General features: G+C 41.0%; 2 protein-coding genes across 4 annotated transcripts; one reads left to right on the top strand and one right to left on the bottom strand.

Moving 5' to 3' along the window:
* The first annotated feature begins 26,531 nt into the window (after positions 1–26,531).
* LOC110524249 (transmembrane protein 161A) lies at positions 26,532–45,489 on the top strand. Its single transcript, XM_021603723.2, has 12 exons — positions 26,532–26,948; positions 27,574–27,677; positions 27,923–28,009; positions 28,140–28,231; positions 40,978–41,134; positions 41,473–41,624; positions 41,739–41,802; positions 41,976–42,119; positions 42,227–42,340; positions 42,537–42,711; positions 42,828–42,924; positions 43,552–45,489. The coding sequence occupies exons 1-12, from the start codon at positions 26,946–26,948 to the stop codon at positions 43,848–43,850; spliced, it is 1,488 nt and encodes a 495-aa protein (XP_021459398.1). The 5' UTR covers positions 26,532–26,945; the 3' UTR covers positions 43,851–45,489.
* Positions 45,490–50,442: 4,953 nt separating this feature from the next.
* On the bottom strand, positions 50,443–68,534 carry LOC110524248 (myocyte-specific enhancer factor 2B). Of its 3 annotated transcripts, XR_005051827.1 has the most exons (10): positions 68,271–68,534; positions 56,302–56,393; positions 55,987–56,190; positions 55,510–55,674; positions 55,108–55,297; positions 54,294–54,439; positions 52,792–52,906; positions 52,601–52,709; positions 50,709–52,231; positions 50,443–50,474 (listed from the first exon to the last, which is right to left on the bottom strand). XR_005051827.1 is itself a non-coding variant. In XM_021603721.2 (9 exons), exons 2-9 carry the CDS (start codon positions 56,353–56,355, stop codon positions 51,904–51,906), a joined length of 1,311 nt encoding a protein of 436 aa, XP_021459396.2. In that variant the 5' UTR covers positions 56,356–56,393; positions 68,271–68,534; the 3' UTR covers positions 50,530–51,903. The 3 variants fall into 3 exon arrangements, 2 of the variants coding, with proteins under 2 accessions (XP_021459396.2, XP_021459397.2); XM_021603721.2 differs by lacking the exon at positions 50,443–50,474 and having other exon boundaries at positions 50,530–52,231; XM_021603722.2 differs by lacking the exon at positions 50,443–50,474 and having other exon boundaries at positions 50,530–52,231; positions 55,540–55,674.
* Positions 68,535–72,089: the final 3,555 nt, after the last annotated feature.

The raw sequence follows: 72,089 nt of genomic DNA, 5'->3' as shown, positions 1-72,089 counted from the left end.
ACCATCCCAAATTCAATGAGTTGTTCTTAATCATCTAGGCCTAGTACAGTATAGCCCCGCCTACAAGTCCTTCACACAGCAAAAGCTTAACTTTGAACTCACAAATGCCAAGTCATATCAACACCGACCATATCAACAGTACCAAGTCTGCAACAGAAACGTCATGGATAGGTAAGGCCAGAAAGGCTTCTACATTATCCCTTAAATATCACAATGCAACCCAAACAACCACAGTCGTTTTAAATGCCAGCTCCAATCGACCAGTTCATACCATAGACTAGCTTCGATGTTGAGTAAATGACTAGAGAAAAGGGTCTAACATGACAAACTATAAAAGCATGAGCTGCAGCTTGCTGTAAGGACTACAAGTAAATGTCAACAACATACTTGACAGAGAGCAGCTTCAGTTCACCTTTAAATGAACTGCATTAAAAGCACATGCTGTTGACAATTTGATCTTGAATGGATATTGAATTAAATGGAAAAGAGGACATCAATAATAGGCTATTTTCAGGCATTGGCCCTGGATTCAATCAAATTCAAATAAATAAATGGAAACGTCTTGATAATATCTGAAAGTATCCACCGACTAATAGAAATACTTTGTTCTATATGATGAAAGAGCAAAAGTCTATTGATTTCCACACATAGCATCCATGAGTCTTTATACTGTACAGACTGTCCTTCATTTCCAACACTGTCTTGCTGATGATTCGTTTAAGAACACAAGGCCACTTCTGACACCACAACAATATAGGCTAATAAACAAGGCATATGCATTATTTTAAAAAAATGTAATACTCACATTCAAATAATGATTACAACCCTCTGTTCTAGGGATTCATATTTAGTAATCAAATGGCACACTAAAGGTTATAGGCCTGCATAAACATTCCATGATGGCTCACATAGGCAAACAAGCAAATTCTGAATTCCCATTCAACTCCTGATACGAAGCCATTCTGTCAGTAGAGTGAGAGCCACGGATCCACAAATGCTCAAAAGATGTTCCATACATTTCCGGTACATTCATCAAACAAAGCTTGTACGCACACCGTCTCCGGGAGCACTATGGAAGTACACCGGTCATAACACGTTATCGAGAAATTCACCACAAAACGAGGAGAGGAGAAAGAGACGCAACTGTCATGGTCAGAGGCACCGGGAGCTTGGCTGGGTCAGGGAGAAACTCTCACAGGCCACGGGGGTCACACGGCCAATAGAAATGTGATGTCACCAGCATTAGGTATGCTTATTGACACACATGGTTGAGAAACCCTGGGACACTGTGGTGAACACGGCCGTGACCAAGCGCTCTGCAATAGCCTCAGATTCCAAAATAGCATAACACCAGAGCCTCCCTCTCTGGTTCACAGTGCATAGACATCAGTGAAAAAATAACTACTCTCTCTTTTGATGTATTGCAGCTCACTGAATAAAGCCGGCTTAAAATCCATTCCACTATCAAAAGAACATTGGATATCATAATGCACTAAACTTAATTCCCCTCAACAACAACAAAAAAAAATATTAATCTTATAAACTAGGCCAGTATGTAGCTCATTTTGTCATATAAAACGCCAATGCCATTATTGTACAATGCAGGGAGAGAATACTTAGGCCTATCTGATCGAGGTCAACGCGCAATCTTACTTTCATCTGATTATTCGAGGTAACAACACACTCCAATCTCAGATTATCATGAAAAGCCATTGACAACGAGTTGCCATTCAATAACATTATAGGCCTATATGACACTTTCCACTATGGAGGTCACCATGCTTCTTTGCCACACACCCATTCTTGTTGAATATGAATACGAAATCAGTAGCATATATATATATATATATATATATATATATATATATATATATATATATATATATATATATATATATATATATATATATATATATATATATATATAATATATATATATATATGTTGCTGGAGTTAGGCTATGCTCACCAGAAAGCATGTAATGTGCATTGTATTGCATCATGTTACAGAGTTGAAGACATAGACCCGATAAAACAACGGATTAATAAGTGTAATACAGATTGGAAAGATTAATTGTTTCTTAATCATTCATCATCATTATTTGATCATGTGAAACATAATTTTACCAACTTTGGAGTATTTGGTGCCAAATTAACATAAATTCTCTTTTTGAATAATAACCTAATCACTAGTCCAGTTACTGCTCTTTTAGCCTAATGATTATGTGCTTTATATAAATCCTCAAACACAGTTTGCTCTTAAATCAGTGAAAAGAAATTGCTGTATTCATACTATCATTCCTATCATTGCAGTCAAAATGGTAGGCTGGTTATATGAAATAGTGTTTTTATCTGAATTCCTCAACTCATGAATTTAAGGACATGCTAAGAATAAACAAAACCAATTAGACCTGGATACATTTGGAGAAGTCTGTAATTTCGTTTGTGAGGGATCATTTCATAGTAGGCCTAACTGAGCGTCTACATAACTAGATGTTAATATCTACAACACACAAATGACAGTCTCCACACACACACACACACACACACACACACACACACACACACACACACACACACACACACACACACACACACACACACACACACACACACACACACACACACACACACCTTAATTAAAGTTATGAAATAAATATTGGTGTATCAATGACGTGAAAGTGCAATACTAAAACAGTAGGCTACAGGCAACCAATGGACGATGTTTGATTCTGCTGAGACATCCCCTATTCTTCATGAGAAAATGGAATCTCCCACATGCGAAATGTAAAACCGAGGCCAGACAATGGAATGAACCATTTCACTGAATCAAAATTACAAAGCATTATAACGAGTCTCTCATACATGGCACATGTCTGACTCTACTGTAGGCCTACAACCATGTTTCATTCATGTGAATAATAGCGCGTATTTAAAAAGTATCAATCGGTTTTCATATTTTGAGGCTACCCCTCAGCATATAGGCCAAATACCCACTATTGATATTAGGCCTACACATTAACTTGAATTTCAAACCTCGAAACCGTCTCATGCATGACCGTAATGAAAACACAGACCTTACCTAGTTATGTATAGCCTAAAACTACAGTACAGTATGACAATGTGAATGTTGTGTGAAATTTCATCACGTACAGTTTGTTACAAAGCTTTATGCATTACTCTTACACAAACCAAAATTCGATTCGTTGTTCACGCATTCGAAAAGGTATATGATCTATAATGTAGCCTTCTTGGCTACTCCTTCAATAACACCCAAACTTTATTTATATTTTATACAAGGGTGAGAATGATTCATATGCTGTTACGAATATATAGGCCTTGAAGCTACTTTGTACTAACGTCAAATGAACTATTTTCAGAAAGCTATCATTTCATTATTATAGGGGCACCAACAATGGAAGAAATGACTTGGTTTGCCAATATTATGATTATTATAATATAAACTTATTAGGCTAGTTGATTTTTACAGAAACAGACCAAACCAGTCTATGACAAAGTTATAACAATGTTTTCTTTCAAGGGATATAACCACTGTCATCAATCCATACTTAATCATTTATCTTCGTTTCATAATTGGAAGGTTAAAAGATCATTAGAGTCAACGTATCATATAGGCATTTCAAGTAAAAGCCTTTAACATGATTTAGGGTACAATTCTTGGATTTTTCACAAGGATGTGTTATTAGCCAAAATATTTTATCATAGGTCAAAATATAGCATATTTCTCCAGTCGTCATTATAGGCCCTAATGTTTTTTGATAGCCATTGGAAACAGTTAGCAATCTAGGCTACTATGGAGAACTTCAAGATAACAGTTAATAATTTAAATATTCACAAAAACATCAATAAATATATAAAATACTTTTACGTGTAATGCATGGTGTGAAATGAACTGAAGTTACTGCATCATTACCTATAAAAAGCACCACACACAAGGTTAATAATTTACAGTAGAAATTGGTACTGAGATTTCTGTCAAACAAAAAAATATTGTATTTTGTGCATGGTAATTACGGGCTACAGTAGCATATAAACCCTTATCACTAATGTATCAGAAGACCAATTCCCCGTTAACAGGAGCTGGGCACAGCCCGCCCTAGACTTCACCGCGTCTCCTCATACAAAGCGAATATTCACGACATCTATTTATTCTGTTAATCTACCACGGCACAGATTAAAATGACTGACAGGTGCTGGGCTAGCCAATGAGAGCTCGCGCTCTTGGCCTATGATTATTTAGCAGTCTGGTTAAATTGGATTTGTGTAGGGGTAGATGTGTTGCTGTTCTGGGGCCTGCAATCAATATATGTACAATATTAACCAAAGAAACAAGGCAACCCAGCTATAGATGAGATCGTTGAAGACTTTGATTTTGTTGAAGACATAAGCAAGTAGATCGAAGCATGTTCAGCAGTGATGACAGGCCTATAAATTACTTTTCTACAACAACAATCATATTTAATTTGAGTAACATGTAAACCTCAATACCTGACATTATAGGTGAACTTATGGCCAATGGGAGACTACATTTACATAATTTAGCAGACGAAGAGCAAATAGGGTTAAGTGCCTTGCTCAAGGGCACACCGGAAGATTTTTCACCTAGTCGGCTCCGGGATTCGGTAGACCATAGCTGAGAAATTGACAAATTTGTTTTCTTGTAATGTTTTGAGACGGTCATTTATGCATGGGGCCTGATTTAGGCATTCTAAACCAGTATAAAGCAACATTTGCACCTGTAAATGTCAGATATAGTATAAATTAGCATTATGACAATAGATTCATATTTCATCTTTGTTTTTGTCTTACCTTCCTAACTTTGTACAGGTCTGTAGGCCTATATCTGGGCACAGTTAACAGTATATTTTTTTAAGTACTGTTTTTGAATACTTCCAGGCCCTCCTCTTTCCTTGGTGCAAAACCACCTCATAATTCAGCCTTAGGTGAATTCATTATGGACCATCAAAGGACCAGGCACGCCCACTTCCTGCGTCATATCCTGTTTTATAGGCTTCCATGATAGGTGCACTGTCCACATGGCATAGCCTATACTGTATGGCTGGACGCAGGTTTCTGGTAGCCTGTACATTTATAGAGGAAAATATTTTCGTCAGTGCCTTACCTTTTAACTATTATTTGACTAATGTGTATGTCATCTCCACATAGTAGGCCTAAATAATAGAGGTAGCCTAGGCTAAGTTGATAAAGGTTGCATACATTTTACAATGATTAATAGTATTCTACACCATATTGTTAAATCAATAATGTTATGATAACATCTATAAATGTACAATGTAAATAGTTATAATATTGTGTACTATTCATATTGCTCATTGGTCATGGCAAAGTAGCCCATTTCCGATGTCTTTTTAATCATCGAATAACCGGCTCCTCCTAACAATAATTAAAATGTAGTTATAAAATAATAATATGGCTTTGATGGGCTAGCTATAGAAACTATAAAATCAACCGTTAGAATGAAAGCGTCTATAGGCCCTCAAACGAATCAGCCTCTGTTGCTTGTAGGCTGCTGTTGCTGATAGCTGCTTTGACTTGAATGTACGAATAGTCCACTATCGTATAAATCCACCCCATACATCGTTGTCATTTATACAATGATAACACAGGTCTAGAGATATATTGGGACTTTGCAAAGTTGTATATACCAATACTCGCATTGCTTCACAAGGATTTGTAGCCTAACATGAACTGAATAGGGTACCAAAAGGCATGGCCTAGAACTGACTTTATGCCATACGGTAGCCTATATTGAGAACAAAATAACAATTTATTTAACATTATTCACACCCTTTAACTTTCACCCCACATCGATAAAATAACATAAGTGGTATAGCTATGGCTAATGCCAATATTACCATTTGCCATAGGTGCAGAAAATCCAACATGACTTATGTTTCTTCTATTCTTCTGAAATGAATGAACGCTAAAGATCACAGCTAAAGCAATGTTAGCCTACGGACACATTTACCGCAAAGAAATTGCATAGAAATAATTTACCTTGCTTGTATGAAAGTCTTTCAGATTTCAGCACCTGTTGCCTGTTGAATATATGCATAAAATACAATGTCAACTATATATATATATACCTTCCTAACTTTCCTATATATATATATATATATATATATATATATATATATATATATATATAAAGTTGATGTTACACATAAACAGGTGTACTTATGCAAGAAAACATTGTTAATATCAGAACCAAATCTATTCAGATGGTGCACAGTCCAAAATGCACCGAAGATGACATATAGGTAGGCCTATTTCAGCAGCTGATTTTAAACGACAAGAGCACAACTAATTTGTGATGGAAAATTGGCAGCATTGTACATGCTTAGTTTACTTTTAAATATTTTCGGGCTTTGGATTTGAAAATTACAGTGACATGCATCCCTTTACCCAGTGGGTGAAGGGAGAGGAGAGAGTACACACACGCAAACCTGCTACCACTCAATTGCAAAACCTTTGCCCATTTATACCGCAATTAAGCTTTTTGATCCACCAATAAAGTTCAGAAGAAAAAAAACAAGTCCAGGCAGCTAGACTAAGAGGAATAATATAGGACCTACCATCACATAACAAAAAATGTAAGCTGAACTCTATTTCAACTGGTCACAATGTCATTAAAAAAATATAAATACAATTTCTATAGATAGTATTTTTCTCGGTTCTCTTGAGGCTTGGAAAAATAAAGTTTATCTAAAATAATACAAGTATTTTGTGTGTTGCCAAGATTCTCTTGGCTCTATTGTTGTCCGCTGCAAAGGCTGATTAATTAATTTCACACTGTAGCTCCAGAGAAGATTTTCCCACAAACAAGTGACCGAGAAAAATGTAGCCCCAAAGAAAGTCAACATCAAGTTCAACAACGTGCTGGCGCTCATTAGCATGACAATGGTGTCTGGGAGCACAGAAGTCTTCTTAACAAGAGGGTCTGGCGTCAAGACACTCCACCTCCCAGACCCCAGAACATTTTCCCAGGCTCTCCTAACAATCGCACAACTGTTTGCTTTAAACGCCAGCGCTGGGGCCACTCGGCTCACCCCATCATTACTCCGCGGACTGCACAATGGACGATTCCGTTAAGACATGACATATTAACGCCGACATACTGCTAATGTTTTCTTACTTTTCAATGGAAGTAAAAATGTGTAGGCTATATAATTTCAAACCACTTCAATAAATCATTTAAAAAAACTAACAATAAATGCAAGTGGATTATAATGCTGTTATTCCGCTATTAGGACAAATATTATTATTATAGACTACTTTTGTAATAAGTAAAACAATTTTTAAAAAAAATAATAATAAAAAGCAGTAGGCTTTTTTTAAATCTTATAACCAACTCAAGTAGACTTGACACCCGTTGCTATAATAATAATTTTAATGCATACTTACATACCATAAATCCAATAAAATAGGCGTTACTGATGTCCACATTGAATTTCAGTTAGGCAATAGAATTTTTGATGATAGAAAAACTCGAGTTCTGCAGCAGCAGTGTAGAGTTTGCTACAGCTATACGATTTTGAACTGAGCCAGCGAGAAATAAACCCGGAGCTATCTTGCATAGATACACTTTGAAAGAGACCAAGGGTATGTACTGAGTCAATCCAATCCGGAGCAGTTTACTACAAACACTGGCATTAGTCTACTTTTGCTTGAGTGGCCTGAGACAAGAAAACTGGCCAAACGACTCTCTAAATTGTGCAAGTGTCCAGACTGCCAGTCAGTCCCGCACCACATGTCGTTGGCCTCGTCACGAGCCCGCCTGGCGTGGACGTGTCCAGAAACCCATTGTGAATTGATGTCTATTGTTCCAAATCTGTGTGAATTCTCCTTTACCCTTTTTAGTTACGCCCATAATCTTTTTCTGAATCACTCGCTAGACAAGAGACAGAGATATATGTAGGCTAGTGTGGAGGCAGAAGTAGAGAGATCTATAGAAGGGATCCAACACGACTTAGATCCATGAGCAGAGAAATAGAATGCTTGAAAGCCTTTTCCCATCACTCGCCAAGACGCAATACACCCAAATGCCAGCCAGCTACATCTCCAAGTGAATCTTAACTTTTACCCATTGAATGTTTCCTTTTTTTCCACTTAACATTGGCTACAATTACAACTCCATCATCCAACTCCACATTATTTTAAGTCGACTCTCTTGCAATCTTCGCAGAAAGGCTGGATGGCACAGTTCTAAAAATTGCTGGCCTACATTTCGGCACCATCGCATCAGCGGAGAGGGACCCGTCACTGCAACCACGGGTCCCCGAGCTGCGCCTTGTTGCTTGAAGTAACACTTGCGTCAACTGCTTGCCTAGTCACTGAGTCAAAACGCGAGAGAGTGAATACGCGCCAAGCCTTTAGTCCCGTTCAGAAATAACAAGGAACATGCTAGCGCAATTATTAGAGGTGGATAAGACACCGTTTCAGCCGAGCAAATGAGCGAAGCACTGACTACAGCCTCCTCTTGTCGAGGACCACTATGAGAAAGGATGAATTCCTCTGGGTTCTGTATAGGTTCTGGGTCACGTTGCCTTACGTGGGTCTCGGTGGCTACGTATCCATCCTCAGACCGCGCACAACCGTGTGCTGTTGAATAGTGTTTTCTCATGCGACCACAGAGTTAACGCTTGTAACAAATGAGCAGGTACTTCATTCGAAAACACGACGGATAGCCTGATTGCAGGTGGATTCCGCGTTGAGTTGAAAGATACGTGCAAGTCCAAGCGCCTCGTATTTCACTACGTGAGTGAATACGTGCTTACGTCAGGAACCGGGATCGTTACCCTCCTTAGACGATTCAACGTTATCGTGAGAGGTTTAAGTAGGTTATTAGCAAAAACATCGTTTTGTGCATTTTAGTGTATAGCTATGGTTGATATTTTGGCAAATAACGTGTCTTAGTTGGAAGAGCATGGCACTTGCAACGCCAAGGTTGTGGGTTCGATTCCCACGGGGGACCAGTACGAAAACACATGAAGATGTATGTAACTCACTACTGTAAGTCGCTCTGGATCATAGCGTCTGCTAAACTGTAAATGTAAAACATTTTGAGAGATATCTGTTTCACTTAATGTGCCCCTACATTTATTTACACTACAAACTATGATAGGCTTATACACTTGTAGCAAGTTATTTTTTCAGTTGTGTGTGTGTGTGTGTGTGTGTGCAACAAGTTGATCAGCTTTCCTCAACATATTTGATTGGGTTCTCCTCATATTTGATCATGGCATTGATCATGATTTAAATTGATGTGCGAAGACTACATCCTATTGTGGTTCTGAAATTTCTCTTAATTTATGTCTGTTGAATATCTGAATATAATAGGCATCACATTGATCAATTAGGCCATGGTAATAACAAATTACAACCTTTGCAAGTTTTGAAGGCATCAGACAAAAAAAGCTTCTGGTGAAATTCATTACGGAATAGGCCTATAGACACCTGCACGAGAGTAGTTTAGCACTGCCTATGTTTAGCAAGAATTTATTTAGATAATATAAAAATTCATATCAAAGCGTTTCGTTTGATTGACTGTCTTTACAGTCTTTTTCGCAGCTCATCTGACCAGATATAGTTTTAACGACGCAAAGAAAAGTGGTAAAAGTATAATAATAATAATGTCATAGCCTACATCTTTCGATTAAATCTGAAGTAAAAACTTACATCTTTGCTGCAACTCAATGTCCCTTTGAGAAACAATTTGATTTTGATAATAACCATAATCTTTAACGATCAATGTCAAGGGCAGCAGAACTCGTTTGAATGAGCTGGCCCCTAACTTGGACCTCTACATTTTGTAACGGTTCTCTGTGTATACAAGGAACCAATTGGACAAAGAATATAGGATACTTTTATTAACAGACGTAAATCCACAGATTCATTTAGCTAATTATCAGCAAGCAATAACTTGGAGGTAAATGGAACTCATTCATGTAATCTATAGTTTATCCATGAAAGATAATGAATAACTCGTTTTTTTGTTGGTCAGGAATGCCAGACAGCCTACACTTCACACAACCGCAACGCTTGAAATAACCTAAATAGCCTACATATCAAACATATTAGGATCTATTATTACTATTATAATTTTAACAACGTATTTTTCTTGAGTTATAGGTGTAATATTTAGTATAAACCTGATTTGAACTGTACATTTATACAAACTGAAAATGCAGCATTTCACCTAATTCATGGCATCGCGTGGTAGCAGACTTAATTTATCTCACTGTAAAAATCAGTTACAAGCCTATCTATGCCTTGCAAAGGCAGATTTTTGGCGTTAATAGCTCCTATTGACTACTAGACATTGATAAAGGAGTGTGAATACAAGCCTATAAAATAAGCCTACATGGCCGTTATTGAGACTCACGAATTGCAGCATGTATCTGAGTAGGCTATCTCGAAACTGGCAATTTTGTTTAAATCCTAAACCACCCCAAGATAAAGGATTCAAGCAAGGACTGAAGCAACTGCAGAAACAGCGACGCCCATCGGACGAAAGTACTAGTCCATGGAATGCACGAAATCTGATTAATATTTATGAATAACCTATTATACAAAATGAAATGGCTATTGGTCACACTTTCATTACATTGTAAGGAAAGTATCATTATTAGTCGCAGCAATTAGTAGTATATTTGTAGCCGTCTATAAACAGACGAGACACATCATTTTGAATATTTTTATGAGATATAGACCTAATCACATTTGGAAATGTATTTAATTGCACTCAATTAAACGTGTTCTTAAATAATAATGTGGATGACATAAAATAGATACAAGAATAATCATAAATGACATGTTTAAAAAGTATGCTGGAAGAAGACTCCAGGTGACATGATGTTAATAACCCAAGAGAACAATTAAAACGTCATTTGATTATCCTCGGTATTTTAAATATAAAGAAAATAAAACTGGAGTCATGCTGTGTTATTGAAAAATCCCCATAAGAACATATACAGCTAGAAGATCACAACGCCTGAAAAACCTGTAGCCTACTGGACCCGACCACAATCAAATTCTATCAAGACAGTTGGTGACGAGATCTATGCATTTATCGAAAGTGAATCAAACAAAGCTAACAACCGATAATTGAATGTCAATCTTGGAAATTGGAAATTGTGGTTGCCAAACATTAACTATATGATTCTGCATTGACTTTTATTTAACATAGTGAAGAATAATTAGAACTATTTTATCAATTTTATGCTAACATAGATTTAAAATCTGAGGGGTTTATTATTAATATGCTTGTAAATAAAGCGTTGTTGTTTTCATGTTTCAACCTGGGCATAAGAGCAGAGCAATATTACTTTTCGCTGAAAAAGGGTGTGGTAAAACCTATGAGAGCCACATACATTAGACAGGTGCTGCCCAACTACAGAAAAAAGAGGTTCACTATTGCCATTCAAATTAAAGGTGCATTTAGAGTGAGACTCCGTTTTAAATGTGATCTGTGTGGAACACCTTATCCAGTAATTGCATTTCTATTTATCAAAGAACACTCTCATGTTATCTCTTTTATACAGGAGTATATGATCAATCTAATATAATATATTTATAATTATCTGAACTATCAATAATCTATCAATAATCTATCAATAATCTATCAATGAGACATATAATCTCACAGCAAAAGTTACTTCAGGGCTAGACTCAAAATAATCTTGATGGGACATATAATCTCACAGGAAAAGTTCCTTCAGGGCTAGACTCAAAAGAATCTTGATGGGACATATAATCTCACAGCAAAAGTTCCTTCAGGGCTAAACTCAAAAGAATCTTGATGGGACATATAATCTCACAGGAAAAGTTCCTTCAGGGCTAAACTCAAAATAATTTTGTTTATGAGCATACAATTCGTAGGATTGATTGGATAGAGGAGCAGGATTCACTAAGATCATTCAGAAAAATATAGTAATAAAAAGCCCTATTGCCTGATTGGACAATATAACATATTGCAGTGTGTATATAATGTATTTGTGCCTCAGTGCAGTGTCTTTATGCAGTATACATCTCTATTCTTTTGAAAGAGCAATATGTTATCTAAAAAGTCAAAACATCTTGGTAATCACGTGTTGAAAGGAAATTCAGTGGACCACTCTAATAGCATCTTCTTACTGTATCGGGCTATTGCCACCCTATCCTACCACCACCATGATTAAATAACAATTTCATGACAGTTTGGAGTTTTGAAATATATGACGTATTATACAGTATTAAACTCATATATCTGTAATCTATCTGTAACTGCAGCAATTCCTTTGGAGTAACTGGATTTCTGTTGGATGATGCTATTAGTGGAATACCTCTGGTGTACCTTAACCGACTGCAGATGAATGGTCTCAAATGTACACTATGTGTATTTCAGCATAACATTATGACAGAGAGTCCTTTAATGAATTTGCAGTGGGTTAATTCAGGGTCATACACAGTGTTTCTCGGTAGTCTTAAACAAATCTATTTTGAAACAAAAGTAGACACCTCACAGACATGGCTATGGGCTTTAAAAAAAGGAAGACACCTGTACCATGTCAGATATATAGTTGAAATGTATTCAATTTTAAGTTTGCATCCCAATATTAGACTTTATATACATTACAGAAGACTGAAATATAACAAAACCATTTGGCATAGAAACAATGGATTTTTATTTTATTTTTTAAGGTTGATATTTATGAAATTATGAAAAATATGAATAACGTTCCACCCATTAGGCCACTAGGTAATTTGACTGCAGGAAAGGGCTACTTGGAGTTGAATTTAATAAACAATGATTTTATCTTGTCTCCCTCTGATGAGGAGAAAGAGAACGACAAACATCATTTAACTGCCACACTGCAGTGTTAGACTATAAATTACTATTATCATGTAATTTCCTTCCATCATATATGCATGTTTTAATTATCTTATAATTTGAGCATATAAACTGCTATATGTAAATGTTATAATTGAATGCATAATAGTAGAATCAAAGGCAATATCGTCCAACCTGACACAGTGAGTTATACAAACACAAACATCCCATTTTAAATTATGCAAAAGCATGCACAAAGATTAGTCCCATACATTTGTGTCTATCAATCCCTTCTCAGCGGTGAGTTGATCAGTCATTGATAGACAGAATTTCAAATCAACCCTCAAATCAATAGACACAGAATTACTTAATTATAGACACAGAATTGCCATAATATTCTGCATGTAACATAATCCATAAATAATTTTTTTTTAATGTATACTACCAGATAAAACCGCATAACACCACTGAATCACTAGAGTCAGGTTCAATGGTTTACAAGTGACCAAATCAAGGGTCCCACTTTTGAGAATTACAATAGCCATACTTCCAAGGGCTTGACCTCACATAAGGGCATTAAGGAGTCTCATGGGTCATGCATCAAGTCATAGAGAGACCAAATATTTGAGGGCACCGTAGCCCGCTAACCCTACTCCAATTAGTACTAACTGCCTATAGACTATAAAAAGCTATTTTGATGACAGGGCTCAGTTTAAAATCTAAATTAGCTTCAGAATATTATCAAAAGATTAACTGCTGGGTGAAATTAGTCTAGGAAACCGCCTCATAGCTATGCTCACAAATGCATGACCTATAGAATCAGCCATTATCAACTGAAAATACCCCTGCATGCTATTCAGGGAGAAGACATTTGGAAGGTATTCCCAGAGAAATGCCAGAGTTCAAGAGTGTAACATCAGTCAAACAATCTACAGAGCATGGCATGCAGAGGGAACAGCACGTGCCCCTTCAATCCACTTAAGAGTCATACACATATGAGATGTAGCTACGTTTGATTTACACCATATTCATTGTTATGCAACGTCCTATAAACCAGAAAACAAAACCTGCATAGATAGCACCCATGACTACTGCTGCCAGGGTCTAGGTCTAGTAACCTTTACTATTCACCCTTCTCTACCCTGATGCAGCTACCACCACCCTCCACCTAAACAGTTGAGTAAGGAGAACCTGAGCCAAATCTAACATCAACACTCATTATGCCAGCAACACAAGTGAGTCAGGGTAGCAGTTATTGCACCGACGCCATGCCCTGTGACCTGCAATGTACAGTATACTATCAGCAGACATTTCCAATTGACTTAACGCAGAGGCTCTCGGAGGGATAACGCCCACCTGTATCATCAATAAATATATAATCAACATCATCAATGGAGGGAGGTCTAGAGGCAAGTTTGATACGGGAGCAAGCACATTCACTTTGGGCAAATTCTGGATTCTGTCTACACAATTCTGACATCAGAAACAATAAATCATGAGATGAAAATACATGGCATGTGTCAACGGGAATATATCCATGACACATCAATAAATACGTGTAATGTAATAAACAGCCTCAACTTGCGCAGCTCTGAACTTGAGCTGGCCTACCATTTCACAAGAATTCCATGTGAATGATAACAAATGGAAATAGGCTAATAATCTTAACTTGATAGGTAAGGCATAACCTCTACGTTTGTCTCCCCACAGCAATGATACATATCAAATATGGAATTCCTTTTATATGCATAACATAACATGTGTGAAGGAAATGTACATTCAGAATAATTACATTATCTAGCTAGTAGCATTACGCACGACTCAACATTATACCCATGGAATGTAATTAATGCAGCGTACATTGTTAAATTGCAAAATGTTTACTCTGAAATTATAAGCAATAATCCACAGATGGTAGTCGATGCATAATGAATAATACAAAAAATGTCTGTGAAATGAAGGTTGTAAAGTAGCCTACGTTGAGGCCTATATCCGCAAGAAGAAGAATACAGTTGATAAACTTACAGTGTGTGTCCTGGAGAGTTCCTGCAGAGAGGGAGATGCTTATTCGTTCCCTGCCATGAGAAAAAAAGACTGGGTTCTATCTGCCTCCCCTCTTTAATTACAAGCGGGATGAATTTTATGCTAATGAGAACAACTCGCGCAGCATAAAGGAAGGGAGGGAGCAAGGGCCAAATTCGCCTCTCCTTTCCCATGCAATTCCGACGGTCAAGTTCAAGCGCAGAGACTTGTGCAGACAATTATCATTCAAAACACGTATGTGTATAGGAACATAGCCTATGTGCAAAATTCGTTGGGGGAGGTAGTCCTCAAAATGTTTCTTTACCATTTAGGCATTTTGGTAGAGCCAGCCATTTTGCTATAATTACCTACCCCCCTTGTGGAATATGAAGATGAAATCAAGCTATCCAGATTTAAAACCATAAAGTCAATGAAATAGCTTAAACATGACATTGAACAGATTTGGCTCAATTTCTTTTTCTAATGATCAGTGAACATTTTAATTCAGAGGGAGGCCTACATTCTGATAACATGTCGCAAACATATAGAGTAGGTAAGTGTTAGGAATTACAATTACATTGAACTGCTTCACTTTCTCAATGTATTATTTATTCTCATCACATTCCCTCTTGAAAAGAACAAGTGCACATCATTCAAAGTTCATACATCTGGCCAATCTAGCTCCATTTCATGTTTTGTCGAGGTACAGTAAAACAACCACCATATTTTACCTCTAAAATTCCCATTTAGTTTCACTGTCTCAACATACAGTAGGCCTATAATATGGTCAGTAAAGGGAACGGTAGGGTAACAGTAGAGAAGAGTATCAGAGATGTATGAAGCACAAGAAGATTTAGGATATATACCTGGACAGAAAATGGCTTGGAAATAACATTTAATCCTTTAAAAAACGAATCATGTCTAAATGGTCATTTAGATGTAAAAAAAAAAAAAAAAAACTATGTATATAAATGTACCTCCTGATAAAATATCATAGTCCTATGTACAGTAGTTCCAATTACTCAGAACACAGCCGTTCATGTTGAGACACACACAAACACAAACACGCGTGAGCTACAAAAGATTACCTGCCAGATGCGATGAACACCGAGAAGCACTCAGCACAACATAATTACCGCTGTACATTTAAGTAATTATGCGTGTACATGTGCACTCAGTCATGTAGTCAAAATCCTGAATCAGTATGAGGACAAGCTATAGCAAACGTGCCTCAGAGTCATGCCAATCCAATTTGGCTTGGTTCAGCCGAATTAGCTGCATTTATGTAGCCTAAATCCCTAATCAGGAACACTATGGGAAGATGTGAATGTGAATATACGTGGTCATTTGATGGTTTAATTTAATTTCTCACTGTTCAGGATTATGAAATACTTGCATCCTATTGCAGATGTGGCCCTTTGGACCTCGTTGTTGTGTAATGAAGAAGGGAGAAAGAGCAGGATAACACTCACATGTACACAACGCTGATGCTATTCCTTTCTTCCAACCAGTCTGAATCAAATGAAGTGGATGGATGGCCATCCAGGATGACCAAAGCTATATACCTCCATTTGAATATGAATAATTGCCTGAACATGCAGACATGTCAATACATTCCAATGTTATTAGGCCTGAAGGTGGCCCACATCAGTTAGACACAAAATGCTATCATAACTGAGACTGTAGCTTGACTTCCTCTCTTCAATTGCATGTTAAGCAGAATTATACATTTGTATTTTGTTATTGACTAAATGACTGAAGACACCAGTCTGCCAATGAGTGAAGAAGGCACCAACAGGAAAGAGAGAATCTATGATCTGTTAAAGTGTGATATGATCGGACAGGCTTGATTTGGAGGCAAACACTTTCATGTGCTGCTTGCCACATGTCACCCTCGCTGTGCTAGTCAGATGCCAACTGGTTAAGCAATCCTCTTTGAAAAGCCATATATTGTGGCACCACCATATCTGGCACCTCAGAGCATTTAGATTCTGTTCAATTCAGTACAGTACAGACGATGAATGGGAGTGTCATAGGGATGGGCTGTGCACTGTGCGCAGTGTCTCTACTTTTTCTGCATTGTAGCCTACTCCCTGTCCCTCCCTCCCTCCCTGCCCAAGACTCCCCCCTGAGATATGACAGTGTCTGAAATGTCATAGTCATGAATCTCACACCTCTTTTAAATCCCTCTGACAAATCAGTCCCAGTCTCCTCAGTTTCCATAGCTATCCCTGCGCCATGCACATGCAGAGTGGATGAGGCAGCCTGTGAGTGGAGAGAAAGGTGCAGGAGGTGGGAGGGTCCACTGACAGGGCCACCGCTGCCACATTTGCATGTATTCAAATAACGCATGAATAACATGCATGCAGCAAACAAAGACGGGCCAATGAGAAGGCCTCTTTCCCGCCAGCCCACAAGCCCACTGTATTCACAGCAGCACCCTGGGACGGAGACAGGGAAGTGGTGTGAGAGCAGAGCGGCCCCTGAGTGATGCAGGAGGGAGACACTTGTGGCCCCCAGAATATTAGCATTCAATTTGTGCCCATTTCCCAGTAATGTCTGGACAGAGATGGTTAATATGTCTGAGTAGTTACAATTTGTATCAAAGATGATAGTGAAGGTGTTTTTCAAGGTGCCATTTTTCTTGCATACTGAAATGTGTCTATTAGAAAGATGTTCAACATCGAACCATAGAAGACATTGGGACACAATTCAAAGACACATCAACCTCCTGCTCAAATCTTTGAAACACATAGGCCTACATTGCAGATTCAGATTTGACTTACACAGTATGGACAATGCAGTTCTTTATACAGCAGCACACATGTACAGGTCTGTAGACCAGATACCCGCTTTCTCCACTGATTGTACAACACTACAGTCAACTGTCACACGCAATTTTGCACCACATTTTCAAGAGGAAATTGTTTGCATTTTCACTGGGTAGCCCTTTCGCCTTGATTTACAGGCAAAGACGTAGGCCCGTTGGTGCATACTTGCTTAAGCGAGATGTTACCATCTTCCACAATGCTTCTTTTGTTGTCGTTCACCATTCTGATAGAAATCACATGCTCTTGTGCACAAGCTCTGTGGGCAAAACATCCAACACAAATTCAGCAAGACGGGTGCTGCCAATTAGCAAAAAGTGGAAATTGTATCAGCTTTTTAAAAGATCCTCACAAACAAGTGGACACACATGCTAAACTCAGATTTGAATGCAATGAATGGCTTTTTAGCAAAAGATCTGAGAGGTTCTGCTCTGTATGCTCCAGTGGAGGAATACAGGAGACTGCTTTATAGAGGATGATCTGTCATTTCTATGCATGGCCTGGACCTGTGTGTGTGTGTGTGTGTGTGTGTGTGTGTGTGTGTGTGTGTGTGTGGGCCATGCTTTATCAGTCGATCAAGCAAACCACACTGCGGAAGGTTAGAGGCACGTACAAACGTCCTTGTTGCCAAACTATTCCCCCAGCAGTGGCTTAGCAAGACAAGCTCAGGCTCAGACATTATCTTTCAAATCTGTAACATCTGATCAAATCACGCATTCTATACCACTATATTTCTATATAAAATAAAATAAAAACATAAATGAAATTAATGAAGGTTTGTCTGAAACAGGCTACAGTAAAACACATTCAGCCTTTTTACACTGCATTGTTCTTAGCTCCCAGGCTATCTTAGCTCCAGGCTAAGACTGGCCCTGGGCTAGCTTAGCTTGTGTTCACACAAGCATTTGTTAACCCAGGGCTAACGGACAAGCCCAATACGTGACCAACGTTACGTTCTACGTAGAGTCCTGCATGGGCATTGGATTTAAGCCCTACCCATACAAATGACATTCAGGCCCTGCTCGAACTGAAATCCGTTAGTTAGAAAATGGGTTTGTGCAATCCCCAGATACTTGGGATGTCCCTACCCTAAATCCTAACCGGTAACCTTACCCTAACCTGTTTAGAGCGTTGGGCTAGTAACCGAAAGGTTGCTGGTTCGAATAACCTAGCCAACAAGGTATAAAAACTGTTCACGTGCCGTTGAGCAAGGCACTTAACCCTAATTTGTGCAAGGGGCGTATGTGGTGTATGTGACAAATATAAATAAACATATTCTACCCTAACTGTAACCCTAACCTTAACCCTAACTGTAACCCTAACCTTAACCCTTACCTTAATCCTTACCTTAACCATTTTACATTTCAACTTCAATATGGTGACGTCAAAGTTGGACATCCCAAGGATCCCAAATCTCTGTCTGCCCCCCCCCCCCCCCTCCCCTCCGGAGCAGGGCCAGCTAGCCCTGGACTAACATAGGTGTTAGCCCACTTTAGAATGTGCAAGTGTGAACACTTGCTTTTCCCAGGGCTAAAATCTCCCTTAGCCCAGGGCTTAGAAGGCTCTTCGCCCTGGGATAAGGTGTGAATGCAAATGCTGCGATGACACATTCTTTTTCACAGGATGGCTCCAGGGCTACAGTGCTTTCAACAGAGACCTAACTTTATTGACTGAGTCCACAAGAACGACCAAAACCAGTGACAAACAAAAAATTCTGATTGAAAGAAAGAACAGTTAGCAACTGCAATCAAACATGAATTGCAATACAAAAGACAGCTGCAAGACAATCGCCTTAAAGAGCGACTGCATGTGTTTTTCTGGGGGGGGTGTGGTAGTTACTGATGTTTATCCCCCCATGAGACACCATTGGAACAAAGTTAGTATAACTTCCTCAAAATAGTCAGAATTAATCTAAGATAACTCAAGAAATCTGTAATTAGTTATGGCATTTTTGCAGAGGAGATTTTAGTCGCGCAATTCTAGCTCAGGTGCATTATTTCCCATGTAAAATAATGTATGATGTGTTGTCGTATGTAAACAATCCCATAGTCAGATAACATGAAAATAGAGCTCTTTGGTCACATACCAGTGGTGAATTTGGCATCGAAAAACAGAAGCATATGCAGAAAAATACCTCATACCTACGGTAAAATATGGCAGTGCATCTTTGATGTTATGGGGCCATTTTGCTTTCACTGGTCTTGTAAACCTTGTTAAGGTCAACGGCATCATGAACTTTACCAAGTACTATGACATTTTAGCCAAAAACTTGCTTGCCTCTGCCAGGAGGCTGACACTTGGCCACAAGTGGATCTTCCACCAAGACGATAACCCAAGCACACATTAAAATCCACAAAGAAATGGTTAATTGACCACAAAAATCTATATTTTGCAACAGCCATCTCAGTCTCCAGACTTGAACCCGATTGAAAACCTGTGGTTTGAATTGAAGAGGTCCGTCCATAAGAGCAGACGAAGGATATCAAGGATCTGGACGGATTCTGTATGTAGGAATGATCTAAGGTCTCTCCCAATGTGTTCTCCAATCTCATAAAACCTTTTAGAAAAGGCTCAGTGTCGTTATGAAAGGTAGGGTGCTGTGGCACTGGAGTACTAAAAATTTGCCTGACGACTCAAACCAAATTATTCCGCTGCTCTAATTCGCTACAAACTTCAGTCTAAGACTGCCATTGTTGAAGTTGTTTGTGGTGACTTCAAAATGAGGGGTGTTGTACAAAACAAAGTAATCAGTGATTGGCTCATCTCTAACCAATCAGAGTATCAAAGCAAAATGCTCAAAACGCCACTTTACCCACGTGTGTTCTGGCTCTTGGCCCAACCCATCGGTTTCTGGGACCAATCAGAACGGTTAGAATGTGTTTGCGTTTAAAAACTATTTGGGTAGGGTACTCAGATCCAGACTCATAGTGCAGAAGAAACTAACGTCCGTTGGCGTGGCGTGGCGTAGCGTTTGGTCGGAGCAAAGAGTTCGGGTAGCCAGGCATACTGAAAACATGGGTGCTGATCATTTTAATTACTTGTTGAACAACATCTATTTCTCTGAGCAATTGTATTATTATACATTTTTTTAGCATGGAATCCAGCTCAGTATTTGTATTATTTATTTTATAAAGTATTTTTTGTTCGTCTTTATCAAGGGTTCCAGTCATTGCAGACCTGACTGTATCATTTCTCTCCCTCATGAGGAGGGAGGATAATGTTCACAAGTAACTGTAGACCAGCCAATTAGTGAGTGTGTTTTCAATGATAACAATTTGGTTTATGATTTATTAAGTGATTAAAACATGTCATTCTGTTACCAAATCGGTAACAGAAGGAACCAAAAATCTAAAACCAAAAACAGAATGACTGCAACTGAACTGGCTACAATGGTAATTCATTGTAATCACAAACCAGAATTGGGTCACCTGCTACAGTCCTCCCTTCCACTGGCATACTGGTACTGTATGTTCAGCTCAGAACTGTTTTCTTTCTCTTTCTGTAGTGTGGTGGTCAAAACAAAAGGTATGAAAACATTATTTCTCTCTCCCCGTCTCTCTTCTCTCTCTCTCCTTTTAATGTCACCGCTCCCGGCTCTTACTTACACCTACCCATGAGCCTCCTCTCTTTCCATTTACTGTAATCAGCCCTCTCACCCACTGAACACCGACCGACACCGGACGTCCATGGATGTTGAAAGTAGTTTAAATTTGGTCAGTCCAAATCTGAACCAATCATAGATGTCTATTTCAAAAGCTTGGACAGCGCAGTGCAGTATAGTATAGGAGTATAGGTCAATACAATACAGTACAGAACTGCACAGTAGAGTTGAAATAAAATAAAATAAATTCAAATTTGATTTGTCACATGCGCAGAATACAACAGTGAAATGCTTACTTACAAGCCCTTAACAATGCTTTAAGAAGTTAAGAAAAAAATCAAATTCAGTGTTAAATAAAAAAATAGAAAAGTAAAAAAAAACAAAAAAAAACAAGCGAGGCTATATACAGGGGGTTAGTGTACAGAGTCAATGTGCGGGGCCAGGTAATTGAGGTAATTGAGGTAATATGTACATGTAGGTAGAGTTAAGGTGACTATGCATAGATTATAAACAGAGAGCAGCAGCAGCGTAAAAGAGGGGCCTTTGATTAGCTATTCAGGAGTCTTATGGCTTGGAGGTAGAAGCCATAAGAACAAATTCTTATTTTCAATGACGGCCTAGGAACAGTGGGTTAACTGCCTGTTCAGGGGCAGAACGACAGATTTGTACCTTGTCAGCTCGGGGGTTTGAACTTGCAACCTTCCGTTTCCGATATATAGACAGCTACAAAAAATATAGATGTAAACTCTCTTGGTAAATAGTGTGGTCTACAGCTTATCATGAGATACTCTACCTCAGGCGAGCAAAACCTCCAGACTTCCTTAAATTTCATGCACCAGCTGTTGCATAAGCCGCCGCTCCTTGTCTTACCAGAGGCCGCTGTTCTTTCCTGCCGTTAAAGCTTAATATCCACCAGCTGTATGTTGATGTCATGATGTCCAAACTGCACAGTTCAACCACGACTCGGTGAAACATAAGATATTACAGTTTTTAATGTCCCGTTGGTAGGACATACGTGCTTGTAGTTTGTCTATTTTTGTTATCAATTGATTGTATGTTTGCTAACAGGACCGACGGTAAAGGTAGATTACCCTCTCGGAGATGGATCCTTACAAGGCCCCGGACCGTCGTCCACGATACCTCCGTCTTTTCCTCCTGCGAATGATGGGGATTAGGGCCTTGTGTCTGGAGTAAATCCTTCCCATCCAACTCGTTGAAGAAGAAGAATTCCTCCAGTATGTGGTGAGTAATCGCTGCTCTGATATCAAGAAGCTCTTTTCGGTAATAAGACATGGTGACAGAAACAATAAGTTACAAACAATGCAAAAAAACATACACAATAGCACAATTGGTCATCTCCTTCGGCGCCATTATCATCTGATTAGTTTAGTACAGTAAAGTACAATAGAGCACACTAGAGTATATTATAATTTACTGTACTCTACTGAACTATACTCTACTGAACGATACTGTACTCAACTGAACTATACTCTACTTTATTGAACTGAACTATACTCTACTCGATTGAACTGTTCTCTATTCGACTGAACTATACTGAATTGAACTATACTCTACTCTACTGAACTCTACTCTACTGAACTCTGCTCTACTCTACGGTGCTGTACTGTGATGTCCAAACTTATGAAACATTTATGAGACATTTATGATTGGTACAGACATTATGCGGTCCGGACCAACCAAATGTGGTCTTGTTTGTACAGATCAGGGATCCATGATCATGTTACCATCACTTTGTTTCCGGGTGTTAATCCACTTTACTTACTTTAGTTCAATAACAGAAATAGAAGAGAAGAAAATCTAACTCAAGGTGACATATTGTATCATAGTTGACAGTCCATTCTTTCTGCAGACATCTTTGAATCTTAATTCGGTCTGTATATTTAAGAAATATTTAAGATATTGGAAAACGTGGTCACATAAAAGACTGAGGGCGATTTGACCTCATTCTGTTATTAAATCTGCATTGTTCTTCAAGTAAATGTGTTTTTGTAAAATTTTCTTATTGTTAGTAGTTCATGTGCATAGAGGTTCATGGTTTGTTTAACTTTGCAATGAACAGTCTTTATTTGGCATACTTGTGAGAAAAAAAATCAGAGTCTCAGCATCTTTATGTTATCATGGAATTGTCCATAATATTTATCTCCAGACGTAGGACCCACCGTGTTCAAAGCATGCAACAGGGAGATTATCATTAGGGAGATCCTATAAGCGAGGCATTCAGGGTTTTAAGGAGACATGGGGTGGAACTAAGTCAGGGATAAAACTGCACAGACAAAGAACGTGATAATTAGCCATGAACAGAGAGATAGAAAGACACATAGGCAGAAAGACAGACAGACCGACAGAACTTAAGAATCAGACAGTTATTATTCAACATGATTTACCACCCATCATCCAAATGTAACATCTAATAAAACTACAGGTTCTAGGCCCAATGATAGGCAAACAGTCCTACCAACAGCAGATATAAAAATAACTATTCAAATGTATTAAAATATATAATAGTTTTGGTTTCCTTATAAATCTGTAAACTGTACAAAACATGGGCAAGCTGCAGTATACAGGGTGTTCTCTAGCTACACTTTGTAATGGTAATATGTGAATGCTTCCATACAGCCGTTACACCTTACTATAAAGTGTAGCAAGGAATTGTTCAACAAACCTGCAACTGGACACGGACATTTTTCAAATACACTTTTTTCCTGAATCAAGAATGAGGAAAATATCGGCCATAACAGGTTAGTTGAAAATTTCCTTGAAACACTTTACAGTAGATAAGGAACAGATGAAACAATGAGACAGATATTTCACCAGAAGTATAAATGTGAAGCATACGGTTGGCGTTTCCACTCACTACCAAATATGGTAATGAGAGAAAGCCCAGTGGCCGGCAGTGGGAGAAGATAGAAGGAGATGGATTTTGGCTGACATTCTGCACATTTACTCATCAATTAAACATTTGATCTCAATACAGTTTTCTGCTCCCAAAACTATAATCTGTTACAAACTGAGTGGACTAAGTTTTGTAGACTTTACCCCATGCTAAAGTGTCTTAATATCGCCTTGTTTAGCAGGACTGAAAAGGCAAATTTAGTTATTGCATACGCGCACTTCACAGAGTAGGCGTTCCCCTACGGAAATATGTACCGTACATGATTCAGACAACATCTTGGTGTCATTATACTCCTTATACTGTGCTCTAACTTCTTTGACCAAGAAGGAGAGTGATGGAGTGCTGCATCAGATGACCTGGCCTCCACAATCTCCCAACCTCAACCAAATTGAGATGGTTTGGGATGAGTCGGACTGCAGAGTGAAGGAAAAGCAGCCAACAAGTGCTCAACATATGTGGGAACTCCTTCAAGATTATTGAAAAGCATTCCAGGTGAAGCTGGTTGAGAGAATGCCAAGAGTGTGCAAAGTTGTCATCAAGGCAAAGGTTGGCTACTTTGAAGAATCTCAAATCTCAAATATATTTAGATGTATTTAACACTTCTTTGGTTACTACATGATTCCATATGTGTTATTTCATAGTTTTGACTTCTTCACTATTATTCTACAATGTAGAAAATAGTAAAAAATAAAGAAAAACACTTGAATGAGTAGGTGTTCTAAAACTTTTGACCGGTAATGTATGGAGTATGTCTAGATTCTGAAATACAACATTTTCCATTATTTTATTCAACATTAAAACATGTGTATATGTATATATCAAAACTACCCTTTCTGATTTTGCTTATTTTTAGACAAATTTTTTGTAACAATATAGTCTTCAAACACATCACATTTCCAGAGTGGGCTCTCTGGTACTTTTAATATGACACATTTTATACATAGAAATGGACATTACAGGCAATGAATCACAGTCCTCCTTTAGGATTGCACATCCTGCAAATCACGAGCAGAGGGAGTTCTCTTTGAATCCATGTACCAGTCACTGTTGGCGGTGCTCTTAAAATGTATCATAACCTTAGAATTAGCATAAAGCCAACTCTAGAAATGTAATGTACTTGTAGAGTATATTGTTCCAAACAATATGTCTTAAAATAAACAAACTCAAAAAGAGTATTTCTGAGATATTAATATTTTACATTTTTTATAAATTAATTTGAAAATGTGTATTTCAGAATATAGACAAACTCCATATGTTGGAGCACACTATGACACCAAGATTTTTTGATTCTCCCACAATAATAAGCCCAGTGTGATTGGCTGGAACAGCTGTTCATGTATGCTACATGTACTTAGCTTTATGATACAGTATCTCTAAAAAAATATTTTTTATCAGTGGTGTAAAGTATTTAAGTAAAAATACTTTAAAGTATTACTTATGTAGTCTTTTAGGGTATCTGTACTTTACTATTTGTATTTTTTGACAACTATTAGTTTTACTCCACTACATTCCTAAAGAAAATTATGTACTTTTTACTGAAAACATTTTCCCTGACACCCAAAAGTGCACATTACATTTTGACTGCTTAGCAGGACAGGAAAATGGTCCAATTCAAGCACTTATCAAGAGAACATCCCTGGTCACCCGTACTGCCTCTGATCTGACGGACTCACTAAACAGAGAACATCCCTGGTCATCCGTACTGCCTCTGATCTGACTGACTCACTAAACAGAGAACATCCCTGATCACCCGTACTGCCTCTGATCTGACGGACTCACAAAACACACATGCTTCGTTTGTAAATGATATCTGAGTGTTAGTGTCCCCCTGGCTATATGTAAATAAAAATAAGAAAAAGGTGCCGTCTGGTTTCCTTAGTATAACATATCTGAAATAATTTATACTTTGATACTTAAGTATATTTTAGCAACTTTTGATATTGAAGTATATCTGAAACCAAACACTTTGGACTTTTACTCAAATAGTAATTTACTGGGTGACTTTCACTTTTACTTGAGTCATTTTCTATTAAGGTATCTTTACTTTTACTCAAGTATGACTACTGGGTACTTTTCCCACCACTGCTTTTTATTGCTAAGCAGGTGAAACAATTGATTTTCTCCATGAGAAAATACATGATTATTGTTATTGGGTGCGTTCGACCTTGTAGCCGACTTGAAATGAGAGTCGAGACTGACTGATCTACAAATCACCTTGCAGTCTAAATAACTACTCAATATTATTTGAAGATCAGTCAGTCACAATTTACCCAAGATACATCACGGTTTTGATGCTCTCGAACACAGCCATTGTGACCGAGGAATATTTTTACTGGAAATCTTCAATTTTTTTTTGAATATTTTATAAGGGTATCCAATTAAATCGTCAACAGGCTTCTCGATCCAATGAAAACGCTTGTCTTTCTGAGGATCGTGGAACCCAAATCCGGGGGTGCGTTCAATTAGCATGACCGCTTGCTACGTTGCGGAACAGTTTGTATTGAACACACGTTTTCCCAAAACGTTCTTTTACGTTCCTGAACAGACTTTGAGATACGTTCGCTCTCCTAGTGTACAGCCCCGTTTTGGTTCAAATGAAACGTTCTATTACGCTTTTATGTACTGAATGCAGCCCGAGTTTCACATGTCATCAGCTGTCAAGACACTGAAAGCTACCTACACGCGTGTGTAGCTAACACTACGAAAAAAACTTCGGATAATTGAAGAGATGGTGAGTAGCTAAATCTTTTTCTGTAGCCACTTGTACCCAGCATGTAAAGCTTCGCTAGCTAATGCTTGTAGCTAGCTTTTAGCCACTGTTACACGTATTTGACTACAAAATTGTTAGCCTAGCTAGCTAGCTTAGCATGATCAACTACCTGTAAAGTAACGAAGTTAGATAACTATAGGTTCCCTGCAAGTTGATAGCTGGCTGGGTGTCAGTTTGAAGTTAGCTAGCAGCATAAATTGCTCTTTCCATTCATTTTACTAGTTATGTACACGTTGCACAATAAGTTAGCTAGCTTGCTTGGGCTGCTATCATGGATGGTTCACTTAAACCTTCACAGCCACGACAGGAGGTATAGTGGCTATCTTGGGCAATTTATTTCATTGGCTGTAGAGGATTTGGTTTCTTCGTTGAAAAGTTAAATGACTGACACGGTAGGGAGTGCGCCCCCCACCCTTTGGCAGATGTAACGTTAGTAGCGACTCCTTTGAAATGCATAGCAGCTGATGTGTCAGATGAAAAATGTATCTGGAAATTCCATGTTGGCTGTCTATAAAAGTTGGGTTAACACATTTTTGTACTTTAGTTTGATTAACCAAGTGTGTGTGTGTTCTCTCTCACTGACCAGGCGCTGATTGGAGTGCAGCTGGTGGTCAGCTTGCTGGCTGCTAGCATCATGCAGAGAATGGCTCCACACTGTTCATTTGCCCGCTGGCTCCTGTGCAATGGCAGGTAAAGTCATGTACACAAATGTCATATACAGAAGTGGCTTTGGAGATGGGGTGTAGCTATGTCTTGGTAATGTTGACTTCATGGTAAGGGTTTGACATTCCTGGTATGATCATAAGGCCATGATAAACTCTTAGACCTTATCAGGGGCCATTTATTTGAAAGAACAACTGTGACCCTACTACTAGCTAATAACTTACTTGGGGTGTGTATATATATTTTTAACAAATCTAATTTTATCCTTTCAGTCTTTTCCGGTTCAAACACCCCTCTGAGGGAGAGCTGTGTGCCCTAGCTGGAAAACAGATGCCCAGCAAGCCCAGCAAGAGAGACAGGTGTGAGCTGGGCACAGGTGGGAGGGGGCATGATGATACAGTACAACTGGTGTCTGCTGCCTTTGTATCACTCTTATGGTGGTAGACTGGCTGTTAAAGGAAATGTTTGCTGACTACTTCTGTTTTGTAGGAGACAGAATGGGGACAGCAAGCCTCTCACAGTTCCCAAGGACATTGACCTTCACTTAGAAAAAGCTCCAGTCGGCGTCCTTGATGCCCTTGGTAAATAAACAAAAGCACCACTTGTAAAAAAAAAAAAAGGCCATGCCTGTGCACGGGACTTTCCCCACAATCCTTTTAGGGTGGCTATCTCTCCATCTTAGCTGTCAATCATAGCCCATCATTTTTGGACAATCAAAGATCAAATCAAATTGTATTTGTCACATGCGCTGAATATATATTGTGTAGACCTTACTGTGAAATGCTTACTTACAAGCCCTTAACCAACAATTCAAGAAATAGAGTTAAGAAAGTATTTACTAAATACACTTAAGTAATAAAATAAAAAGTAACACAATAAAATAACAATAAGGCTATATACAGAGGGTACCGGTACTGAGACAGTGTGTGGGGGTACAGGTTAGTCGAGGTAGTTTGCACATGTAGGTTGGGGTAAAGTGTCTATGCATAGATAATAAACAGCAGTGTAAAAAGAAACGGGGGGAGGGGTCAATATAAATTGTCAGGGTGGCCAATTGATTAATTATTCAGCAGTCTTAGGGGGTAGAAGCTGTTAAGGAGTCTTTTGGACCTAGACTTGGCTCTCTGGTATCCCTTGCCGTGCCGAGAGAACAGTCTATGACTTTGGTGACTGGAGTCTTTGACAATTTTTGGGGCCTTCCTCTGACACCGCCTAGTATATAGGTCCAGGATGACAGGAAGCCTGGCCCCAGTGATGTACTGGGCCTTAAGCACTATCGTCTGTAGTGCCTTACGGTCAGATGCCATGCAGTTGTCATACCAGGCGGTGATGCAACTGGTCTTCTTCACGACTGTCATGGTGTGTTTGGACCATTATAGTTTGTTGGTGATGTGGACACCAAGTTATCTGAAACTCTAGACCCTCTCCACTACAGCCCCGTCGATGTGAATGGGGGTGTGGTAGACCCTCCTTTTCCTGAAGTCTACGATAAGCTCCTTTTGTCTTGGTCGCGTTGAGGGAGAGGTTGTTGTCCTGGCACCACACTGCCAGGTCTCTGACCTCCTCCCGATAGGCTGTCTCATTGTTGTCTGTGATCAGACCTTCCAGTCGTGGGTGAACAGGGAGTACAGGAGGGGACTAAGCACGCACCCCTGAGGGGCCCCCGTGTTGACGATCAGCGTTTCAGATGTGTTGTTGCCTACCCTTACCACCAGTGGAGGCCGTCAGAAAGTCCAGGATCCAGTTGTGACCAAGCTTTAACTTCCTGACTGATGTCTTGAGATGTTGCTTCAATATATCCACATAATTTTCTTTCCTCGTGATGCTATTTTGTGAAGGGCACCAGTCCCTCCTGCAGCAAAGCACCCCCACAACATGATGCTGCCACCCCCGTGCTTCACGATTGGGATGGTATTCTTCGGCTTGCAAGCCTCCCCCTTTTTCCTCCAAACATAACGATGGTCATTATGGCCAAACAGTTCTATTTTTGTTTCATCAGACCAGAGGACATTTCTCCAAAAAGTACGATCTTTGTCCCCATGTGCAGTTGCAAACTGTAGTTTGGCTTTTTTATGGCGGTTTTGGAGCAGTGGCTTCTTCCTTGCTGAGCGTCCTTTCAGGTTATGTCGATATAGGATTTGTTTTACTGTGGATATAGTTACTTTTGTACCCGTTTCCTCCAGCATCTTCACAAGGTCCTTTGCTGTTGTTCCGGGATTGATTTGCATTTTTCCCACTAAAGTACGTTAATCTCTAGGAGACAGAACGCTTCTCCTTCCTGAGCGGTATGATGGCTGCGTGGTTCCATGGGGTTTATACTTGCGTACTATTGTTTGTACAGATGGACGTGGTACCTTCAGGCATTAGGAAATTGCTCCCAAGGATGAACCAGACTTGTGGAGGTCTACAATTTTTTTCTGAGGTCTTTGCTGATTTCTTTTGATTTTCCTATGATGTCAAGGAAAGAGGCACTGAGTTTGAAGGTAGGCCTTGAAATACATCCACAGATACACCTCCAATTGACTTAAATGATGTCAATTAGCCTATCAGAAGCTTCTAAAGCCATGACATTCTTTTCTGGAATTTTCCAAGCTGTTTAAAGGCACAATCAACTTAGCGTTGATTAACTTCTGACCCACTGTAATTGTGATACAGTGAAATAATCTGTCTGTAAACAATTGTTGGAACAATTACATGTGTCATACACAAAGTAGATGTCCAAACTGACTTGCCAAGACTATAGTTTGTTAATAAGACATTTGTGGAGTGGTTGAAAAACTAGTTTTAATGACTCCAACTTAAGTGTATGTAAACTTCCGACTTCAACTGTATATATGAGATGAGTAATGTAGGATATGTAAACATTATATAAAGTAGCATTGTTTAAAGTGACTCGTGATACATTTATTACATCCAATTTTTAATTATTAAAGTGGCTGGAGTTGAGTCAGTATGTTGGCAGCAGCCACTCAATGTTAGTGGTGGCTGTTTAACAGTCTGATGGCCTAGAGCTAGAAGCTGTTTTTCAGTCACTCGGTCCCTGCTTTGATGCACCTATACTGACCTTGCCTTCTGGATGATAGCGGGGTGAACAGGCAGTGGCTCGGGTGGTTGTTGTCCTTGATGATCTTTATGGCCTTCCTGTGACATCAGGTGGTGTAGGTGTCCTGGATGGCATGTAGTTTTCCCCCGGTGATGCGTTGTGCAGACCTCACTACCCTCTGGAGAGCCTTACAGTTGTGGGCGATGCAGTTGCCGTACCAGCCGGTGATACAGCCCGACAGGATGCTCTCGATTGTACATCTGTAAAAGTTTGTTTTTTGGTGACAAGCCACATTTCTTCAGCCTCCTGAGGTTGAAGAGGTGCTGTTGCGCCTTCTTCACCACGCTGTCTGTGTGGGCGGACCATTTCAGTTTGTCCATGATGTGTACGCTGAGCAACTTAACTTTCCACCTTCTCCTCTACTGTACCGTCGACGTGGATAGGGGGGTGCGCCCTCTGCTGTTTCCTGAAGTCCACGATCATCTCCTTTGTTTTGTTGACGTTGAGTGTGAGGTTATTTTCCTGACACCACACTGAGGGCCCTCACCTCCTCCCTGTGGGCCGTCTCTTCGTTGTTGGTAATCAAGCCTACCACTAGTGTCGTCTGCAAACTTGATGATTGAGTTGGAGGCGTGCATGGCCACGCAGTCATGGGTGAGCAGGAGAGGGTTGAGAATGCACCCTTGTGGGGCAACAGTGTTGAGGATCAGTGGGATGGAGATGTTGTTTCCTACCCTCACCACCTGGAGGTTGCCCGTCGAAGCTCAGGACCCTGTTGCACAGGGCGGGGTTGAGACCCAGGGTCTCGAGCTTAATGACGAGTTTGGAGGGCACTATGGTGTTAAATGCTGAGCTGTAATCGATGAACAGCATTCTTACATAGCTATTCCTCTTGTCCAGATGGGTTAGGGCAGTGTGATTGCGACTGTGTCGTCTGTGGACCTATTGGGGTGGTAAGCACATTGGAGTGGGTCTAGGGTGTCAGGTAGGGTGGAGGTGATATGATCCTTGACTGATCTCTCAAAGCACTTCATGATGACGGAAGTGAGTGCTACGGGGCGATAGTCGTTTAGCTCAGTTACCTTAGCTTTCTTGGGAACAGGAACAATGGTGGCCCTCTTGAAGCATGTGGGAACAGCAGACTGGGATATGGATTGATTATGTCTGTAAACAGCTGGTCTGCGCATGCTCTGAGGACGTGGCTAGGGACGCCGTCTGGGTCGGCAGCCTTGCGAGGGTTAACACTTTTAAATGTTTTACTCACGTTGGCTGCGGTGAAGGAGGGCCCGCAGATTCTGGTAGCGGGCCGTGTCCGTGTCACTGTATTGTCCTCAAAGCGAGCAAAGAAGTTGTTTAGTTTGTCTGGGAGCAAGACATCGGTGTCTGCGACGGGGCTGGTTTTCTTTTTGTAATTCGTGATTGACTGTAGACCCTGCCACATACGTCTCATGTCTGAGCCGTTGAATTGCGACTCTACTTTGTCTCTATATGGACGCTTAGCTTGTTTGATTGCCTTGCGGATGGAATAGCTACACTGTTTGTCTTCGGTCATGTTTCTGGTTGCCTTGCCATGATTAAAAGCAGTGGTTCGTGCTTTCAGTTTTGCACGAATGCTGCTATCAATCCACGGTTTCTGGTTGGGGAAGGTTTTAATTGTCACCGTGGGTACAACATCACTGGTGCACTTGCTAATAAACTCGCTCACCGAATCAGTGTGTACTGTGCTAGCAAAACAGTCCTGTAGCGTAGCTTCCGCGTCATCTGACCACTTCTGTATTGAGCAAGTTACTGGTACTTCTTGCTTTAGTTTTTGCTTGTGACCAGGAATCAGGAGTGTTATGGTCAGATTTGCCAAATGGAGGGTGAGGGAGAGAGCTTTGTATGCATCTCTGTGTGGAGTAAAGGTGAACAATAGTTTTTTTCCCTCTATGGTTGCCCATGTGACATGCAGGTAGAAATTAAGTAAAACGGACACAAGTTTGCCGGTATTAAAGTCCCCGGCCACTAGGTGCGTCGCTTCTGAATAGCATTTTCCTGTTTGCTTATGGCCTTTGCACTCAACAAGCTGTACGTCTTCGTGCCAGCACCTGCATTGTGGTGGTAAATAGACAGCTATGAAATATATAGATGTAAACTCTTGGTAGATAGTGTGGTCTACAGCTTATCATGATGTACTCTACCTCAGGTGAGCAATACCTCGAGACTACCTTAATATTAGACGTTGCGCACTAGCTGTTATTGACAAATAGACACACTCCCCCACCGCTCGTCTTACCAGACGTAGCCGTTCTGTCCTGCCGATGCACGGATAACCAAGCCAGCGGTATATTTTGTGTGTCGTCGTTCAGCCACGACTCGTTGAAACGTAAGATATTAACATTTTTAATGTCCTGTTGGTAAGATGGTCTCGAACGAAGATCATTCAGTTTATTTTCCAGTGATTGAACGTTGGCTAATAGAACTCATGGTAAAGGTGGGTTACCCACTCACCGACAAATTCTCACAAGGCTCCCTGATCTCCGCCCCCTGTATTTCCATCTGTTCTTCACGCGAATGAGAGATTTGGGCCTGGTCTTAGAGAAGAAAAAAAATCTTTGTCCAATTCGAGGTGAGTGATCGCTGTTCTGATATCCAGAAGCTCTTTTTGGTTATAAGAGACGGTAGCAGCAACATTATGTGCAAAACAAGTTACAAACAATGCGAAAAAAACACACAATAGCACAGTTGGTTAGGAGCCCGTAAAACGGCAGCCATCCCCTACGGCGCCATTACATTATTATTTTAAATCAGTGGGCTTGGATATGCATGTGGACCCCGCACCTGCCCGTTTTGCTCAGAGTTTTATCGATGTCACAAGAAGAGTACACAAGTTTTGGCTGGTGACCTAGTTTACTGTTTACTCAAGGAACATTGTGCGCGCATCCAGGAAAGTAAGTTGTGGGGTCTACGACTGGGGATTTTATGCTGTTTAGTAATGCTTAGCTGTTTAGTTTATAGGTCTGTATTGTAGCTCTACTGTTATCCTGCACCTAATTCCCTTGAATATTTCAGATGGCCTACTGCTGGTGCATATTGTGTACAGTGGCAAGAAAAAGTATGAACCCTTTGGAATTACCTGGAGTTTTGCATAAATTTGTCATAAAATTTGATCTGATCTTCATCTCACAACAATAGACAAACACAGTGTGCATAAACGAATAACAAACAAATTATTGTGTTTTTCTTGTCTATATTGAATACATCATTTAAATATTCACAGTGTAGGTTGGAAAATGTATGTGAACCCCTAGGGTAATGACTTATCCAAAAGCTAATTGGAGTCGGGAGTCAGCTAACCTGGAGTCCAATCAATGAGACGAGATTGGAGATGTTGGTTAGAGCTGCCCTGCCCTATAAAAAACACACACAACATTTGAGTTTGCTATTCACAAGAAACATTGCCTGATGTGAACCATGCCTCGAACAAAAGACATCTCAGAAGACCTAAGATTAAGAATTGTTGACTTGCATGAAGTTGGAAAGGGTTACAAAAGTATCTCTTAAAGCTTTGATTTTCATAAGTCCACGGTAAGACAAATTGTCTATAAATGGAGAAATTTCAGCACTGTTGCTACTCTCCTGGTTGTTCTGCAAAGATGACTGCAAGAGCACAGCGCAGAATGCTCAATGAGGTTAAGAATCTTAGAGTGTCAGCTAAAGACTTACAGAAATCTCTGGAACATGCTAACATCTCTGTTGATGAGTCTACAATACGTTAAACACTAAACAAGAATGGTGTTCATTGGAGGACACCACGGATGAAGCCACTGCTGTCCAAAAAAAACATTGCTGCACGTCTGAAGTTCGCAAAAGAGCACCTGGATGTTCCACAGCCCTTCTGGAAAATATTCTGTGGCCAGATTAAACTGAAGTTGAGTTTAGAAGGAACACACAACACTGTGTGTGGAGAGAAAAAAGACACAGCACACCAACATCAAAACCTCTTTCCAATTGTAAAGTATGGTGGAGTGAGCATCATGGTTTGGGGCTGCTTTGCTGCCTCAGGGCCTGGACAGTTTGCTATCATCGGCGGAAAAATGAATTCCCAAGTCCATTAAGACACTTTGCAGGAGAATGTAAGGCTATCTGTCCACCAATTGAAGCTCAACAGAAGTTGGGTGATGCAACAAGACAACGACCCAAAACACGGAAGTTAATCAAACAACAGAATGGCTTCAACAGAAGAAAATACGTCTTCTTTGGAGTCCTGACCTCAACCCGATTTAAAATGCTGTTGCATGACCTCGAGCGGTTCAAACCAGACATCCTAAGAATATTACTGAACTGAAACAGTTTGGTAAAGATGACTGCTCCAAAATTCCTCTTGACTGTTGTGCAGGTCTGGTCCGCAACTACAGAAAACGTTTGGTTGAGTTTATTGCTGCCAATTTGAGGGTCAACCAGTTATTAAATCCAAGGGTTCACATACTTTTCCCACCCTACACTGTGAATGTTTACACGGTGTGTTCAATCAAGACATGAAAACATATAATTGTTTGTGTGATATTAGTATAAGCAGACTGTTTGTCTATTGTTGTGACTTAGATGAAGATCAGATCAAGTTTCATGACCAATTCATGCAGAAATTCCAAATGGTTCACATACTTTTTCTTGCCACTGTATATCATTATTACATCCCTTGCATAAGTATTTACGCACAATATGTTTGTTTAGAAATTATTATAGTATAGCTTGTAGTGTATGCACATTCTACCACTGCGCATTCATAGTTTCTTATGCCATGGCAGGTTTCTAGAACCTGATAGAAGTTTCAGAGACGGTCCTCGAAGCTCGCACTTGCACAGTCTGATGTACGACTCTGTGGGACCAGAGACAGACCAGATAAGATCTACTATAATGTAGCAATACAACAGGATCTTTACATAATGGCATTACATACACACATAGCAGAGAGAGAACTAATAACTCGGACAGGCACGATTTATAGCCCCCTCTCTCTGGCCTGATGTAGATCTTATCTGGTCTGTCTCTGGTCCTACAGAGTCGTACATCAGACTCTGCACACGCGAGCTTCAAGGACCGTCTGAAACTTCCAGAAACTCGCCATGGCATAGCACTAGTGCGAACTATGAATGCGCAGTGGTAGGATGTGCAAACATTACAAGCTATAAAATAACAATTTCTAAACTAACATATTGTGCATAAATACTCATGCAAGCAATGCAATAATGATATACACAATTTCCACCAGCTGTAGGCCATCCTAAATATACAAGGGAATCAGGTGCATAATTACAGCAGTACTACAAATACAAATGTAGTAAAGTAACTTGTTCACCAAAACCTGTGTTCTTGTGTCAGCTAGAATGGGCAGGTGCAGTGTCCACATGTGTCCAAGCCCGCTGATTGGCTGAAAACGAAGGGCTGTGATGGACAGCTGTGATGGAGAGTGATCCACCCTTAAGGGACTGTGGGGAAAGTCCCGTGCACAGGCATGGCCTTTTTTACAGCTGCCCTTGGATTTCTTATATAAATCCAAACAACTTGAAAAAGGTTCTACTGGGGGACTTGTCAGAGTCTAAACCCTGTCTAATCCACGGGAGGGGGGGTTCTACTAAGCTATATGGAATTGTTTTAAGAAGGTCATATCAAGGATCATTTAGCTTTTTGAGTTTAAAACCCCTTGAACTATAAAAAAAATATATATTAAACAATTTGAAATGATTTAGGGTCTTACTGCTATTAGCACATAGAAGCACATTGAATAACAGATAGTCCCCCAAATATATCAAAAATAAGTTTGTTCTGAAGTGTCTCTCCTATATCTGAGAGAGATAAGAAAGATCAGGAAACGTTATTATTTTTTACATGTATTTAACCCCATATTTTTGGCATTAAACAGTCTCCATATATAGTACCAGTCAAAAGTTTGGACACACCTACTCATTCAAGGATTTTTCCTTTGACTATTTTCTACGTTGTATAATAATGGTGAAGACCTCAAAACTATTAAATAACACATGGAATCATGTAGCAACCAAAAAAGTGTTAAACAAATCAAAATATGTTTTAGATTCTTCAAAGAACCTACCCTTTGCCTTGTTGACAGCTTTGCACACTCTTGGTATTCTCTCAATCAGCTTCATGAGGAATGATTTTCCAACGGTCTTGGAGTTCCCACATTTTCTGAGCACTTGTTGGCTGCTTTTCCTGCACTCTTTTGTCCAACTCATCCCAAACCATCTCAATTGGGTTGAGGTCAGGTGATTGTGTAGGCCAGGTCATCTGATGCAGCACTCCATTGCTCTCCTTGGTCAAATAGCCCTTACACAGCCTGGAGGTGTGTTGGGTCATTGTCCTGTTGAAAAACAAATGATAGTCCCACTAAGCGCAAACCAGACGGGATGGCGTATCGCTGCAGAATGCTGTGGTAGCCATGCTGGTTGTGTGCCTTGGATTCTAAATAAATCACAGACCGTTTCACCAGCAAAGCACACCACCTCCTCCATGCTTCACGGTGGGAACCGCGCATGCGGAGATCATCTGTTTACCGACTCTGCGTCTCACAAAGACACGGCGGTTGGATCCAAAAATCTCAATTTTGGACTCATCAAACCAAAGGACAGATTTCCACTGGTCTAATGTCCATTTCTCGTGCTTCTTGGCCCAAGCAAGTCTCTTTTTCTTATTGGTGTCCTTTAGTAGTGGTTTCTTTGCAGCAATTCAATAATGTAGGCCTGATTCACGCAGTCTGCTCTGAACAGTTGATGTTGATGTGTCTGTTACTTGAACTCTAAAGCATTTATTTGGGCTGCAATTTCTGAGGCTGGTAACTAATGAACTTACCCTCTGCAGCAGAGGTAACTCTGGGTCTTCCTTTTCTGTGGCGGTCCTCATGAGAGCCAGTTTCATCATAGCACTTGATGGTTTTTGCGACTGCACTTGAAGAAACTTTCAAAGTTCTTGAAATTCTACAGATTAACGAACCTTTATGTCCTAAAGTAATGATGGACTGTATATGACGTTTGTGTACGTTTGTCTTTGCTTGTTTGAGCTGTTCTTTCCATAATATGGACTTTAGCCCTTGTCACAAAACAACTGATTGGCTCAAACACATTAAGAAGGAAAGAGGTTCCACAAATTAGGCACACCTGTTAATTGAAATGCATTCCAGGTGACTACCTCATGAAGCTGGTTGAGAGAATGCCAAGAGTGTGAAAAGCTGTCATCAAGGTAAAGGGTGGCAACTTGGAAGAATCTCATCTCAAATGTATTTAGATTTGTTTAACACTTTTTTGGTTACTACATGATTCCATATGTCTTCAGTATTACTCTAAAATGTAGAAAATAGTAAAACATTAAGAAAAACCGTTGAATGAGTGTGTCCAAACTTTTGACTAGTACTGTATATTAGTGTGTAGCCCAAACGGTTCAGACGTTACAGACCGAAGTTAGACGATCCGGAGGCAGGTGCAGGCTAGGCCTCGGAGACTGTCAGGTGGTCTCCGAGTTGCGACTGAACGGAGGGTCATCCAGTGCAGGAGGCCGGCGGCCCTCCAGAACTGGAGACAGCAGCCACCCTGGGGCTGAGGGCCTAGCAGTGCAGGGGACTTGAAACCAATACTAAGACTAAGGACTGCAAGCCAGGTATAGCGGGAGGCTACAAAACTAGCTGAGCAGGGAACTTGTAGCCTCACGCCAAGACAGGCTGCGAACTGGCTAGAGGCAGGGACTACACACCTAGAGGAGCAGATAACCCGGAGCCTAAGGGGACAGGAGACCCAGGGCCTAGAACTAGGACAAGTTGTTTGGCATGTAGCACTGAGCTGTTTCCTTGCTGACCTAAGGCTGGGGGTTGCGGACCAACTGAGGGCAGAGGCTGCAGACCTAGTGGGGCAGAGAACTTATAGCTTGGCGGAGCAGTGGACTGAGGTCTAACTAAAGCTGGAGACAGCTAAACTAGAACGGCAGATGGCTGGGAGCCTAGTACTGATAACGTTGGACCTGCCGGGGAGAACTGACCCTGGACCTGCCAGGGTGAACTGACCCTGGACCTACCAGGGAGAACGACAGAGCTGGGAGAGTGGTAGATCTTTGGGCCTACTGGTAGATTAGGTAACTCTGAGCCTAGCGGCGTAGGAACCTGATGACTCACATGGGCTAGGGACTGAGGGCTGACTAGGGCAGGAGAAAGCGGACCTAGTACAACTGAGGACTAACTTCCTGACTGATGTCTTGAGATGTTGCTTCAATATATCCACGTAATTTTCCATCTTCACGATGCCATCTATTTTGTGAAGTGCACCAGTCCCTCCTGCAGCAATGTACCCCCACAACATGATGCTGCCACACCCGTGCTTCACGGTTGGGATGGTGTTCTTCGGCTTGCCAGCCTCCCCCTTTTTCCTCCAAACATAACCATGGTCATTATGGCCAAACAGTTCTATTTTTGTTTCATCAGACCAAAGGACATTTCTCCAAAAAGTAGTTATTCTGGGATTGATTTGCACTTTTCTCACCAAAGTACGTTCATCTCTAGGAGACAGAACGCTTCTCCTTCCTGAGCGGTATGACGGCTGCGTGGTCCCATGGTTTTTATTCTTGCTTACTATTGTTTGTACAGATGAACGTGGTACCTTCAGGTGTTTGGAAATTGCTCCGAAGAATGAATCAGGCTTGTGGTGGTCTACATTTTTTTTCTGAGGTCTTTGCTGATTCCTTTAGGTTTTCCCATGATGTCAAGCAAAGAGGCACTGAATTTGAAGGTAGGCCTTGAAATACATCCACAAGTACACCTCCAGTTGACTCAAAGTATGTCAATTCGCCTAATCACGAGCCATGGAATGGAATATTCCAAGCTGTTTAAAGGCACAGTCTACTTAGTGCATGTAAACTTTTGACCCACTGGAATTGTGATACAGTAAATTATAAGTGAAATAATCTGTCTGTAAACAATTGTTGCAAAAATGACTTGTGTGATTCACAAAGAAACCGTCTTGCCAAAATTATAGTTTGTTAACAAGAAATTTGAGGAGTGGTTGAAAAAATGAGTTTTAATGACTCCAACCTAAGTGTATGTAAACTTCCGACTTCAACTGTATATACGCCTACAGCCAGGGGGGCCTGAGTGACGACGATCTGGTAAATAACTGGGTCACCTCTGGATATAGTGGAAGTCCCAACGGTCCCATGGAGGTGGCAAATGCTCTGGCTGGAGAGACCTGGAGTAGTGTCTCTCGTGGAGTAGTGTCTCTCGTGGAGTAGTGTCTCTCGTGGAGTAGTGTCTCTCGTGGAGTAGTGTCTCTCGTGGAGTAGTGTCTCTCGTGGAGTAGTGTCTCTCGTGGAGTAGTGTCTCTCGTGGAGTAGTGTCTCTCGTGGAGTAGTGTCTCTCGTGGAGTAGTGTCTCTCGTGGAGTAGTGTCTCTTGTGGAGTAGTGTCTCTTGTGGAGTAGTGTCTCTTGTGGAGTAGTGTCTCTTGTGGAGTAGTGTCTCTCGTGGAGTAGTGTCTCTCGTGGAGTAGTGTCTCTCGTGGAGTAGGGAGCCTGCCTGACTCGGGGAGTATAGGCTGTGTTGGCACTCCCAAGGTGGGGACGATGGCTCTAACCGGGGGCCTAGAGTGGTGACGGTCAGGAGAGTAGCGGTAGAAATGGTGCTCCCGCGGTGGTGAGTACGCCCTCCTGATCTCTTCCTGCACATGACGCAGGTCCCCGTAAAAATCTGGTTATCACCCAACCCTAGTGTGGTCACTCCCTGACCGCTGAGGCGGCCTGGAGCTGGGTTGGACGACTGTAGGATGTGAGAGGTATGTAAGGCCTCACAGCTCACTGGTACGCCATCACTGTAGCCAGGTCAGAATCCTAACGATTCAAAGAACCTCGAAAAAACAGCTAGCTGGAGCTCGTCTGAGCGTTCGGCTGGGAATTCCCTCATCGCTAGTACGTAATGCTGATTGTTATGGTTCTGACTCGCTACCGGCTGTCAGGCTAGAACAAGGCAGATGTGTCCATATCCAGAGTTGTTGTCTCTTGATCCCCACCACACAGTTGTGAGCGCACACACACACACACACACACACACACATCATAGGGGTAATCTTTGTGTTACAATTAGGAATGGACTTGTATAGGGGAAAGGATGTGGCTGACCGCTCAGACGAGCTCCAGCTAGCTGTTTTTTCACCACTACTGTAAACTGAAATGCCCTCCAAGCCTTAGCTGGCTTTGTATTTTATGCCTTATCTTTTCCTTACAATGTTTCTGCTTTGCCTCTCCTTTCCCCTTCTCAGTACTGCGATTCTTCCTGGAGTACCAGTGGTTGATTGACTTTGCAGTGTATGCCATGGGCATCTACCTTTTCACCGAGGGCTACTTTTGTGTAGTGGACCCTGCCAAGGAGGTCCACATTGGGGCCATCTGGTGTGTGCTGACCGTTCTCTGCTGCCTGTATCCTTCAGTTCACCCTCGCTCTGGAAGCCCACAATTGTATTACAATTTTGATAAAGTAATATTATGAACTATTCCTAAGAAAACAGCTCTAAGTACTATGTTACAATGTCAACTTAGACTAACTGAAGTTGTACTCACTGTACTTGCCAATGTTATTATGTAAGAACTGTGTTAGTCACTTTCTACAAAGTGGGACCCTGGTAAATGAATAACCCAAACATGTACTGTGCCAGAAAAATACTTGGATGCATCAATATTGTGCTGCTCCTTGATCGGAGCTGTTTTGTTTCCAAAGGACTGTCCGGTTGTCCCTGTGTTTCCCTTAACTCTCACAGGAAAACCCTCCACTCCCTGATGGGCCACTACTTCAGGTCTGACGAGGGAGGCGAGCGCTCGGTGTGCCTGGCCTTTGGCTTCCTGTCTCTTCTGGTGGCCATGCTGGTGCTGGTGGTCAGAGAGGACTACCTGGAGTTTGGCCTGGAGCCTGGTATGTGCACTACATTAACCCCTACTATGGCACGCCCCATTAGGCTATGTATAACACATTTATTTAGTTAATTTTATCATTTCAGTTTGGGCTTTTTCATGTTTTGTATTGCAGGTTTTAACAGTCTTTTTGACAACCTTGAGGTTTTCGCAAAACATCAAGGCTTTGCTGAGTGGTCGTAAGTATCTTTTAGTTGGACAGTTTAATTTTTTTTCCTTCCAAAAATTTAAATCACAACTTGGGTCCATAGAATAGTTGCCAGTCATTCATTGACCAACAATATGCTTTTAGTCATCTGTGTTGGCAAATGTGCCCCTTTAATGTTTGCTATTATATTTGGACTCCCATCAGAGTCCCTGTGACCAAGCTGACTGTGAAGTTGGGTCTGGCTGCCATCTGTGCTTTTATTGGTGCTTTGCTGGCCTTCCCTGGCCTCCGCCTAGCCCAGACCCACCTGGACGCAGTTCAGATGAACTCAGACCGCCCATTCATCCAGTAAGAACACATACACTTATTTAACTGTGAAACCAAATAACCAACTGGTTCCACTGACTAGTAATGTCTTACTGTTTGGGTGTTGTGTTGTTTTCTGCTTCCCTTAGAATGTTGTTGCACATGAGCTTCCTGGCCCCAGTGGTGGTGATCGTGTTGTGGATCAAACCCATTGCTAGGGATTTCCTGGGGAACGCTCCAATGGGGAAGACCTCAGTCACCCTGTAAGTGTGTGTTTGTTTCCTGGACTCCAATATTACCAATGTGACCATTTGGCACCCTTGTGCTGATTCCTTCTCAAGGTGTTAACAGATCTCCTGTGTGTGTGTGTGTGTGTGTGTGTGTGTGTGTGTGTGTGTGTGTGTGTGTGTGTGTGTGTGTGTGTGTGTGTGTGTGTGTGTGCGTGCGTGATATTCCCAGTATGTCAAGCGCGGTGTTTGACAGTGTTCGTCTGTGGACAGTGGTGGTTCTGTGCTGCCTGAGGCTGGCCCTCACCCGCTACCACATGCAAGCCTACCTCAACCTCTCCCAGAAGTGGGTGGACCAGATGAAGAAGGAGGCGGGGCGCATTGCCGCCATCGACATCCAGAGGAAGGTCCGACAACGCATCTAAATGGCAACGTTTTCATGTGAAAGCAATTATTTTGAGTTGTTTGGAGAACCAGATGAGACCTTAAACCCATGAGTCTTTTGACGTTGTTGTCCTTCCAGGTGACCCGTGTGTTCTGCTACCTGACCATAGTCACCCTGCAGTACATGGTCCCTGTTCTACTCATCCTCTTCTCTACTCTGGCTCTGAAGGCCCTTGGTAAGACATGTACAGTACCTAACATGGCAACAACTAGCTTTGAGGGGGGGGGGGGAAATGATTCATCGCTTTTTCTTATGTTCTAATAATACTTTCATTATTTATACACACTGCATATTTATTTATATACTGGATTCACATATCTCACTATAATGTATCTACTGCTGTGCATGTCATTCTTAGCTGTTGTGTAAATTCCACTGATGTACATTTGCATAGATTGCATTTTGATACTGCTTCAGTGCTATTTGGGTTGTTAATTGGATTCATCCTGCCGTTCTTGATTTCTTGCTTTTTTTGTAGTTGTATTTTTCTTTACATGTTAGCTGTTTGACATTTGACTGCGTTGCTAGGAGCTAGTAGCATAAGTATTTTGGTACACTGCTATAACAGCTGCTAAACTGTACGCAAACCACAAATTCGCATCCGATTTTTAGCGAGGCCTTAGGTGGCCCTACGTAAATGCTGAGAATCTGCATTCTATAATTTAACAATATGGAGTTATGATAATATACCAACAGTTTCATCACAATGCTTGATCCATGGAAATGTAATGTATTTCAGTTGTGCCTTTCAAATGTCTCGTTGTAACACCCATTTGTCCCTACTGACTTTTTTGTATCTCAGGTGACTTCTCATGGAGTGGCGCAGAGCAGGCTCCGGGGGTGACCCCTGCCCTGGTAATGCCCACGGTCTCTCCCGTCCTGCCAGGGCTGGAGGAGGACGAAGAGGGGGTGGAGGACATGGAGGAGGACATCCAGGCCACGGTGGCCCGTCTAACCGAGGGCTTCTCTGCCCTGCGCTCTGTCCTCACCCCCCTCTTCTTCAGAGGCCTCTTTGCCTTCCTCACCTGGTGGGTGGCTGCCTGCCAAGTCATCAGCAGCTTGTTTGGCATTTACTTCCACCAGTACCTCATGCAGAACTGAAGAGGACTACACTACCCATAATCTCTAGCTAACACCGTGCCAGTGTTCCAGGCAGGTCAAACTCAATACAACAAATGGACAGGATGTGTGTGCTCCTGTCTGTTACTGTAACAAAGGTGTCACCGATATCAAAAGGGATGTGATGGTTTCTGACATGCTGACACCTTACTACTACTACCTTGTTGTCCTGTGGGCCCAGTCAGACCCTTAGACCTTGACCAGGACTATGATGAAATGCTATATAATGTGGACTGGATTCTGTCCAACTGCTATGTATCACATTTCTCTGTTTTAACAAATGCATTTGAAGCCAGTGTTACTTTTTTATTTTTTATTTTATCATATAGTATCAGGCAATGTTGCAAATGAGCTGTTTCTAGTCGGAAAAGGTACCACTACTTCCAGCCCAGTTTGCTAGTAGAGGCTGATTTCAGAAGTGCTTGATGCTTTATTTATTTTCGTCCTTTAGTTCTGCTGTACCGTACTGATTGTAATGGACCCGTGGAGTTCAGTCTATTCAGCAGTCATCACCACTCGACCGTCCATTCTCCTTAATCATTAGTTACCCACCTGTTAAAACAAAGCACTGAGGATATTTTACTGTGTTTTAATGGAGGTATTCAGTGAAGAATTCTAAGTGCCTGGAAACTCAGGGATTTTGAGTCAATGATAAGATATCTCTTTTTTTCTGCCAAATAGTAGACGGGTGATAACAGCTATCTATCTGTATCATTCAATAACACTCCAGCCCAGCCTGGATTTGGCAAATCTTACCTGTATTAGCAACCATCTTTCAGTCCCAACAAAGTTTGTCAGTTGAATTTGTTTGAACAAAGTATTTCCTGCGTTTTGTTTTGCTGCCAAACAATCATTTGCACTTAAAAAAGCGTCAATCAGCAGTTGAAACAATAACGAAGCACCTTCCCCGCCCCTGTTTCGGTAAAAGCTGAGGGATGGGGAGGGAAAATGTAACCACTCTTTAATGTATAGATAGAGCTATGGATGCAAGGACTGACCATCCATGATATCAAAATGATAGTTTTAACTGTGTTTTGAGGCTATATAGTTTTCTATATACTTTGTAAACAAACATTGGAGTAAAACAAGCTTATTTGGGTTCTGATGGGGTAGAACACTTGAACTGAGCTCATGAGGCATTAATAAGTTATATTCTTCAAGAATCAATGGGTACAATTTATAAGTGAAACATTTTATGTAGCAACTGCAGATTGCCCCTTTTTAGGATGATGTAGGCTTAGAACAAATCTTGCCTAAAACTTAAACCTAGGTCTGAAATGTGTTGCTGATTTTATAGTGTCAACGGTTAAAAATTTAAAAAATGTATTTACTTATTTATACTCTATTGCCACTGATCATGTTGGAAAGGTACAGGTGTCATGCTGTTGGACTTTTGGGTCGTTTTGTTTTTGGAAAGTGTGATTTCTGTGTTTAAAAAAAAAAATCAAATTGATTGAATGTTTGTTATTCATTTTACGTTGTGGTTTGTATGAAAATGTTTTTTCAACAAAAGACTTATGAATGCATGGTTTGAACTTTTAGTTGTATACAAAATGTTTTATTCTGTTGTCTGTGTGGCAAATGTTACTGGCTTATGAAATTATTAAACTCTTGTTTTAAATCTTGTCTTTTTATTATCGGTGATTAATCACACCTTAGTCACACCTTAATCACACCTTAGCCAATACCACATGTTTTAATTATCCCAGCAAAATGTTTTAATTTAAATTTTAGCTTTTCATTTCTCCCACTGTCTTGTCTTGTATATCATATAGTGTGGGAGAAAAGAAAGGGCTTTTTCAAAGTTAATTCACCATTTGACAAAATACATAATCTGTGACAATGGTGTCTAGCTGCTGAATTGCTGAACTGCTGAGCTGCTGAATTGACCCTCACCTCTGACCTTAACCTCCAGAGTGGATAATATTTTAGTCGTTGATAATTTCACTGCACTTATTCCTCCAACAATCTAATATATTTGTGTTAAAAACCAACCATAGAAATATAATACATTCAGTGCTGTGAAAAAGTATTTGTCTCTTTCAAAGTTTCTCTATTTTTGCATATTTTTTCACACAAAATGTTATCAGATCTTCAACCAAAACTTAATATTAGATAAAGGGAACCTGAGTGAACAAATAACACAATAATTGCATACTTTTTTTCATTAATATTATAAACAAAGTTATGTAACACCCAATGCCCCTGTGTGAAAGAGTAATTGCCCCCTTACACTCAATAACTGGTTGTGCCACATTTAGCTGTAATGACTCCAACCAAACACTCTCTGCATTCATTGATCAGCCTCTCACATCACTGTGGAGGATTTCTGTCCCACTCTTCCATGCAGAACTGCTTTAACTCAGCGATATTTGTGGGTTTTCAAGCACGAACTGCTAATTTCAATCCTGCCACAACAATTGGGATTGGCCTTTCAAAAACTTCAAATTTGTTGCTTTTTAGCCATTTTCATGTAGACTTGATTGCGTGTTTGAGATCATTGTCTTGCTGCATGACCCAGCTGCGCAAGAGTGGGACAAAATTAATCCACAGCGATGTGAGACTGAACAAAAACTACAGGAAGCATTTGGTTGCAGGAATTGCAGCTAAAGGTGGCACAACCAGTTATTGAGTGTAAGAGGGCAATTACTTTTTCACACAGGAATATTGGATGTTGAATAACTTTGTTAATTAAATAAATAAATAAAGTATCTCTTTTTTTGTTATTTGTAAACTCAGGTTCCCTTGATCTAATATTAGGTTTTCGTTGAAGCTCTGATAACATTTAGAATTAAAAAGATGAGAATGGGGCAAATACTTTTCCTTCATTTTGACTTTTCCTTCACCTGTATGTGCTTATGATAAAACTTATTCCAGTTATCTTTTATGAACTATTGATACTCTGTGGATAAATTATGCTCTCTGGTTTATTTTGAACATCGAGAGATTGTGTGGCAGGGGCTAGGCTCAATAAAAAATGTTTTGAACCTAGCCCCCCTGACTCACACAATTGACCAGTGACATTTATTTATTATGCAGTTTATTATAAAAATATATATATATTAAAAAATCAGTTACCCAATCAAGGTAGGGCCCCCCAGTTACCCACATGGGCCCCCTAACTTCTCTCCTCCTCCCATCTGATGATCAGCAGTGCAGCAGCAGGCTATTTATTTTTGTACTATTTGCTGCCTCTTGGGCCCCCCACGGGCCGGGGCCCAGGGGCTTCAGGCCCAGTAAGCCCCTGCATTAAGCTGGCTCTGATTGTCCCTCCAGGTAAAAGGCAAATGCAAAGCGCTGTATATGGCCAGGCAGGCCCAGGCCTCTACTAGCCTCTGACAGGTCTGGGAGAGTGTCCAGCTTAATGAACTGGAAGGTGACAGGGTTGACATATCTATATAATCACATTAATTATGTGCATGTGTTTGGAGGCCCCATGTCTGCCGTCTGCAGCCGCCAGGGCTGTTGCTATAGGGACCAGGCAGCAACCAGGCAGAGGAGACTTCAGACATGGCCTGCAGACTGGCCCTATCCTCAAGGGAGCTGCCCAGACACGACCCCTGTGACACTCTTTTCATTTGGGGAGCAGAGAGGGTGTGCTGACACAGTGTGGGAAAGGGATCATTCTAGCCAATTTCCTCCCAGTCAGTCTAAATTGCAGGGAAATGCTCTATAGGGAGGCATAGAGAAGTGTATTCACTGTATGTGATGTCCAGCTGTGATTGTAAGGCATCGTGTACTGTATGCACACTGTCTTTTAATGTTGAAAGCTTTTGGGCTTTTTGAGTGTTCCGCCATTCTTGTTCTCCCCTCAGCTGGAACCTGGTGGCTTGACAGAGTGGTCTGACATTATAATGAGTGACCAGATGTTTTCAATGGACACATGAAAGATAGATACACGTGGCAAATATCATTGTATCTGTCTTCAGATTAATTTACATCGAAAGGAAATGCTGTGACTTCTAAATCACATTTAAAAATATTTAAAAAATCAGTCAATTAGATTTACAGCCCTAAGGTGGTCGAAATAACATATCGTAAGTCAAATCATGTTTATTAAAAGACAGCCACATCATTAAAATAAGTATGAAGCCATGGGCTGTTTTGATAAATACAGCCAGCGCTGATACTATTGATGTGCTGCAATAACCTGTGTTTAGAAAATATGTAAAATGTGAATGTATGCAAAAAAATATATGTTTTTCACGTTCTACATTTATCCACAAGTGAAATATACTGAACAAAAAATATAAACGGAACATGCAACAATTTCAAAGATTTTGCTGAGTTACAGTTCATAGAAGCAAATCAGTCAATTCAGTCAAATTCATTAGGTCCTGTTCTATGGCTTTTATATGACTAGGAATACAGCTATGCATCTGTTGGTTACAGAGATGCCTTAAAAAAGGTAGGGGCGTGGATCAGAAAACCAGTCAGTATCTGGTGGGACCACTATTTCCCTCATGCATCTCATTCGCATATAGTTGATCAGGCTGTTCAATGTCTGAAGTTGCTGGATATTGGAGGGAACTGGAACACGTGGTCGTACGCGTTGATCCAGAGGATCCCAAACATCCTCAACATGTCTGGTGAGAATGCATGCATGGAAGAACTGGGACATTTTCAGCTTCCAGTAATTGTTTAAAGATCCTTGCGACACGGGGCCGTGCATTATCATGCTGAAACATGAGGTGATGGCGGCGGATGAATGGCATGACAACGGGCCTCAGGATCTCGTCACATTAGCTTTGTGCATTCAAATTGCCATCGATAAAATGCAGTTGTGTTCGTTGTCCGTAGCTTATGCCTGCCCATACCATAACCCCACTGCCACCATGGGGCACTCTGTTCCCAACGTTGACATCAGCAAACCGCTTGCCCACACGACGTCATACACGCTGCCTGCCATCTGCCCCGTGCAGTTGAAACCGTGAAGAGCACACTTCTCCAGCATGCCAATGGCATTCTAAGGTGAGCATTTTCCCTTTGAAGTCAGTTAAGATGCCGAACTGCAGTCAGGTCAAGACCCTAGTGAGGACGACGAGTATAATCTAAAATGACGTTGGAGGCAGCAGAGAAATTAACATAAAATTCTCTGCCAACAGCCCTGCTGGACACTCCTGCAGTCAGCATGCCAATTGCACACTCCCTCAAAACTTGATACCCTCAAAACTTGATCTGTGGCATTGCGTTCCTATAATGGTCTTTTCTTGTCCCCCAGCACAAGGTGCACCTGTGTAATGATCAGCTTCGTGATATGCCACACCTGTCGTATGGATGGTTTACCTTGGCAAAGGAGAAATGCTCACGAACAGGGATGTAAACAAATTTGTGCACAACATTTCAGAGAAATAAGCTTTTTGTGTGTATGAGACATTTCTGGGATCTTTTATTTCAGTTCACGAAACATGGGACCAACACTTTACATGTTGTGTTTATATTTTTGTTCAGTGTAATTTGTGTCAATATGGACACATATATACAAATTAATTTCATGTTGTCAACCATAACTTGAAGTGCTCTATGTGTATGTCTTCATTACACTAATGATGCAGTTTTATCTTAATACCATCACAGTCCACTGCTTGAACCTGTCATTTTTGTCAGATGAATTAACAACCACTAGTAATGGCTGATTCTGTCCTGCATTCTGTCTTGCCTCCAGAGTGAGTGTGAAATATGTTGCCCTCTTGTGGACAAAATAGTTAACTTCAATGTACACACAAACTCACAATGAGAAACAAAATGGATACAAGGACATTTTACATTATACAATTTTGCAGACTTTTTAAACACAAAATGGATAAATGAAACAATAACACACCAAAAATCCAGTGCATACTACACAAACATCATTAAAAAAGAATAATCAAAAACACAAACTCACACAAGCAATAAAAAGTGTCTTGTTTTTTTCATAGACAAAAGTTAACTTTTGATAGGTGTCTGATTCTCAACATACCTTATTCCCATTGCCCCACTGACAATTAATCAAATGTTTCCCTTTCCACAGCAGCAGGGCTGGATTACCAAACGGGCACACAGGGGTTGGGGGTCACCTGGAGGTCGGGTCCCCCCCCCCCCCTTTAAAAATGTAACATTTTCTCTTAGCCTCATGACAAAATGTAGAATTGTAATATAAGATTTAGTATTGGTCCTCATATCCTCAAAAGGTTTTTGCTCGGCCTCCGACCGCAAGGCACTACACAGGGTAGTGTGTACGGCCCAGTACATCACTGGGACCAAGCTTCCTGCCATCCAGGACCTCTATACCACGTGGTGCAGAGGAAGGCCCAAAGAATTGTCAAAGACTCCAGCCACCCTAGTCATAGACTGTTCCCTCTGCTACCGCATGGCAAGCGGTACCGGAGCGCCAAGTCTAGGTCCAAGTGGTACCGGAGCGCCAAGCCTAGGTCCAAGTGGCTCCTAAATAGCTTTTACCCCCAAGCCATAAGACTCCTGAACAGCTAATCCAATGGCTGCCCAGTCTATTTGCACTGCCCCCCCCCCCCCCCCCCCCCCCCGAACGCTGCTGCTACTCTCTGTTATTATCTATGCATAGTCACTTTAATAACTCTACCTACATGCACATATTACCTCAATTACCTCGACACCGGGGTAACCATATTACCTCGACACCGGGGTAACTATATTACCTCGACACCGGGGTAACCATATTACCTCGACACCGGGGTAACTATATTACCTCGACACCGGGGTAACCATATTACCTCGACACCGGGGTAACTATATTACCTCGACACCGGGGTAACTATATTACCTCAACACCGGGGTAACTATACTACCTCTATTACCTCGACACCGGGGTAACTATATTACCTCGACACCGGGGTAACCATATTACCTCGACACCGGGGTAACTATATTACATCGACACCGGGGTAACCGGTACCCCTGTATGTAGCTCCACTATTGTTATTTACTGCTGCTCTTTAATCATTTGTTATTCTTGTCTCTTACTTTTTTTTTTATCTCTTACTTAAAACTGCATTGTTGGTTAAGGGCTTGTAAGTAAGCATTTCACTGTAAGGTCTACTACACCATTTGATTTGATTTGATATAAAACTGCACATTTTTCCAATACAAAATATGTTGAAAAGCAGGGTAACTGGAGGTCGGTTCCCCAGTGACCCCAAATGCGGTAGTCCAGCCCTGAGCTTTTTAATTTATTTAAACAAAAAAAAAGCTCAACTTTATAAAATGGTTATACTGAATATGGACCTTTGATCTTAAATTGATGTCATAATTTTTCATAATTAAGGCCAGTGTCCAAAAATAAATAATTAAACTATGCAGGATATAGTGTAAAAACAAACAGCTTTGCTCAGTATTATTAAAAGCAACACTAAACCTTTGTAATGGAACCAATGATCAAAATCCCTGAGAGACTTAAAAATGCACAGATTTTCAATACAAAAATCCATAAGTGGAGATTACATTTTTGTTTTTCTGTGATCAATTCCTATCCAGCCCAACTTCCCACTCACTATCACGAGGCCATGCCCATTGAGACCATGATAGATGAATAGAACCTTGCTGCTCCCTAATCGGTCTCCTGTGAGCTGACCACTTCATTGATTTTGGGCTGAAGGATAAACTAAGCATTAAAGTTATATATATGTACATTAAATGGGGACCTGAATGTGAAGCATTAATCTGAAACACTGTGCTCTAAGTTACATGGCTAAATGACTGATGCTCTCACCCCTGCTCTGCTCTGTGCTGTAGCCCAAGCAGGAGGAGAGAACCACATTGATGTGTGGTTTGACACCCCTTTGAACCAACACGCAGACAAACCAACCAAACCCAACAACAACACACCCACGGTATCTCCTCACTGTATCAAAATCAGAGAGGCAGTGCCACATGTTCATTGCCTACAATGGAGAGTCCAGCCCAGCTCTAAGGGGGGTCTTTCTTTCCTCTGGGATGATGTGAACGAGTGAACCCATCACCTCTCTCTGTGTGTTGGAAACCATGTGGCAGGATTTTTGTGTGTGGTAGTCGCTGCCAGCTATCTCTGCCACCCATCGCTGATTTCTAATTGCCTCAGGGGCAGCCCTCCTTTCTCCTCTGCCCCGTGCTGAGCCGGGTAGGGAACACCTCCTTTGGGGAAATCCTCTCTCTCATTGGCTGGGTAGGGCTCCTGGGGGGTGTGATGAGCGGAATTGGAGGTGCTCATTGGAGAGTGCTGCCTCAAGTGGCGCACGGGCGGAGAGGTCGGGGAGCAGATGTGCTCCGGGGAGCAGCGCTCCGATTTGATGCTGAGGTTGAGGGAGGGGTGAGGAGGAGGGGTGGGGGTTGAGGACTGAGAAGGAAAAGAGCACCCTCCACTGGACATCCTGGTACACAGCAAGCGGACAGAGAAAAGAGAATAGTATATGCATGCATGATATAGTATGAAATGAATCCTCACTTGCTATTTTTCCTATAGAGGCCACTAGTGGACACACAACACTATCAGGTCCATCACTGTGTGCGAACACTGAGTAATTGAGTAAGGTGTATATGGGACGGCAGGTAGCCTAGTGGTTAAAGCGTCGGGCCAGTAACTGAAAGGTTGCTAGATTGAACCCCCGAGCTGACAAGGTAAAAATCTGTCGTTCTGCCCCTGAACAAGGCAGTTAACCCACTGTTCCTAGGCCATCATTGAAAATAAGAATTTGTTCTTAACTGACTTGCCTCGGTAAATAAAATATCAATGGTCTTACGCTGGGCTGAGGTGAGGTACATGCTGCTCCTGTGGTTGTGCTGTCTGCCATGGGTTCACAGTCCCACGCTGTAGACTCACAGCATGGGAGAAACCTGGGTGACTGTAGTCTGGGAGGGAAGAGGAGAATTATTGTAAATCACTGACTAAGAAGCAGGTGAAGATTTAAGAGGAGCAGAGCTGCAGCCTTACCAGATGGTCCAGCAGAGGAGAGGCTGTAGCCCCCCAGACCATGAGTCAGCAGACCTGTCTTCCCCATTGCCAGCATGTGGTTCCCTGGGTGCATGCCCGGGTACAGTAGGCCTCTCTGAACATCACATGGAGAGAGAGATTTTTTCTTTGTCTTAGCAGGGAGTCCCATTGAGACTAATGTCTCTTTTACAAGGGAGCCCTGCAAATACACACTTTACAAATACCACATGATACAAATATACAAGATTACCACAAAAAAACACACTCAAGAAAAAAACAATCACATTCCTCAGCAAAGAGGTCCCCAATTAACAATTTGAACTGCCAAAGAGACTGAAGGGATCTCCAGGGTTAGCCATCCCTGAGACCGGGTATGGTAACTCATACGTCTTAAAGTTAGTAATGATGTTAGGTACGGGGGATGTTTTTGCAAGAGAGCTTTATAAATAAAAAGAGAGCAATAAATCGACCTCCACAACTTCAAAGAGGGCCGGCCTACTTTTTGTTAAAGAATGCGTTGATGTGTACTGAACTTGTCGCCCATAATAAAGCACAATGTGCTATGAAAAACTGCATCTAACGACTTTAATGTAGTGGCAGCTGCATTCATATAGATGATGTCGCTATAGTCTAAAACCGGTGGGAATGTTGACTGAATAATCTGCTTTCTGCTATTTAACGAGATGCATGACCTGTATCTATGGAAGAAGCCCATTTTAATTCTCAACTTCTTAACTAACACCTCAATATGCTTTTTAAAAGATAGCTTTTCATCAATCCAATTGTCCAGATATTTATAAGCGTGGACATGGTCAATGTGGGCACCATCCAAAGTAAATATGCTTAATATATTCATTAATTACTTTTAAAAAGCTATCTACAAAACAATACAGGCCATGTGAGTGTGGTTGGTCCTCTGATTGTCCTTTCGTAATGGCATCGTCATAACCCTGCTCTCCGATTAGTCCTTCATAAGGATATCGTCATAACCCTGCGCTCTGACTGATCCCTTCATAATGAGATCATCATAACCCTGTCCTCTGATTGGTCCTTCATAATTACATCATCATAATGACATTGTTATGACCCTGCTCTCTGATTGACACATCATAATGACATCGTCATAGCCCTGCTCTCTAATTGGGCACTTCATAATAACATTGTCCTAACCCTAATCTCTGATTGGTCCCTTTGTAATATCATCGTCATAACCATGCTCTCTGATTGGTTCATCATAATGACATCATCATAACCCTTCTCTCTTATCGGTCGATTCCTAATTACATCATCTTAAACCTGCTCTCTGATTGGTCCCATTGTAATAACATCCTCATAACTGCTCTCTGATTGGTCCCTTCATAATGACATTGTCATAACCCTGCTCTCTGATTGCTCCTTCATAATCACCATGAGTGGTAGTGGAACTATGTAGCCTGCAGTACTGCAGTACCTCATGCTAACCTTGCGTTATGACTGACAAGTAGGATTTAAGAGATCCTTACAGAACTGCTAAAGTTGGCGCGTGTGCCACCCATGCCTGGGTGGCTCTCTGTCCGCCGGTTCTCACTGCCCAGATTCAAAGGGGGAGGAGTCTTCATCTCCAAGGCCCGGCTCAGGTTGCCGTGGGAGAACATAGAGTTGCCAATACCTGAACAGAGAGAACACAAATAGGAAGTGAGAACAAGATGTTTCACTCACCGACAGAACACTTAATCACTCTCTCTCTCAATCTCTCTCACTCGCTCTGCCTGTAAAAATTCACTTCAGATTACTTCAGATTACCAAAAGGTACATTATTAATGTCAACCTGATAACAAAAACATTTATTCACACATTAACTTAGTAAGCATAATACGTATTTTTACCATACATTTAGCTCTGATCTGTATTGATAAAAAGGGCATATTACAAGCATCGTACAGTAGTGTATAGTCTTTCAAAATGCTGATTTAATTGACTACAAAGCTTGGTTGCGATCACACACCACTGAGTGGCATCTCTACACATGTCTACTAATAACTATATGGTGTGAAGAGTGAGGGGTTGAGCTGAGCTGAGATGACCAGCAGGTGCAACACACTCACTGCTCAGAAACCACAGATCAGCCTCCAGACGCTGTTTCACTTGTGGGGACTGTTTCAGACAGCACACACACACACTCACTTCCTGTGTGCACAGCTGGCTGCACAGAACTGAGATGGACTTACACTCATGGACACTCATTCACACCAGCCATTCTGTAGACAAATCATGTCAAGAATGGTACCTCTAACACTCTAGGAATGTTTGCAAAGAGGAACTAGGGGGCCAGGTCACCTGAGTGTGGGGACATGAAGGCAGCATGGCAGTGGGGCCCTGCAGGGCTGGCTGAGCCTGGTCTGGGGCCCAGGGGCTTGAAGGCCGGGGGTCTGTGGGAGCTCGGGCTGGGGTTGGAGGAGTTGGGGTATCCATTCTCACAGCCAGTAGACACCAGGAACTGGGCCTCTGGTGAGTGCAAGGAGGGGGCCTGAGGAGAAATATGAGAGAGTGTCTGTTTGAGTTAAGATTTGAAAGTTAGGTTTATTGCAGCTGCATTGCAGAGCTAAAGTGCTCACTGAGTCACATGAATGGTTTGACTGTTCAATGGAATCATTTTCTCAAATGTAGCCATTATTCACAGAATAAAATATAGCAATGAAACAACTTTAGTTAATGTACAGCCTTTGGCTCAGACAGCACCTGTCTGATAAGACCCGTGTGAGTACTAACGTAGTAGCGCTGGCGGGCCAGGGAGAGGTCCATGCCCTCGCTGTGTGGGCCATACTTCTCTGCTGCCACCTGCATGGGTTCCTCCGTGTCCAGCAGCTCTGTCCCGTCCAGGCCCAGGCCCTTCCTCCGCAGAGTCTACAGTAGCAGGACAGAGGAAAGAGCAGCACACAGACATTACCTCAAGGATACGACAGCACTATTTATACTATTGATTCTTGGGGATGTCCTAACAATACCGAAGTGGACTGTACCAACATTGTTTTTTCAATGCTTTGTGGGGGAGCCCAAGTAAGCATTTCATAAACGTATACATTCCAACGTCAAAGCACTCTCAACAGTGTGTCTTTATTGGGAATGAATGTAATTGTAACCTTGCATATAGTTATGCAACAGATTACTACACGTACAGGAGAACATGTTGAGTAATGTGTGGAGCTGTATTTATACCTCCAGTATGTCTGTGTTGGTCCTGCTCTCGTGAGGCTCGCTGTACTCTGTGTACTTGAGCAGGACCTTGTCCATGTCAGTGCTGGCGTACTGGAACAGACGGTTGGTGCTGTTGAAGATGATGAGGGCGATCTCACAGTCACACAGTACACTCAGCTCATACGCTTTCTTCATCAGGCCAAACTTACGCTTGGTGAATGTCACCTGGGAACAGAAATATATTGGTAGATGTATTATTTGGTCTGTGACTGTTTAACTATACCATGTCAAATGTAGTACTCAATCAAAAGTGATAGAATAATTAAGGAGTTGTACCTGTCGATTCCGCTGGTCTAGGATACGAGAGATTTGTATCTTCTTCCTTCCCATTGTGTTTACGGTCTGCGTGTCTGACAGATGGCTTAACACTGTGAAAATATATATATATATATATAAAAAAATCTAAACTCAGTCATTTGAACTCACCCCGTTTTCAGCACAGCATGTAAATGTCATCCTAGTAATGAAAACGTTTAATTACGTTAACTTTATTTCATCAGGATAGCCCATTGAGATATATAGTATTTTGTAAATCTCAAGGCAACATCAACAGCCAAACCTACACACAATCAACACAATCAAACCTAGCTAACTTTCAAAAAGCAAACCATATGGTTGAGCCCTCTGGCCACTTCATAAAGGGTTACGGGTAGGCCCATACACAGTGGTGCCACTCAACCGTATCCAAATAAGAGCACCAACCACCATACAGTATGGGTCTTAACCTTCAGACAATTCTGATGGGAAAATGGCATGTGTTTTGTTTAAGCGACCTAAGTCCCACCCTTCCCCCTTGTCATGGCAGCCTGTTTATTTATACTCTGATGAGGCGATGGGGGATAAAGTTAGAGCAGTCTGACACCCCTCAGTCTGGGTTAACCTGGGACCAGAGCTAGCAGGGTTACAAATATAAACCAGTCAGCTTGTAAGGTACAACAGGCCCTGGTGAAACCAGCGGAAGTTAAACAGTGTGTTTTCCAGAAGGGAGAGTTCTACACCACCCCCTCTTCTCCCATGTTCAGGTTCAGAAAAAAAGATGGTAGAGACATACGGGCAGGCCTGGTCATGTGGATGTAATAACTAAGGGCAGCCCACTGAGTGGTAGGGCTGAAAATGACAGTTGGGATTGAGAAGAATATAGTGAAAATAAGTGAATGTTTGTACATGTCACGATCGTCGTAAGAAGCGGACCAAAATGCAGCGTGGTATGTGTTCATGATGTTTTAATTAAAGAAAGCACTGAACACTGAATACAAAACAATAAACGAATGTGAAGCTATAATAAGAACTGTGCGGACACAAGCAACTGACATAGACATAGACAATCACCCACAGAATATGGCTGCCTAAATATGGTTCCCAATTAGAGACAACGATAGACAGCTGCCTCTAATTGAGAACCAATCTAGGCAACCATAGACATACAATTTACCTAGAACGGAAACAGCCCCATAAACATACAAAACCCCTAGACAAGACGAACACATACATCACCCATGTCACACCCTGACCTAACCAAAATTACAAGGAAAACAAAGAATACTAAGGTCAGGGTGTGACAGTACAGTGCATTCAGAAAGTATTCACACCCCTTGACTTTTTCCACATCTTGTTGTGTTACAAATTGATTTAATTGTAATTTTTGTCAACGATCTACACAAAATACATTACAAAACGTAATGTCGAACTGTAAGATAAATTTGAGCATTTGTAAAAAAAAAAATATATATATATATATATATATATATATATATATATATATATACATACAGTTGAAGTCGGAAGTTTACATACACTCAATTTGTATTTGGTAGCATTGCCTTTAAATTGTTTAACTTGGGTCAAACGTTTCGGGTAGCCTTCCACAAGCTTCCCACAGTAAGTTGGGTGAATTATGGTCCATTCCTCCTGACAGAGCTGGTGTAACTGAGTCAGGTTTGTAGGCCTCCTTGCTCGCACACGTTTTTTCAGTTCTGCCCACAAATTTTCTATGGGGTTGAGGTCAGAGCTTTGTGATGGCCACTCCAATACCTTGACTTCGTTGTTCTTAAGCCCCTTTACCACAACTTTGGAAGTATGCTTGGGGTCATTGTCCATTTGGAAGACCCATTTGCAACCAAGCTTTAACTTCCTGACTGATGTCTTGAGATGTTGCTTCAATATATCCACATCATTTCCCGTCCTCATGATGCCATCTATTTTGTGAAGTGCACCAGTCCCTCCTGCAGCAAAGCACCCCCATGCTTCACAGTTGGGATGGTGTTCTTCGGCTTGCAAGCATCCCCCTTTTTCCTCCAAACATAACGATGGTCATTATGGCCAAACAGTTCTATTTTTGTTTCATCAGACCAGAGGACATTTCTCCAAAATGTACAATCTTTGTCCCCATGTGCAGTTGCAAATCGTAGTCTGACTTTTTTATACGGTTTTGGAGCAGTGACTTCTTCCTTGCTTAGCGGCCTTCAGGTTATGTCGATATAGGACTCGTTTTACTGTGGATATAATTACTTTTGTACCTGTTTCCTCCAGCATCTTCACAAGGTCCTTTGCTATTGTTCTGGGATTGATTTGCACTTTTCCCACCAAAGTACGTTAATCTCTAGGAGACAGAACGCTTCTCCTTCCTGAGCGTTAGGACGGCTGCGTGGTCCCATGGTGTTTATACTTGCGTACTATTGTTTGTACAGATGATTGTGGTACCTTCAGGCATTTGGAAATTGCTCCCAAGGATGAACCAGACTTGTGGAAGTCTACAAATTTTTTTCTGAGGACTTGGCTGATTTCTTTTGATTTTCCCATGATGTTAAGCAAAGAGGCACTGAGTTTGAAGGTAGGCCTTGAAATACATGCACAGGTACACCTCCAATTGACTCAAAGTATGTCAATTAGCCTAATCAGAAGCTTCTAAAGCCATGATGTTCTTTTCTGGGATATTCCAAGCTGTTTAAAGGCACAATCAACTTAGTGTATGTAAACTTCTGATCCACTGGAATTGTGATACAGTGAATTATAAGTGAAATAATCTGTCTGTAAACAATTGTGGGAAAAATTACTTGTGTCATGCACAAAGTAGATGTCCTAACCAACTTGCCAAAACTATAGTTTGTTGACAAGAAATTTGTGGATGGTTGAAAAACAAGTTTTAATGACTCCAAACTAAGTGTATGTAAACTTCCGAATTCAACTGTATATATACATCTTAGAATCACATTTGGCAGCGATTACATCTGTGAATCTTTCTGGGTAAGTCTCTAAGACCATTACACACCTGGATTGCACAATATCTGCTATTATTTTTGTAATTCTTCAAGCTATGTCAAGTTGGTTGTTGATCTTTGCTAGACAGACATTTTCAAGTCTTGCCATAGATTTTTAAAGCAGATTTAAGTCAAAACTCTAGCTAGGCCACTCAGGAACATTCAGTGTTGTCTTGGTGAGCAACTCCAGTGTTAATTTGACATGTTGTTTTAGGTTATTGTTCTGCTGAAAGGGGAATTTGTCTCCCAGTGTCTGTTTGAAAGCAGACTGAATCAGGTTTTCCTATTGGATTTAGACTGTGCTGAGCTCTATTCTGTTTATTTTTATCCTGAAAAACTCCCTAGTCCTTGCCCAATAACAAGCACCCATTGCATGATGCAGCCACCACCATGCTTGAAAATATGAAGAGTGGTACTCAAAGATGTGTTTTGTTGGATTTGCCCCAAGCATAACACTTTGTATTCAGGACATAAAGATATTTTCTTTGCCACATGTTTTGTAGTTTTACTTTCGTGCCTTATTGCAAACAGGATGCATGCTTTGGAATATTTTGTATTCTGTACAAGCTTCCGTCTTTTCATTTAGGTTAAATCAAATCAAATTGTATTAGTCACATGCGCAGAATACAACAGGTGTAGACCTTACAGTGAAATAGTAACTTACGAACCCCTAACCGACAGTGCAGTTCCAAAAAAATATGGATAAGAAAGAGAGATACAGTAACAAGAAATTAAAGAGGAGCAGTAAAAAATAACAATATATACAGGGGGGTGCCGGTACAGAGTCAATGTGTGGGGGCACCGGTTAGTTGAGGTAGTATGTACATGTAAGTAGAGTTAATTAAAGTGACTATGCATAGATGACAAGAGAGTGGCAGTGGTGTGGAGAGGGGAGGTCGGGGGCAATGTGAATAGTCTGGTAAGCCATTTGACTAGATGTTCAGGAGACTTATGGCTTGGGGGTAGAAGCTGTTTAGAAGCCTCTTGGACCTAGACTTGGCGCTCCGGTACAGCTTGCCGTGTGGTAGTAGAGAGAACAGTCTATGACTAGGTGGCTGGAGTCCTTGACAATTTTCAGGGCCTTCCTCTGACACCGCCTGGTATAGAGGTCCTGGATGGCAGGAAGCTTGGCCCCCAGTGATGTACTAGGCCATACGCACTACCCTCTGTAGTGCCTTGCTGTCGGAGGCCGAGCAGTTGCCATACCAGGCAGTGATGCAACCAGTCAGGATGCTCTCGATGATACAGCTGTAGAACCTTTTGAGGATCTGAGGACCCATGCCAAATCTTTTCAGTCTCCTGAGGGGGAAAAGGTTTGTTGTGCCTGCTTCACGACTGTCATGGTTTGCTTGGACCATGTTAGTTTGTTGGTGATGTGAACACCAAGGAACTTGAAGCTCTCAACATGCTCCACTGCAGCCCTGTCGATGAGAATGGGGGCGTGCTTGGTCCTCTATTTCCTGTAGTCCACAATCATCTCCTTTGTCTTGATCACGTTGAGGGAGAGGTTGTTGTCCTGGCACCACACAACCAGGTCTCTGACCTCCTCCCTATAGGCTGCCTCATTGTTGTCGGTGATCAGGCCTACCACTGTTGTATCATCGGCAAATTTAATGATGGTGTTGGAGTCGTGCCTGGCCATGCAGTCATGAGTGAACAGGGAGAACAGGAGGGGGCTGAGCACACACCCTTGAGGTGCCCCTGTGTGGAGGATCAGCGTGGCGGATGTGTTGTTACCTACCCTGACCAACTGGGGGCGGCCCGCCAGGAAGTCCAGGATCCAGTTGCAGAGGGAGGTGTTTAGTCCCAGGGTCCTTAGCTTTATGATGGGCACTATGGTGTTGTAACTACAATTGTGAAGTAACTACAATGTTATTGATCCATCCTCAGTTTTCTCCTATCACAGCCATTAAACTCTGTAACTATTTCAAAATCACCATTGGCCTGTATATAATTGCGTTGTAAACACAGCAATATACAAGATCAGGAACGTCACATTTATAAATGACATTGAGCATAACAATGGTATCCACAATATATCAGAAAAAACTTTACACATCAGATAAGTACACTGTTGAGATTAGAAAGTTAGGTCTAGTACAACTCTCTGCGTCCCTGTCCTCAGCTGGCAGTAACTGACTGTACTGTACTGTCCCTACAGATGCAAAGCCCAGAGGAGTTTCCCTTCTCATGTTGGACACGTATGGCATCTATATTTAGAAGCCACATCCAAATGGTGAGTGAGCGGATATGGTGCCGGTGTTCCCACGACCCCCAGAGTGCCCGCTGCCCCCTCGCCCACGCTTGGCACACAGGCATTCAGGGCATTTCTGAGGAATCCACCTCTGTGCCCCCTATCATTACCTTATAAAGTATCCACTGGAGTCAGCCTCTAAGACAAGACACTTACACCTCAAACTGTAAAATAGAACAGAGTCAATCAATGTGTGGAAAAATATCCATCGTTGGAACTCCATTTTCGATTACTGAAACTTCTCTGAATAATACCGCTTTATTAAGACTGACAGAATTAGAAAGTGGACAAGTCTCCTAAATCTATAGTACAGCAAACTAGTAACAGATACTGGGGCAAAATAGTTGTAACTGCTCAGCTATTGGATTGCACAAACAAGAGGTCCACTAAGAACACACCAAATGACTGCACCAATTATGATTGCATCATCTTGCATTGTACTGAATAAAAAAAGACAATAGTTTTCTGCAACTGAGAGGAGAACTCTACATGACTAGCATGTACCGTTCTGCAGAAGAGAGCATCTCACCTCTGATGTAAATGAAGACAGTAGAGGGAAGTGGAAGATCTGAGCTACAGAGAGGCCAGAGAGATCTTTATCACATTGGGGTTTACAGAAAGTTCCTTTCTCTCAGAATTACACACCACACATCCGGGCAAATATAGCATTTACCTCCCCTCTAAACAGTGAGGACTTGGCCCTCTCACCGTTGTTTTGAGGGTTTCTCAAACCCCCAGCGACGAAGCCAGTAAACCTGCACACGCCTAATGTCAGCTAATTCTGGATAACGTAGTCCGTATGACAACCGCCACTTGAGGTCTCAAACAGGCTCATAAAAGTCAAGTTAGAGAGAAATGTACCTGAGTTTCACTCTCTTTAAAAACCATTGGAGTGTTGTTGAGAATGTACATTTGGGTGCCTTGGGGGGTAGAGCAAATGTTACGGTTTTAATTTCCAATGATCTTGTTCACACACTATAGGATGGAATCCAATTACTTTTTGCCACTCAAGAGACCATGGTATTCAAGACCAGGAAAATGCCTGTGGTAATCTATTAGATGATATACTGTATACAGTAAGTGGAATAGAAAATACAATTTTGTGTCCTGTAATACTGCAATAATTGCACTCACACACAGTTGCCCCAGGGTCTCGAGCTCCTAGGGACAGAGTGCAGCTTCCTCTGACACCTTCCCAGAGGCCAGACAGTGGAAACGAGACCATACACACTAACAGAGCAGGCCTCTAGCACAGACAGGCCCTCTCTCCCAAAGACACCCTGGCTGTCCCCAGAGAAATTGCTGAGTGTCTCACTGGGACACCACAGGGCGAAGAACACCGACAACAAACAGTTTTGTCATTACCAGTCAACACTGTAGCACTACTTCATATGAGTGAGTGAAGGACTTGATACAGGGGTGTGGTACTTCTCACTAACACACTGGCTTTAATTATAGCAATACCGGTGAACGTTAAATGGGAACTTACTCATGAACATGGATCATTGCTGTATATGTACATGGCAATAACAACTGTGTCATTCCACATTCCATTAAATACATGAAATGGAAACTTGCTAATCTTCACCCCTTGCAGAAGGAGAAAGCATACATTTCCCCTTTAAGGCCAATAACAGTGAACAGAGAACCATACTCTTAGATGAATGCTACCATACAATATTAGCTGGGAAAATGCATAAAAGCAGAGTGTTTTCAGTATTAGTTGTTGATGCTCCAGTCATTTCAGTTCAATGGCAAGATGAGAAACCAGGCCCAAAATAGAAAGCAGGAATCATATTTGCATAACCCAATATATAAAGCCCCCGCAAACCTTGACATAAAATGCAAATTATTATTAAAAAGTTAACACTTCATTCATCGCTGAATTTATCACAGAATAAGGTTTGTGTATCAATTTGCAAGACTAATTTATGGTTAAGAAATCTATATTTCACCCCATGTTTATTTAAAACTCGAATGTGACACAGCATGGTCAGACAGTTTATGCGCTTTGTTATTTGCAATGACTCCCTGGCTGGACATTTGCAAAGCAGAGGTGAGGAAATATCTGGCTAATTTTAACAGGAGATAATTAAATTGCCTGTATATTTTGGATTGAGTCAGAATAGACACACACTATGGACAGGACAGCTGATCTTTCTGGAAGAGCTTTGGGATTTTGTGAACCACAGAGACATGTCAAGACCATAGTGTCGTGTCTCAGCTTAGAGACAGAGAGAGACAGAGACAGAGAGAGACAGAGACAGAGAGAGACAGAGAGAGACAGAGAGAGACAGAGACAGAGAGAGACAGAGAGCGACAGAGAGAGAGACAGAGACAGAGAGCGACAGAGAGCGACAGAGACAGAGACAGAGACAGAGAGAGAGAGAGACAAAGAGAGACAGAGACAGAGACAGAGACAGAGAGAGAGAGAGACAAAGAGAGACAGAGACAGAGACAGAGACAGAGAGAGAGAGAGACAGAGACAGAGAGAGACAGGGAGAGACAGAGACAGAGAGACAGAGAGAGACAGAGACAGAGAGAGACAGAGACAGAGACAGAGAGAGACAGAGACAGAGACAGAGACAGAGACAGAGAGAGAGACAGACAGAGAGAGACAGAGACAGAGAGAGACAGAGAGCGACAGAGAGAGAGACAGAGACAGAGAGCGACAGAGACAGAGACAGAGACAGAGAGAGAGAGAGACAAAGAGAGACAGAAAGAGACAGAGAGCGACAGAGAGAGAGAGAGACAGAGATGTAGTCATGACTGCACCAGGGGCAACAGGTTCAATATTGAGTGCCCAAGTTTAGTGGTTTTATTAAAAAACCAAAAGGTCAAAGATGCTCTCTTTCAGAAACAAACATATTGCTGTCCATGGAAAAGCAACTAGAGAACAAGAATAACAAACACAGATGTTGTCAAGTCAAGCAAAGAATTTAAACCATTCAGTTCACGATTAACAAATATTTGTTGTAGGCATTGGAAATACTGTATTTCAGTGTTTTACTGGAAACTGTGGTAAATATTCTACTTTGAAAATATATTTTTTTTATGTATCCTAACCATATAATTTGTGCCTTTCTGGTGGCTATGCTTTGCTCCAAGTTAAGATTTTTGCAGAGCTGAATGAAAGGATAAAAATGTAAGCATAAATAAAATGCATTTAAAACAGCCGCTGGACCAGATTCCACTTTACATATTTGCTCCACGGCAAATCTTTCCTTCATGATAGAAAATCCTGCGTCCCTATTGTGACAGTATAATGTACACCCTCTAAGCCACTGGCATCATCTAAAATGAATTTAGTCCATACAAATAGTGTTTCAATGTTCTCTAGTGTTTACAAAATTCTCCATAAAAATATGCATCATTTAAAAAGGAATTGTACATGCAATGGGAATTAACTACTGTACCTGTATATAGGCCTGAAGGACACCCACAATACACCCCCCAAATGTACATTATTTATGCACCGTATAAAGGCTATACAGTGCCTATCATGAGTATTCACCCCCTTGGATTTCTTCAAATGTTGGTGCGTAAGAAATTGGGTTATAAATTAATTTCATTGTGATTTTTACTTGTCATTTATCTACACAAAATATTCCATAATGTCAAAGAGAAGATATATATATTTAAAAAGAATACATTTTTAAAAAAAAACTAGAATCTCTTGGTTATATAACTATTCACCCTCTTTGATATGGCAAGCCTAAATAAGTTCCTGGGTAAAGATTTGCTAAACAAATCACATAATAAGTGTGTCTCTGTGTTCAGTAATAGAGGTTAACAAGATTGTTTTATGACTACCCTATCTCTGAACCCCACACACACAAGTATATGTAAGGTCCCTCAGTCCAGTAGTACATTTCTAGCACAGATTCAATCACAAAACCAGGGAGCTTTTCAATGTCTTGAAAAGAAGGGCACCAATTGGTAGACACAACACATTTGGAAAGTATTCAGACCCCTTCCTTTTTTCCACATTTTGTTACGTTACAGCCTTGTTCTAAAAATTATTAATTTTATATTTTTCCTCATCAATCTACACAATACCCCATAATGACAAATCAAAATCTGTTAATTTTTTATTGCTAATAAAAAAATAAAAAATAAATTATTTACATTAGTATTCAGAGTCTTTGCTATGAGACTAGAAATTGAGCTCAGGTGCATCCTGTTTCCATTGATCATCCTTGGGATGTTTCGACAACTTGATTGAAGTCCACTGTGGTAAATCAAATGATTGGACATGATTTGGAAAGGCACACACCTGTCTATATAAGGTCACACAGTTAACAGTGCATGTCAGAGCAAAAACCAAGCCATGAGGTTGAAGGAATTGTCTGTGGAGCTCTGAAACAGAATTGTGTCAAGGCACAGATCTGGGGAAGGGTACCAAAAAATGTCTGCAGCATTGAAGGTCCCAAATTGAGAAATTGGCAGAGAAGGGCCTTGGTCAGGGAGGTGACCAAGAACCTGATGGTCATTCTGAGAGAGCTCCAGAGATCCTCTGTGGAGATGGGAGAACCTTCCAGAAGGACATCCATTTCTGCAGCACTCCACCAATCAGGTCTTTATGGTAGAGTGGCCAGACAGAAGCCACTCCTCAGTAAAAGGCACATGACAGCCCGCTTGGAGTTTGCCCAAAGTCACCTAGAGAACTCTCAGACCATGAGAAACAAGATTCTCTGGTCTGACGAAACCAAGATTGAACTATTTGGCCTGAATGCCAAGCGTTACATCTGGATGAAACCTGGCACCATCCTTAAGGTGAAGCACGGGGGTGGCAGCGTCATGCTGTGGGGATGTTTTTCAGCGGCAGGGACTGGGAGACTAGTCAGGATTGAGGGAAAATGAACTGAGCAAAGTACACAGAGGTCCTTGATGAAAACCTGCTCCAGAGTACTCAGGACCTCAGACTGGGGGCGAAGGTGCACCTTCCAACAGGACAACGACCCTAAGCACACAGCCAAGATGTCACGACTTCTGCCGAGGTTGGCTCCCCTGCCTGTTCGGGCGGTGCTCGGCGGTCGTCGTCACCGGCCTACTAGCCGCCACCGATCCCTTTTCCGTTTTTTGTTTGTTTTGTCTTATTAGTTGCACCTGTGTCTAATTGTGTTTGCCTGATGGGCTTCCTTATTTAAGGCTAGTAAACCCACCCTTGTTTTGTGAGGGATTGTTCTTGTGTTACGTGTTGTGTTGTTGGGTGTGTTCGTGCTCCGGACCTGGTACCCTGTGTTTTGGGTTGGTCCATATGTGTTTTGGGCATTGCTTTTGGTGCCATATTAAAGTGCACTTTTCCCTTTGGAACTCTCTGCTCTCTGCGCCTGATTCTTACCTCACACACCTAGTCCCGTGTGATACAAGACAATGCAGGAGTAGCTTCGGGACAAGTCTCTGAATGTCCTTGAGTGGCCCAGCCAGAACCTGGACTTGAACCCGATCGAACATCTCTGGAGAGACCTGAAAATAGCTGTGCAGCAATGCTCCTTATCCAACCTGACAAAGTTTGAGAGGATCTGCAGAGCAGAATGGGAGAAGGTGTCCCAAGGTGTCCCAAGCTTGTAGCGTCATACCCAAGAAGACTCAAGGCTGTAATCGCTGCCAAAGGTGCTTCAACAAAGTACTGAGTAAAAGGTCTGAATACTTATGTAAATGTGATATTTCAGTTTTTAATTTGTAATATATTTGCAAAAATGTCAAAACCTGTTTTTGCTTTGTCATTATGGAGTATTGTGTGTAGATTGACCAGGATTTATTTTATTTTATTTTAGAACAAGGCTGTAACGTAATAAAATGTGGAAGAATTCAAGAGGTCTGAATACTATCAGAATGCACTGTAGGTCTTTTTTTAATTTTTAAAGCAGACACTGAATATCCCTTTGAGAATGGTGAAGTAATTAACTAGGCTTTGGATGGTAAATCAATAGACCCAGTCACCACAAAGATATAAATGTCCTTCCTAACTGAGTTGCCAGAGTCATTACTATGATGTGTAGATGCATAAATTAGTTGAAAGTGTTGTGTCTTGATAGGTACACTTGTGGCATTATTGTTCCACTACTGTAAATATGTAAGAATCTCACCATCCATTTCCTTTCATCTTCAATTGTGACACAAATATGATCTGACTTAGGGATGACTCATAGTAGGATAGAGCCAAAGAATGCAAATGTATTATTTGTCATGAAAGGGTAGGCTTACTTTTCCCACTACTTTCTCTATTGGATGATATCTCACGTTTCATCTGCCTGAACAATACAACTAACTTCTTGCTAACGTTAGAAACATCTTTGATTGATCCTATCTCTTTTGACCAAGAGGAACCCATCAATAAAAACAGGCCTCCCGATGATTGGCCCTTTGAATGTAGCCTATTTAGTGGAATACTGTGTCAAATATAGCATAACCAGGCACATGGCAGTCTTTAGTCAATTATACAACTGGGCAACAGCATGTGTCGTTGTTAAAAATACATAAGACTCCCAAATAATTACTGCATTTCTGATGCAAAAATACTCGGTTAATAGTCGTATTTATGTCCCAGAGTTACGCATTCCTAAGTATCTACTATAAATGAGTTACAGTAACAGTAATAGCATGTTACTAGCCTATGCCATCATTTACAGTTTTCACAGAATAGCACAGATCATTTTAAGGAAACTCTGAGTGGAGGATAAATGTGTATTGTTTTGATAAGAAGAAAACAATGACCGCTCCCAGCTCACCTGTTCTTTGATATCTCTCCGGTGTCACGTTCTGCCCAGTTCTTAACTGTAGGTTACTCTGTGTTTGAGCCGGTATTGACGGATAAATATGACAGCAGTGTCTATTTTAAAATTTTTTGGAATGTCTTAAAAAAATTCAAGAACTATTCGTTGTCGTTGAAATGAATACTTGGTGCCGTGGCTAGAAATGTCCACCTGATTCTAGATGATAATGATTCAGGAGCGCTCCTTTCAACCGCGCGTACATTTCCAGCAGCAACAGCTGGCTGCAGCCCATTTGTAAATGACCATATACCGCCCTTTCGGCTGTGCCCGTTGGCTCCGCCTCCCTGATGGCAATCATTTCAGTTGACGAGAGACTAGAAGGGCCGTTCAGTGAAGGCTGTCACAATTGACTACCCAAATACCAGTGGTGGGAAAAGTACCCAAATGTCATACTTGAGTAAAATATACCTTCGTAGAAAATGACTCAAGTAAGTTACCCAGTAAAATACTACTTGAGTATAAGTCTAAAAGTATTTGGTTATAAATATATTTGAGTATCAAAGTAAATCTAATTGCTAAAATACACTTAAGTGTCAAAGTAAAACTAAAAGTATAAGTCATTTCAAATTCCTTATATTAAGAAAACTAGATGGCACAATGTTCTTGTTTTTTAAATTTACGGATAGCTAGGGGCACTCTCCAAAATTCCGACATAATTTACAAATTTAGCGAGTCCGCCAGATGAGAGGCAGTAGGGATGACATGGGATGTTCTCTTGATAAATTGCGAGAAATTTTGACAATTTTCCTGTCCTGCTAAGCATTCAAAATGTAAACGAGTATTTTTGGATGTCAGGGAAAATGTATGGAGGGAAAAGTACATTATTTTCTTTTACGAATGTTGTGAAGTAAAAGTAAAAGTAGTCAAAAATATAAATAGTAAAGTACAGATACCCCCAAAAACTACTTAAGTAATCCTTTGAAGTATTTTTTACTTAAGTACTTTACACCACTGCCAAATTGCATTTCAATGTGACATGCTTGCTTCTTAGTTTTTATGTTTTGTTAAATGTGATAGTTTCATTATACACATTACTGTACATGACATGACAAGACATTGATATTATGACATTATTAATACATTATTATTATTATTAATAATACATTATGACAAAGTATTAGCAGATTAAAATAGTCAATTATTAAATTATATTTCTATAACCTTATTTTAGGATTTCACTCACGTGTAAAAGGGCTTTATTTCGTTTTTCACTGGCTATTGAAGGACATACCAATAGATGCAATGACATGATGCCACATCTCTGCCAACAGTTTGGTGATGGAAGGGTGAGCTGCAGTTAGTTTCAGAGTGGGTAGCAAGGAATAAGTTAAACCTAAATATTTCTGAAACTTAAAGCATTGTATTCGGAACAAATCATTCACTAAACCCTAAACCTCAACTAAATATTGTAATAAATAATGTAGAAATTGAGCAAGTGGAGGTGACTAAACTGCTTGGAGTAACCCTGGATTGTAAACTGCCATGGTCAAAACATATTGATACAACAGTAGCTAAAATAAGGAGAAGTCTGTCCATAATAAAGCACCTGTCCATAATCTACCTTCTTAACAGCACTATCAACAAGGCAGGTCCTACAGGCCCTAGTTTTGTCGCACCTGGACTACTGTTCAGTCAAGTGGTCAGGTGCCACAAAAAGGGGCTTACTAAAATTGCAATTGGTTCAGAACAGGGCAGCACGGCTGGCCCTTGGATGTACACAGAGCTAATAATATTAATATGCATGTCAATCTCTTCTGGCTCAAGGTGGAGAAGAGATTGACTTCCTCACTACTTGTATTTATGAGAGGTATTGACTTGTTGAATGCACAGAGTTGTGCGTTTTAACTACTGGCGCACAGCTCGGACCCCCATGCAAACCCCACAAGACATGCCAAAACAGACTACTGGAGGCGCACAGTACTACATAGAGCCATGACTACATGGAACTCTATTCCACATTAAGTAACTAATGCAAGCAGTAGAATTTATTTAAAATAAACAGATAAAAATACACCTTATGGAACAGCGGGGTCTGTGAAGCAACACAAACATAGACACAGACACGTGCATACACACACATGATAACATGTGCACTATATACACAAGTACACATGGATTTTGTACTCTAGATATGTGGTAGTGGTTCACCTTCCAACAGGACAACAACCCTAAGCACACAGCCAAGACAATGCAGGAGTGGCATTGGGACAAGTCTCTGAATGTCCTTGAGTGTCCCAGCCAGAGCCCGGACTTGAACCTGATCGAACATCTCCGGAGAGACCTGAAAAAAGCTGTGCAGCGATGCTCCGCATCCAACCTGATAGAGCTTGAGAGGATCTGCAGAGAAGAATGGGAGAAAGTCAGGTGTGCCAAGCTTGTAGTGTCATACCCAAGAAGACTCAAGACTGTAAAGGGTCTGAATACTTATGTAATTATGATATGTCAGTTAAAAGAAAATATAATAATAATTATGGGTTATTGTGTGTAGATTGATTAGGATTAAAAAAATAATTACACTACCGTTCAAAAGCTTGGGGTCACTTGAAAATGTCTTTTTTTTTTTTTTAAAGCACATTTTTTGTTCATTAAAATAACATCAAATTGATAAAAAATACAGTGTAGACATTGGTAATGTTGTAAATGACTATTGCAGAATCTTTATGGAATGTCGACTTAGGCGTACAGAGGCCCATTATCAGCAACCATCACTACTGTGTTCAAATGGCACGTTGTGTTATTAGCTAATCCAAGTTTATCATTTTAAAAGGCTAATTGATCATTAGAAAACCTTTTGAAATTATGTTAGCACAGCTGGAAACGGTTGTCCTGATTAAAGAAGCAATAAAACTTTAGACTAGTTGAGTATCTGGGGCATCAGCATTTGTGGGTTCGATTACAGGCTCAAAATGGCCAGAAACAAAGACCTTTCTTCTGAAACTCGTCAGTCTATTCTTGTTCTGAGAAATGAAGGCTTTTCCATGTGAGAAATTGCCAAGAAACTGAAGGCCAGCATCCCGGAGTCGCCTCTTTACTGTTGACGTTGAGGCTGGTGTTTTGTTGGTCCTGTTTAATGAAGCTGACAGTTAAGGACTTGTGAGGCGTCTGTTTCTCAAACTAGACACACTAATGTACTTGTCCTCTTGCTCAGTTTTGTACCGGAGCCTCCCACTCCTCTTTCTATTCTGGATAGAGCCAGTTTGCGCTGTTCTGTGGGAGTCGTACAGCCGTAGTACATAGCGGTGTATGAGATCTTCAGTTATTTTTTCATTTTTTTTCATTTACAACATGAACAATGTCTACGCTGTATTTCTGATCAATTTGATGTTATTTTAACGAACAACAAATGTGCTTTTCTTTCAAAAACAAGGACATTTCTAAGTGACCCCAAACTTTTGTTCGGTAGTGTAGTCACAGGAATAATGGTGGTCAATTTTTTATTTATTTTAATTTCACCTTTATTTAACCAGGTAGGCAAGTTGAGAACAAGTTCTCATTTACAATTGCGACCTGGCCAAGATAAAGCAAAGCAGTTCGACACATACAATGACACAGAGTTACACATGGAGTAAAACAAACATACAGTCAATAATACAGTAGAAACAAGTCTATATACGATGTGAGCAAATAAGGTGCGATAAGGGAGGTAAAGGCAAAAAAAGGCCATGGTGGCAAAGTAAATACAATATAGCAAGTAAAACACTGGAATGGTAGATTTGCAGTGGAAGAATGTGCAAAGTAGAAATACAAATAATGGGGTGCAAAGGAGCAAAATAA

This window comes from Oncorhynchus mykiss, chromosome 5, assembly GCF_013265735.2.
Source record: "Oncorhynchus mykiss isolate Arlee chromosome 5, USDA_OmykA_1.1, whole genome shotgun sequence".
NCBI classification, from domain to species: domain Eukaryota; kingdom Metazoa; phylum Chordata; class Actinopteri; order Salmoniformes; family Salmonidae; genus Oncorhynchus; species Oncorhynchus mykiss.
Note: the sequence above shows the minus strand (reverse complement) of the source record. Positions and strands in the feature narration are given on the sequence as shown.

Coding starts and splice junctions, on each gene's coding strand:
- LOC110524249 (XM_021603723.2), top strand. Junction 41,135..41,472: donor CTGACCGTTCTCTGCTGCCT/GTATCCTTCAGT, acceptor TAACTCTCACAG/GAAAACCCTCCACTCCCTGA. Junction 41,803..41,975: donor CAAGGCTTTGCTGAGTGGTC/GTAAGTATCTTT, acceptor GACTCCCATCAG/AGTCCCTGTGACCAAGCTGA.
- LOC110524248 (XM_021603721.2), bottom strand. CDS start 56,355: ATGGGAAGGAAGAAGATACAAATCTCTCGTATCCTAGACCAGCGGAAT. Junction 52,710..52,791: donor CTCCTCTGCTGGACCATCTG/GTAAGGCTGCAG, acceptor CTTCCCTCCCAG/ACTACAGTCACCCAGGTTTC. Junction 52,232..52,600: donor GTACCTCACCTCAGCCCAGC/GTAAGACCATTG, acceptor GCTGTGTACCAG/GATGTCCAGTGGAGGGTGCT.